General features: G+C 38.7%; 2 protein-coding genes across 2 annotated transcripts; one reads left to right on the top strand and one right to left on the bottom strand.

The window, feature by feature from the left end:
• The first annotated feature begins 18,407 nt into the window (after positions 1–18,407).
• Positions 18,408–19,505, top strand: LOC110933057 (resuscitation-promoting factor RpfA-like). Its single transcript, XM_022176299.1, has one exon. The coding sequence runs from the start codon at positions 18,408–18,410 to the stop codon at positions 19,503–19,505; it is 1,098 nt and encodes a 365-aa protein (XP_022031991.1).
• A 24,130-nt stretch (positions 19,506–43,635) lies between these two features.
• Positions 43,636–54,920, bottom strand: LOC110935951 (putative RNA-binding protein Luc7-like 1). Its single transcript, XM_022178295.2, has 13 exons — positions 54,671–54,920; positions 53,528–53,580; positions 53,126–53,294; positions 52,962–53,025; positions 51,263–51,342; positions 50,215–50,368; positions 49,613–49,674; positions 48,871–48,945; positions 48,692–48,750; positions 48,242–48,323; positions 48,081–48,124; positions 46,958–47,200; positions 43,636–43,908 (listed from the first exon to the last, which is right to left on the bottom strand). Exons 1-13 carry the CDS (start codon positions 54,815–54,817, stop codon positions 43,890–43,892), a joined length of 1,251 nt encoding a protein of 416 aa, XP_022033987.1. The 5' UTR covers positions 54,818–54,920; the 3' UTR covers positions 43,636–43,889.
• Positions 54,921–72,089: the final 17,169 nt, after the last annotated feature.

The raw sequence follows: 72,089 nt of genomic DNA, 5'->3' as shown, positions 1-72,089 counted from the left end.
GAAGATCGACTTGAGGTCGGGCTACCATCAGCTGAAGGTCAGAGATGAAGACGTACATAAAACAGCATTTAGGACTCGATACGGTCACTACGAGTTCCTAGTGATGCCTTTTGGGCTCACAAATGCACCGGCTGCGTTCATGGATCTCATGAATCGCGTCTGCAAGCCGTACTTAGACAAATTCGTCACCGTATTCATCGACGACATTCTTATCTATTCAAAGAATAAAGCTGACCATGAGAAACACCTACGGTGTATTCTCAAATTGCTGCATCGCGAGAAACACTATGCCAAATTCTCAAAATGCTAATTCTGGCTACGAGAAGTCCAATTTCTTGGACATGTCGTAAGCGAGCGTGGTATCCAGGTGGATCCCGCTAAGGTAGAGGCGGTCATGAATTAGCAAGAGCCAAAGATGCCTACAGAGATCCGTAGTTTCCTGGGGTTAGCAGGATACTACAGAAGATTCATTGAAAATTTCTCAAGGATTGTTGCGCCCTTAACTTCTCTAACCAAGAAGAAGATAAAATTTGTTTGGGCCCTAAGCAGCAAGAATCCTTTGATATTTTAAAGCAAAAGCTAAGCAACGCTCCTGTGTTGACGCTACCAGAAGGTACCGAAGAGTTCGTATTTTACTGCGACGCATCGCACACTGGCATGGGGTGTGTGCTCATGCAGAAAGGCAAGGTGATTGCCTATGCTTCGAGACAGTTGAAGGTGCACGAAAAGAATTACACCACCCATGACTTGGAATTGGGTGCCGTTGTGTTCGCACTAAAACTGTGGAGGCATTATCTATACGGAATCAAGTTTGTGATATATTCAGATCACAAGAGCCTTCAACATCTGTTTAATCAGAAGGAGTTGAACATGAGGCAACGCCGATGGATGGAAACCTTAAATGATTATGATTGTGAGATCAGATACCATCCCGGCAAGGCGAATGTAGTCGCTGATGCCCTGAGCCGGAAAGAAAGGATGAAACCCATCCGAATCAATGCTAAGAGCATTGAAGTCAAGAATAACTTGATCGAAAGGATATTAGCTGCACAGCGAGAGGCTGTGTTAGAAGCTAATTATCCTAAGGAAAAGTTAGGAGTAACTGAAGAGCAGTTAACTCTTAGCAAGGATGGAATCTTGCGATTGAATGGACGAATTTGGGTTCCTATTTATGGAGGACTACGAGATGTTATCCTCCAGGAAGCCCATAGTTCCAAATATTCTGTCCATCCTGGAGCAGATAAAATGTATCAGGATTTAAAGGCAAATTATTGGTGGATAGGCTTGAAAAAGTCTGTAGCCGCTTATGTAGCCAAATGCTTAACTTGTGCGCAAGTCAAGGCTGAGCATCAAAAGCCATCTGGCTTGCTACAACAGCCTGAACTTCCTGAATGGAAGTGGGAGTGTGTAACTATGGATTTTATCACCAAGTTACCAAAAACGAGCAAAGGAAACGACACAATATGGGTTATAGTCGATAGACTGACTAAGTCAGCTTATTTCTTACCCATCAAGGAGACTTATAGCTCCGACACATTGGCCCAGTTATATGTTGATAAGATTGTAGCCTTACATGGCATTCCTGTGTCTATTATCTCTGATCGAGATACTAGATACACGTCTCATTTCTGGAAGAGTTTCCAACAATCTTTGGGCACACGTTTGAACTTTAGTACGGCTTACCATCCTCAGACAGACGGTCAGAGTGAGCGTACTATTCAAACGTTAGAAGACATGTTGCGGGCATGTGCTATCGATTTAGGTGGTAGTTGGGATAAGAACCTACCACTGATCGAATTCTCCTACAACAATAGCTACCATACCAGCATAAAGGTTGCGCCTTTCGAGGCATTATACGGTAGAAAGTGTAGATCGCCTGTTTGTTGGGCGGAAGTGGGAGAGGTCCAATTATCAGGACCAGAGATAGTTTTCGAGACAACGGACAAGATCGTCCAGATTCGGGAATGTCTCAAGGCTGCCCATGATAGGCAGAAAAGTTACGCTGATCCAAAGCGTAAGGATTTTCACTTCGAGGTAGGTGAAAAAGTGCTACTAAAAGTATCACCCTGGAAGGGGGTGATGCGCTTCGGTAAGAAGGGCAAACTGAGCCCGAGATACATAGGACCTTTCGAGGTTATCGAACGTGTCGGGTCAGTTGCCTATAAGTTGAACTTACCAGAAGAGCTCAATGGAATTCACAACGTGTTCCACATCTGCAATCTAAAGAAGTGCTTCGCTGATGAATCATTGGTGATTCCACACACAGATGTGCATATAGATGAGAGCTTGAAGTTTGTGGAGAAGCCTTTGTCGATTGAAGACCGACAAGTAAAGAAGCTTCGAAGGAAACATGTACCGATAGTTAAGGTTAAATGGGATGCCCGGAGAGGTCCCGAATTCACGTGGGAAGTTGAATCCACGAAGAAAGAGAAATATCCCTATTTGTTTGAGTAAATCTCGGGTCGAGATTTATTTTAAGGGGGTGAGGATGTAACACCTCGAAATTTTGTGTCCAATAATGTATTGACACGTGTCTTAAGTTTACACGTGGCTTTTAATGTTAAATAAAGGACTAAAGTTGACAAACCATGAAAGTATGTAAATTCGAGGGTTATAAATGTCAACCAAGAGTAAGTATACTGTATAGTAACCCTAAACGATGCTCGTACCTTCAAACGAATAAATCATGGATCGTACGGAAGCGAAACGCGGAAGAAAGTGAGAGATTACAAGCTGCAGGGGGTTAACTGTGTCAACATGTTTAATTATACCTCTGAGTGACCCTTTGACGTACCCGAGGCTTTGTAACAGTAAAATACGTTCACTAGAATGTACTATATAAATTCCGCGGAGTTCCGTTTTAAAACGAGAAAGTTATGATCAAATTCGTATAAGAAGGGTTAAAAGCATCAACAATGAAAGTTAAGGCTTTCCAGATAACTAACAAACTAACCAGGGACTTAACAATGCGGGTAAATAACACGAGGCCCTTAGTTGTAAATAATCAAGGGCCAAATCGCAAAGTTACCCCTTCAAACCCGAAAGGTCAGGTTATTAATTATCAAAGATTTCGTTATTAATTACAAAGATTTCGTAATGATTATAAAAGATTTAAAAATCTTGAGAAACTGACCTAACGCGGGCCGCGTTAAAGAATGGGGTAAGTTAATGCGGGCCGCGAGCCTTCTGTTTATACGCGTCTGATTTAAGGATCCAGGCGGCCCGCGTACAAGGCTGCCTGATCTTCCATGCGGGCCGCGTGAAACATACAGATGCAGAAAGTATGGGCAGATTCAATGATTTGGCTTGTAGACGAACTTGTGAGCAATCAATGAGGCATGGGTGCCCTCTACCTGACCCCTATCACCTTAGGACACCTACTGAACATCCATACTCACTTGTAGCCTGAGTTGTAATGATCTAAGGGCCTTTCTTTCACTATAAATAGGCCTACATTGTGCATAAGTTCACCACACCTCAAAACACATCTTCTGCTCATTTCTGAAGCTCCCAAGTGTTCTTCTAACATTCCTAAGTCGTGCACAAGTCTCTGTAAGTATGCCAAACCTTCTATGGCTTTGTTTATGCTTAGGTTAGCCTAAAAGTCAATCCGTCGTAACTAACGATTGACTTTGCGATAAATCACGAATGGTCCAGTGAATTGTCGAATCAAAAGTATTTATGTGTTGGTATTTATGTGGGTAATAAACCTCTAAAAGGGTTTCCCCTGATCACCACCCTAACTAGTTCAAATGTCGAGTCAAACGTATACTTAAAAAGTCAACAGAAAGCCATTTTTGCGATTCTTGCATAATCTGTAATATAGTTGATATGAAACATGTTTGAACACTCATAAAACATGATAATAAGTATACTAACTTGTCTAAGCTCGTTTGATTCGGCCACTTGCTATATTGACCCGGTTCGGAGCCGAATGTCGCAAAAGTTTGACTTTTGCTTTGACTTCAGTTCTGACCCGTTTTAGTACAATGTAGATATGCCTTAGGACTCTCTTAGGACCAGGTCACGTGATGGTATCACCCTCTGTGACCGGTTCGTTGTTTGTCCGAGTCTTTTACGCATTTCCGTTAATTACTTAAAAGTTGACCGTAACGCCCTTTTTAAAATAAAACGAGTATTTCGGACATGTGAAGGGACCATAACCTTGCTTACTAAATTCTAAGCGTGTCCCTAAAGTTTCACGCCAATCCAAGGTCTAGAATAGGAGTTATGCTAAATAGCGCAATTAAAAGAAACTTTTGTAATAAACGGCGCGATTAGCATAACGCCTACCTAAACCAAGATTTCGTCACCAAACCTTTTACTCACTGTTGTAAATTAATATTTTGGGATTTTTAAAGATTTTTAATCATTTTTAACCTGCTCATAACCTACGGTTATGGCTACGGTTCGGTAAATACCGAATATGCCCTTTTCGGCCAAAACTTGAGTTCTATAAAGTCTTTTGACCCGATTCCAGTTGCTACTGATTTTAAATAATAAATAAAGTATTTTGGACTTTATAAACTAATCGGGAAACTCAGATTTCCTGTAGAACTCTAAAACCTCCTTTAAAAGTCTTTAAAATGACCGGAAAACCCCTACGGGGCGTATGGTGAACTTAAACTCATTACGGGCATCACGGAAGGTATCTTACTGATACCACAACCTCTTTAAGGCATATTGACTTAGGAAACAAGTGTAGGACTCTTACGGTTACCCGTTGCGCCTATTGCGCGCACGGTTCGGCTTATGTAACTAGTTTACATAAATTAGCCGATACGGGTCAAACCATATTATTTTGACCCCAAAATCCAGAGTGTGAATATTAAACCCATATGAAACAAGTCTTCGAAATTGTTGGGTCAGAATCACATTCCATTCCCGGTTTTCTCCTTTCACGTGATTAAACCGTATCTATCCCTTGAAACTGACCGGTCTAGGCTACGGCTAATATAAAGACCCGTTAGGATTCTAATAGGTTATTTTAAAACCTTCGTTCCATAATAGGAGCCCCAGTAAAAGATATCTGTGATTTAATCAATTAAGGACAATACTTGCAAAGGTAAATACTTTTAACTTATTTTCCGTATTACGGGCTTGGGTTACGGTATATATAAAATACCGCTTGATCGAGCATCAAATCTTCCATCGTTAGGTGGTTAATTAAATAATTTGATCGGCTCGTTTAAACAGTCTTGTTACTTAAAAGCCTTTGGGGGGTTAATGACCATGTCCCGGATATCCTTGGCATCATTTTACGAAATGGCCACGACCTCGACACTCGGGTGTAGGCGTACACCCGGCATTATGTCTATATTATTAAAAGACGTAACTGTTGGTTTACCCACCGCGGTTTTACGCAATGTGGTGTGTCTATTGATCTTTAACCCGGACTAGATCCGGGCTACTGAACGCAAAGAAGGAACATGTAATTCGTTCACAAGATTATAATATTAAATAATTCTCCCAAGTTATAAAAGAGTTTGTGCCTTGTGCATTCAAATCAATTTTAATAAACATTTTTCAAAAGTGTCGGTTGAATGTATTTACCAGTGTAAACTGACGTATTTTCCCAAAAAGATTAAGTGCAGGTACTACACGTAATCGGCTGGTTATAGCTCCTTAGCATCTTAAGAAGTCTCGCAAGCTTTGATGCCTTGTCTGTTGAACAATACTTTTTATTATTTTGATCCTCCTGTGGATACTATTCAACTGCATGTGATACATTCGATATTACAATCAATGGTTGGATTATATTTATCTTTATGCTTCCGCTGTGCATTTATATATTGTGGTTTGACTATATTGTTGCCAACTGCGTCACGATAATCCCCCACCGGGCCCACCGGTGATACACGTGGAAATCGGGGTGTGACATTGTTTTAATTAAATAGTTTATTAATTATAAATTTGATTATTAAATTAATGATCTAAAGATTTAAGGATACATAAAAAAATATAGTTTTTATACATTTAATGAATATTAGCTAGTAAATTTTAGTTTGAGAAAAACACCCTTTTTTTTAACAGTTGCAAAAAGAAGGTTTGGTATCAAAGGAATAAAGAAATGGTTTAGCATAGATTTAAAAGAAAAGAAAATGATAATCAGAGACAAAACATTTATGATGTAGACCATCTGGGTTCTGGTTCGAAGTGTTAAGTGTACAGGTTCAAAACCATAATATACTAAGTAGACTGTTATTATTTTCTTCATAAATGTCCCCCATTGTTATCATATTCTTCATGATCAATCTTTACAAGTAGATTATAAATGCCAAAAAGATAACAAAAATAATTGAAGTGGAATCATAGGCAGAAGCTATACCGAACAAAAGAAGTGAAGCGTTTTCTGGTGACGTCCACGAAACTCCGATGCGAACCTTGAACTCCGGCAAGGTGCAAGGGCTGCCTTTTAACGTGAAGCTATAAGGTTTCGTCAAAGCCTAAACGAGAAAGCAAAAGGGTGCAGAAGAGTATACCAAAACGACCGTTACGCGATGTAGTGAACTCCGGCTAGTTGCGGGTTTTTCTCCGTATGGTTTCGGTGATGTCTCCGGTGAACTCCGAATCTCCGGCGGCTTGCAAGTCCAGCCGAAAAGGATTCGGTTGTTTGCGGTGAGGTTGGAGAGTTGTAAAACGGAACGTAAAACTCCAGCGATAAGCTTGGAGCTCCGGTGGGAATTGCGGTTCACTCAGCGAAAGGTTTTTGATGTGTTGTTTGATTGTGTCGAGAATGGAGGTAAAATCAGTGATGAGCGGTTCGGATTTTATAGCCTTCAACATCTCGTGAATCGCAAACGAAGAGGAACTTCAAGCATGGTCCCGACAAATCGTGGCGCGTGAAGAAGGAAGCGTGGTCGTCTTTTTGAGCGGCAAACCTTGTGTTCAATTAATGACGTTCAACATGAAACTCTCAACCATAGTTATTAAAGGCGCTGGGCGCACTCAAGGCGCATAGGTCTTGCCTGCGGCCTAGGCGCAAAGCGTAAAAAAAAGCGAGGGCCTGAGAAAAATAAAGCGCATAATGAATTTTTTTTTTTTAAATATATTATGTATTAGAAAAAGAATACTATTCTTTAAATAAAAGAACCAAAATCTATTATATAACACTTTATATCATCTATTTAGTACAAAAAGTTTTAAAATATTAGTGTATCAGTGTAGAAAAGTAGTTTTCCTTAGATAAAAGAAGAAATCTGGCTAGAATCTTGTCGGAATTTAGAGAATTTGGCCGGAAACTCTCCGGAATCTAGGAATCTCGCCGGAATGTGCGCCTAAACTATCATTTGGAGAATTAAAGCGCAATTTCTTCGACTTAAAGCGCAACTGACTCGCCTCGCCTGAAAAATGGGCCTAGGCGCAAGAGGCGATGGCTTTTAACAACTATGCTCTCAACCATATTTGCTTTCTTTTTTTTTTTCTTTTCTTTTTTTTTATTCTTTGTTGATTTACATATTAGGATTCCAAGTTCTAAAATCTACAAAAAGGCCCCTCCACTCAACTTTGTTAAATAAAATCATATTTCGATTACTATTATATTTAATCCAACTAACTAAGTTTAACTTGAATCTAACTGGTTTATTTTTATAAAACGAACCAAGCTTTTAAATTGTAATTTTAATTAATTTAATTAATTAAACTAATAAATAAATAACCACATTGATAATTATATTAAAAAAATTAAAAGAAAATCTTTCAACGATTATTCAATTCGTGAAAAATTCCCGAGTTTCAAGGATTAGGTCAAAATTTCAAAACGGGTCGGATTTTTGGGAATCCAATTTGACGGATGCTACACCTCGCGTTTTACATGAGTTGAATAAATATAATTTTGTATACCAATTAATAAAAAAAAATTATATTTTTAATAAATTAGGATAACATTTAATATTAATTTATTATTTATATATTTAATATAAGACAAGTAGGAAAGAGAGGTATTTGTTTTAAAAATATATTAAATTAACAATTTAGATTTGAGGATAATATTTTACTAAAGTATGATAAAATTTAATATTAATTTATTATTTAATTATTTAGTTAATATAAGATAAGTATATATTTGAGGATACCTTCTATGAATGACACGTGTCCAAAACTTGGTTTCTTTTATTATAGTAGATAGATTTAGTATTTTCTTGATCTAACTGCGTGTAATACATGTGTTTTTAACATAATAATAAATAAACAGAAAAAAAATACAATGCTTTAATTGGTAAATAGTACATCAAAATTCATTTTAAAGACATGTTTTGATAACTATATGTGTTAACCGATTAAATTACATTTTATTCAACATGTGTAATACATAGCTATTCAACCTGTGCAATACACAAGTATTTTTTAATATATAATTTCCTTATTACTTTATATATAAAATTATATTTAATCAACCCGTGTAACACACGGGGTTCTAACCTAGTATATTATATTATATTATATTATAAGAGAAAAAAGCCAAAATAGTCCTTGTAGCTTGCCTAAATTTCATCTATAGTCCCTATATTTCTAAAATTACACCTATAGTCCCAATTTTTTCTACATTCTTCTTAGATAGTCCCTGACGTGAATGGGTGTTAACTTTCTAAGTTAAGTAGGTGTGAAATGACAAAATTCCCCTTACTATTAGATTAATAACGAAAAAGTTAAAAAGAAAATTTTTTAATATATTAATTTATGTGGGACATACTACTCACTTTATCTTTCCCACCCTAAACCACCTACCACCATCTCAAGTCTCAACATTTCACCACCACCACCATCCGCCTTTCACCACAATCTACCCCTCCCTCTCATTAATTGAACCTGGAATCAAACTAAAACGTATGATCAAAGCAACAGAAAATTAACAATTCATTCTGCACCCACCCCCACCCCCACCCCCACCCTCCCTTTCCCCACACCTTTCTCCGGCACCAGTAGGCGAGTTCGTTTTTCCAGCAGCCTGTGAAATGATATTGAAAACTTCTTTAAAATCAAAATTATATTTGTTATAATTCAATGATTCTATTTTTTCTTCCAATTTTACTTCACAACGTCGTTAATTTATTGGATGTGGTGTTAGGTGTACACAAGAGGTTTGAATTGGAAGATGAGAGATCTGTAGTATGTGTTTCTCTGCAAACATGGTTGTGATGGTTTCCAAATGAATTTATTTATAATATAATTTTGCAACCAGATTGGTCAAGAACGTCAAGGCAAACAGTTAGTTCTCGCCGGAGTATGTGGGATTTAGAAACGTGTGTCTGCAGAATAGCGGTGGTGATGAAACAGTGGGGAACCGAGAGATTGGTCCACGAGTCTCGTCGAGTAGGGTTAATCCCTTCTTTCCTCGATCGATGGCCGGGTCGTCCTCTAATTTGTCTCATACACAAGGAAACATACCGTGACTCGTAACAAGGAGGATGGGGGGTATTTATAGCCGAAGAGTGAAGGAGAGGGGCCAAAGGGCCGCTAGGTGGGCCTAGGGCCTGACTGACAACGCATAGCCTTTTTGTAGGTGTGTCAGGAGCGCAGGTCACGGGAGTGTTGGGCGCATGCGGAGGTGTCGTCACGTCCTGCTAGCGTTGTTAGTCTGTGTGACAGCCCTCTAATTACATGTATCCGTACGATTAATCAATATTAATTAAGTGCTTAATGACTGTGTTGAATTACTTAACTGCTTTCTGATTACTGCGGCATACTTACATGTGCTTTTTAACATACTAGTCTTGTGCAGAAAATTGACTAAATGGTCCTGAGTGTTTTCCTAAGTGTTGGGAATTAAAAGTGTTACAAAAAGATACATAAAGGACACTATACGGAACAACTTAGCACTTTAACGGAACGGTATCTAACCGAACAACCGGACATTACCCGGAACACAAAAAAATATTGTTAAAAACATTGTTTCACTTTTTCTGAGCTAGTATTAGTTCCCGAACACTTAAACATATTACAGAATTTATGTAACACACTAAACTCAAGACTTACACTTAACACCCTACTAATTACCCCCCCCCCCCTTACCACAATAATTTTCATTTAACCCCCCCCCCCCTCCCCTCTTTGTTATAACCGGCCCCAAAAAGGGACCCCACCCCAAGACTTGTAAATCTTTCAAAATCTCTATATAATCTTCCATTAGATCTTGATTTGATATGGTTGTACTATGGGGAACATCTTACCCTTTGGATATTAGAATTTTGGATTATCAGAACTCTTAAGCATCATCTTCATCAACACAACATTCTCTTCTCTCCCTCCTCCATAACCTTCGGCCGAACACCCCTGTCACACCACACCCATTTTAGATTTCCATTCAAGTGATCCAAGACCATCTCAAGGTGCACAAAGGTGATTAACGAAGCTCGGTGCTCACGGAACTTGAAGGACCACCTTCGTTTGCTATTATCCTCCACTTTTGCTTCTTGATCTTCCCTAGCTTTAAGCTAGTTGTAAGCTTCTTGTTAATCCTTATTTACTTCATGTTTTTAGTGGTTAATAGATATATCATGATGAAATATATGAACACTAAAAGACTTGAATCTTGAATCTTGAATCATGAAACATAAGCTTAAATAAGATGAAACATGATGTAATATTATTAGTATGATGTTGTTTGGTATATGTTGATGATTACTAGTGATATGATGGTTGATCATCATATGGAACTTGTTAGAGAATGATTAAAAACATGGTTTAACAAGTTAGAGATGATTATGTGCTTTCATGAAATAATCATCTTCTAGTCTAAACATGAACTTGAAAGAAAAATGATTTTTCTTGAAAAATAATAAACCAAGTGAACTAGTGATCTTGTAGATCTAAAACTTGTGAATGATTTTTCCTAAATAAACCAAGTTTAAAAGACAGTTTCTGAAAGACAATGATCCTTACACTATTTTTGGAAATAAAGTAAGCATATGGATACTAGTGACACATGAAAAATGTGGTAAATAAATATTTTTGTAAAGTGTGTTCACAAGTTGTGAACAACTAAAAATCCCGAGAATGAGATTTTAAATAAAGTAAACACACTTTGGAGGGTAACTAAACCCACTCAACGTCTCACCAAGTTACTACGCGTTTTTATGAGACATCAAGTTCATGTTGGCTTGTAAATGGAATAGTTTGCTCTTGGTAAATTGTTGTTGATTGTTGAATGATTTTTGGAAAAGAAAATGATATGCTTATTAGCATGGACGCCTCCATTTACAAAGGAAACTATGGCGAAATTTTCTAAAAAATTCCAACACATAGAAAATATTTTCTAACAAGTGTTACAAGTGTATTTTTAACTATGATCTTTCCACAAAAGTCAGAGTGTGACATTTGTATTGTGTGGTATGTGATAGAAGTAGTGAGTAGATAAACCGTATGTAGGATACGTGTTATGCATGGACGAAAAACTGATTGTTATCTGTACCTTATTAGGACGTGCTTGATTTCTGATTATTAGAGTAACTAATCTAACCGAGCAAACCAAGGTGAGTTCACACTCTCTACAAGGCATGGGGTTCCCGGTGGTTTGGGAATGGGTTAAAGAACTAAAACGGAACCTGCATATCCTCCTTAGGTAGGATATGTACCGCCATCCTCCATAGGTAGGATTGGTGGCTTGATCCTGGTCATGTCACGCCTCCATGCGGTGATACTCCGCTTGTGGATTTTGGGGTGGTGACAGATTGGTATCAGAGCCATTGGTTATAGTGAACTTGGTTTTAAAAAAAAAGGGAAAAGCTTTTTGATAAAACCAGACTATAACCTGTACAGTGCTCAGCGATCCACAACGACGCTTCGCTCCACGTGCAAGACTCGACACTGTAGGTGGTATGATTTATGTTTATATTGTCTGTTTGATAGTTCACATAGTGCATTAGTTAACGTGATAACTGCTATTTGAACCGTGTGTGCTTACTCTCTTTTGTCGCCCCACACTTACGCACTTTCGTGACGCTTTTCTCACTTACGTTGCTTCGTTGTGAAGATCATGAACGGACGCGGAGGACATGGTGGTATCAACCTGACTTAAGCCCAGTTGACGGCTTTGATCAATGAACGAGTTGCTGAGGCACTCGTAGCAGCTCCAACAGGAGGTATAACCTGCTATTTCAACCTATCCTAGGATGTTTAGATCCTACTCTCATAAACCAACCCTTGTGATAAACTTTGTCCTTCCTTACTCTCACGACAGGTCAACCTGCACAACCTCCTATGTGCACGTTCAAAACATTCATGGATTGCCGACCTAGTACTTTCAGCGGCACAAAAGGAGCTATAGGCCTTCTTCACTGGTTCGAGAAGATTGAGTCTGTTTTTGAGATGTGTGAATGCCCTGAAGATCGTAGGGTGAAATTTGCTACTGGAACACTCGAAGGTGCTGCGTTAACCTGGTGGAAAGCACAGGTCCAACTACTAGGGCTGGCGGTTGCTAATGCCATCCCATGGAACGACTTCAAAGAACTGATCAAGGAAGAGTACTGTAGTCGTGACGACATCCACAAGCTAGAGGTGAAATTTTTCAATTTGAAGATGACGGGGTCTGAAATCGAGGCATACACAAAGAGATCGAATGAATTAGCTATCTTGTGTCCTACTATGGTGGATCCTCCTATCAAGCGTATCGAGCTGTACCTTAAGGGTTTGGTGCCAAAAATTCAAAGCCACGTGACCTCAGCTAATCTTGGTACCATTCAGCAAATCATCCGGTTGGCTCATCGTCTCACTGATCAGGCAGTTGAGCAGAACATGTTGCCCAAGCGTATTAGCGCTACTACTACTTCTGATGCTCCCAGTGATAACAAGCGCAAGTGGGATGGAAATTCGGGTAAGGGTTCTACTTCAGTTCAGTCTCAGTCCCAGCAGCGGAAGACAGATGAGTACAGGAGCCCCAGTCAGCAGTCTTCTGGGAATCAAGGTCAGGGTGGATCAAGGGAAATCACCCTAAGTGCAATCGATGTAATTTGCACCACAGCGGGCCGTGCAACAAGGGTCGCTGTCAGAGATGTAACAAGCTGGGTCATGAAGCCAAACATTGCAAGAGCTCGCGTCCTGCGAATCAGAATCTCAACAGCAGCCACAAGCTCCACAGAATCAGCAGCAACAACAGCAGGGTAACAAGGGATGCTATCAGTGTGGTGCTGAAGGCCACTTCAAGAGAAACTGCCCCCAGTTGAACCAGAAACAGAACAACAACAACAACAACAATCAGGGGAACAGAAACAATAATGGAGGAAACAATGATGGCAATGGTGCCAGGGGACGTGCGTTCGTGATTGGGTAGGGTGATGCAAGGAATGATCCCAACGTTGTGATGGGTAAGTTTCTTCTGGATGACTTCTTTGTTACTGTTTTATTCGATTCGGGTGCCGATACTAGTTATGTGTCCTTAAAAGTTAGGCAAATGCTTAAGCGCACTCAAACACTTTTGAACACCAAACACACGGTAGAACTAGCAAACGGTAAAAGTCTCGAGGCCACACACATAGTTAAGGGTTGTAACCTCGTCTTAGCTGGTCAGACCTTCTCTATCGATCTTATTCCTATCGTAGTTGGTAGTTTTGACGTCGTTATTGGGATGGATTGGCTATCTCAACACCAAGCAGAGATTATTTGCAAGGAGAAAATCGTCCGTATTCCTCGTTCTGGTGAGGAACCTCTCATGATCCATGGCGACAAGAGTGGTGCTATGGTGGGCATCATCTCTTTCCTTAAGGCCCAGAAGTGTTTGCGAAAGCGCCACACCGCTATCCTAGCCCTCGTTTCTGATACATCCTCGGAAGAAAGGAAGATAGAAGACATACCTATTGTACGTGATTTTCCTGAGGTATTTCCTGAGGAATTACCTGGTCTTTCGCCTCATCGTCAAGTTGAATTTCAAATCGAGCTAGCTCCTGGAGCAGCGCCCATAGTGTGACAACCCTCACAATTACAGGTAACCGTACACTTAATTAATAATTAATTTGTGCTTAATGACTGTGCTTGATTACAACTATTGATTTAACTGCTTACTGATTTCTGTTACATACATACATATGCATCACATTTCATGTTGTCACTCCATTTATTACACACAAACTTTAGTGACAAACTTGATTCACAAAGCACAGTTAGCACAGTGAGCGGATAACCTAGAAAACATGCTAACAATGCCAGCACCTAGACAGACAATGTTTTTGAGGCCAGTATGAGCCAGAGACAGGGTACTACACTAGTGGGGAGTGTAGGGAAGTGAGGACCATAAAACTGTGTCACTAGGTGATAGTTATAGTACCGGGAAGTGCCTAAAACACACTCCAAATGCAGAATTCTGCACTTAATAACAAAAGTCAGCATTTAATTATGCTAGTAATGTGCAAAAACTTGACAAAATAGTCCTGTATACTTTCCAAAGTGTCGGGAATTAATTGTGACACAAAAAGTATTATAAAAGACACATTACGGATTAATTAAGCACTTTAACGGAACAACACCCAACCGAACAACCGGACTTTACCCGGAACACAAAAATATTGTCAAACACATTGTTTTTATTTTTCTAAGCTAGTTAAGGTCCCCGAACACCCTAACACACTATATATTTCATAACACACCATAAGACACTAACTAAACACTTGATTTCTAACTAAACCAACTAACCACCCATTACAACCCAACTAGACACCCCCCCCCCCTGGGACGGTCACAAGGGTGGCGTCCCACCCTTGATTTTTCTTGAATATTTTATTATGTATGCTTTGTACTTAGGGGCATTCTATCTAATGGGTATTAGCTTGGTGGAAGATTATATAATTAACCTTAAGATCATCACCTTCTCACTTCACAACATCCATTTCACTCAAACACTCTCCTCCTTTCTTCCTTTGTTTCGGCCGACCCCAAGCACAACCACCATCACCATCATTCAAGCTCTTTCATCCAATCCACAAGCATACATAGGTTTTAGAGATCATACAACTAAGCTTGGTGTGTTCGGAAGCTCAAGGACCTCTCTCATCTTCTTTTATCCACCACATTTCATCACTTGAACTCCTCTAGCCTTGAGCTAGTGGTAAGTCTCTTGAATCTTCATCTCCTTCATATTTTTGATGGTTAATAGTTAAAGTACGATGAAATCTCAAGAAACACTAAAAACCATAAACAAAGTCTTGAACATAAACTAACTTGGTGATGAAGTAATGTTAAAATGATTAAGGAATCAAGGTATTCATGTGTTGTTATGCTTGTTGATTATTGTTTACTCATGTAGTTGATATGGATCATCATATGGTCTTGCTAGATCAAGATTAAAAACGTGATCTAGCAAGATGAGAAAAGTAAGAATGTTAAAGGATGATGGATCATCCACACATAAACTATGGACTTGAATGAATGAATGTTTTCTTGAAAAATAAAGATCAAAGTAGGTTATAATCATGTGGATCTAAAGATCCATGGGTGGTTTTTCAAAAGAACCAAGTGAAAAATATAAGTTTCATTAAATATTGGACCTTACAAAAACTAATCACAATTTTTGGTGGATAAACAAGTGTAGAAACAGTTTTATAAAAGGAAAAGTTTACAAAGAAATATTTTTAGAAAATATGGTGGGAAGTTATAAACACTTAAACTCTTTAAAAATAAGGTTTTTAAGGAACTAATCACATTTTAAAAGGTAACAAGACTTACTAAGTATGCTAGTAAGTTACTACATATTTTTGTAAATTTCAAGTTCATGAGTTTATAGTTTAGGCTTGTTTTTGGCAAGTTTAGTAAGTAGAGGTTGTATGTTGTTGATTGAGAATTGGTTGAATGAATTTTTTGACAAAGAAAATGATATGCTAGTAAGCATGGACACCTCCATTTACAAAGGAAACTCTGGCGAAATTTTTCTAAAATCCAACACTTAGAAAATATTTTTCTAAAAGTGTTACGGATATATTTTAACTTGGTTTTCAAAATAAACTTCGCCATAGTTGTTGTTACAAAAATACGAGGTATCGGAGGTTGATTTTCGTAAATAAAATTTGAAAAATATATATTTAGAATATATATTTTATACTAAAACTCTTGTGTGATTATTTGTTTATTTTGTGAACTAGTTATATTATTTTTAGGTAAAATAATATAACTTATGTAAACCATGAAGATTACAACTCTAAAATAATACCAAAACTCTCACGAAATAAATATTTAAGTTACGAAATTGTTATTGCAATATGAAACGCTAAAACGTAACTTATGTGATATTTCAGAAAATACTCTTACGCATACATTTTTGGTAAAATATTATTTTGGAAAATTTATGAAGTAAAATATAATATTTTTGGGGAAAATATATATATTTTGGATTAAGATGTTTTAAACAAATACTTTAAATATATTTCTCTAAGTGGGACTTAAAATATATTTTTCGGAATTACAAATGTACATGTATAAATATCCCCGTCCTTGGGAAGGAAATACACATATAAAATACTTGAGAAGTGCGGATACGAAATAGTTGTCTAACTATTATCCCTATAAACAGAATTTAAGTTAAAGTAATTATTATTATTTTAACAAGAGGTCACAAACCTGGAATAATATCAAAGTAACGCAACTCAAAATACCAAACCCTAAGCCAAGGCACGGCCCGTTCGTCTAATAGACATTAGTACGTTGTAGGTCGCTAGGTAGCTGATCAAGTTGAGATTGACGTTACGATACAGGAGACGCACTTCAGTGAGTTCATGTCCCCCTTTTCTCTTAACTGTTTTCAGTTTTATACTTCGGGGGTGAAATACATGTTACAATTATTACAGACTTTTATTTACATGGTATGGTTAGCTTAGGGAGGGTTTTTACTACGCGATCATGTGAGTGGTGGGCATGACACTTAAGGCCATTAATCCTCATCGTAGGACCAAGGGACATGAGTGATAGATCTATTTGGGTGTAGCGAGCCCACACCCGTGAGGCCGGGGCGGCCCATAGTGGTGACTATGTCTTCATACCGGAGACAAATTTGCTAGGTTTGAGTCTTCCTGCACCATTTTCACACATACCATTGGCTTTGCAACCCATTGGTGATCAGTTTTTCCTTAATTGCTACATACCAGGGATTTTCATACTTACAGACATATTTTTAAAGGTTTTACACACTTACACACACATGAACTCGCTCAAATTTTGTTGATTTTTCAAACTACATGTATTTCAGGAAATTAGTGGATCTGGCGGAGTATGCGTTGTGCCAAGGCTGCGTAGTGAATAAAGATGTCATCCGAATGGTTGAGTTTAGGAGGTGGATCCCTTTCCTGGACGGGATACACAATTCTAAACTTGGTTTTTATTTACGTACTTTTGATGAGTCTTTGTGAACTCTGTTATTTATGTCATGGTTGTAACTTACTTTATGTGTCAACATTTTCAAACAATGTCGTTTTGGTATTTTTAACTTAATGAATGGATGAATATCTTGTGTTTTATCATATAGCATTGTTATGATTGTTGCTATGGTATTAAGAAGTCACACCAAAGTAATCCACGCTTCCGCAAAAGCCAGGGTGTGACAGCTTGGTATCAGAGCCTCGATCATAGCGAACTAGGATTCTTCCTCGAGTCTAGACTATGATCACTAGGGCTCTCACGAAAACATTTTTACATTGCATACACTAAACTTCCAGATCCAGAGTACAAAACATTTTTTACAACAAAAAGGCAGAAATGCACTTTTCAAAATTCATGGTTCAGTCTTAGAGACTGAGGGAGTTCAGCTTAAGAGGCTGAGGGAGGTTCAGTCTTAGAGACTGAGGGAGTTCATCCTAAGAGGCTGAGGGAGGTTCAGTCTTAGAGACTGAGGGGTTCAATCTTAGAGATTGGGGAGGTTTAGTCTTAGAGACTGGGAGGATGGTCTTAGAGACCAGTGAGTTGGTCTTAGAGACCAGTGAGTTGGTCTTAGAGACCAGGGAGTTAGTCTAAGAGGCTAGGGAGTTCAGTCTGAGAGGCTGGGAAGGGTAGTCTGGGGAACGACTAAGAGGATTACTTGTTTGCTTTATTATGACTTACATGTTTATTTGATTTCATGTTGATATATGTGCATATGTGTGGTTGTGTTACAGACACCATGGTTTCTTCTTCCGATACAGGAGTATCAGACACATTGGACCCCATGGCGGTTGTATCAAACGATGAGATTCTGTCAGAGAGTGAGGTCTACACGTCAGACACTACTAGCACGGATGAGGATGATTTTCAGCCGTTTGCTCTTCCTGATTTTGGGGATGATATTCCTATTGCTGGTGGCCCTTTCGGTGGGGACCTACCTCTTCTTCAGGTCCCTGCTCCTCTACCGCTCGCCGCAGTTCCTCTCGAGGATCTGCCACATGAGTTCGTTCGTTGATGATGACATCGACTTGTTCCTAGAGGGTCCCCCGGAGGGTGACTAGGATGGTATGGCCCTTATGGATGCCGATGTCCCTCTTGCTGATGATCCCGTTGTCGACCCTGTTGTTCCCCTGGCTGAGATTCCTGCTGATGTGCCCATTGCTGATCCTGTTGTTCCGGTCGAGGCTCCCATCGAGGAGGCTCCTTTTGATCTGTTTGGTCCTTACTCTTTCGAGTCTGTAGCGTCCGCTTCACTGCATGCCCAGGGCATACAGCATTATTCTTCTGACTCCGACTCAGACATGGCGATGTCTGTCGCGCCCCTCGACGTTGACCTAGATTCGGAGATTGAGTTTTTACCTGAAGAGCCTGCTCCAGTTGGTCTGGATCCGGTCGTTGCTCATGACCCCATTGATGCCCCAGCTATTGCACATTTGCCAGACCCTTTACCTGAGCCTGATCATGTCGATATACCAGTCATAGCACCACCTGTCATTGTTGCGCCCGTCGATTTACCACCGGTTTCTGATGTCCCTGTTATTGATGCACCCATTGTTGCACCGGTAGTACCTGTTTTGGCCCCTGTGCATGCTGACCATGCACCGTTTGCCGCTCACATAGATCCTCGTTATGCTGACACCCGCAACGGGTGGATCGAGGATGATGACGACTACCCACCGTTTGTGCTACCCGTCACTCCTCCCGTAGCACCTGTTTCCGCACCGATTGATGTTCCATTTTACCACCCACACGCCTCTGACGCCCATCGCACTGATCTTCCTATCACATTCCTCCAGGACATTCCGTCACCTCATCCTGGGGAGGGTTCATCGAGGCAGCCACCTGTTTTTGTTCCACCTATATCGTCGACTGTTCCGTTCATGTCCCAGTTCCCTCATACTACACCATCTTTCGTACCCTCGGGTGAGCCATTTCTGTGGGCTTCGCCCAATGTTATGCCATTTTCAGACCCGTACCACCCTTTTCACGTGGGATACACGACAGAGGACATACTCATCTCCCTTCAGCTACAGCAAGACACACTTAGTCGTCGCATTCAGGAGTTAGAGAGGACACCTCGCCCTCCATGTCACTGCCAGACTGCTTTTGCCGCACCACACACTCCCCGTCCGCTTTCCCCTGATTCGGATGTTCGTTTCCTTTCATCTGAGTAGCAGATTGCCTATTTACTGCACGTTATTCATGCACTAGAGGAGGACTGGGTGCACATGCGCCGGTTGCTTTTATCTTATCTTCATCCTCCTCCGCCATCAGCATAGATATTTTTGGTTTGATGCAGGTAGATCGTTTTGGTGAGAAAGTCGCAATTGAGCCAGCACACGAAGACTTTTGGGAGACCACACTTTTGTATATGATATGTGTAGATTGACTTGCATTTTAAGGGTGATGTAACCCTGTGATCTTATTTTTGATGTATGATGTACTGTAAAACATGTAAAACTATATTGTGGTCGTGATTAATGAAAGCTCAATAGCAACGTTCTCACTACATGCTTTATTGGATTATTTGTTATATATTATAACATGGGATGTTATGTGATTGATGAATGTTATTACGTACGCATATTATTTACTTACTATGACCTGACCAATATGATCATCTTTTAGAAGATGCCTCCACGACGAACGTACACATGCCTACTACTGAGGCGGAACTCCAAGGGATAATTGCCGCAGTTATCGCACAGTACGCGGCCTCCCAAGCAGAGACAAGCAGGAATACTTCAAACAACAACAACAACAACCCACCCAATGGTAATGTTAAGTCATTTAAGACACATTACGATACATTTGGATATTTCTAGCACATTCGCTAATACCATCTGTAAATTCTAACGTATGTGCAGGGTGCACCTACAAACAATTTCTTGACTGTGAGCCCGTGAATTTCGACGGCACTGGAGGTGCTGTTGCATTTGTCAGGTGGGCAGAAAAGACAGATTCCGTCCTGAGGATGAGCAAGTGTGCTCCTGAGCAACAAGTTACATACATCTTAGGGCTGTTTCTTGATGGTGCCCTATCGTGGTGGAATCTGCAAGTGCAAACCTTGAGAGAAGCGGCGGCATATGCGTTAACATGGAATGAGCTGAAGGAGCTCATGAGAAGGAAGTATTGCTCACGGGCTGAAATACAGAAGCTAAAAACTGAGTTCTGGCACCTGAGAATGGAGGGTCCTAAGATTGCAGAATATGTTCAGAGGTTTCATGATTTGTCCCATCTGATGCCGTACATGGTCACGCCCGAATTTAAACGCGTTGAGCGCTTCATCTGGGGATTGGCACCCCAGATCATGAGCATGGTAACCACGTCCAAGCCTGCAACAATTACTGAAGCCATTGATCTCAGCGTGGCACTTACTGAGGAAGCCATTAGATTGAACAAGTTTTCAATTTCTGAACCGAAGAAGAAGGAGACTCATGTGGAGTCGTCTGGCGACAACAAACGGAAATTTTCCAACTTCAAGCAAGGTACCAGCAGTGTGAGCAAGAAGGAGGAGTTGAGCACACCGACCAAGGCCACAACCGGTGCCGAAAACAAAGGGAAGGGTTACATGGGCACTCTGCCTAAGTGTGATACATGCCAGTACCATCATCCCGACCCGTGCAGACTCAGGAAATGCGAGTCTTGTGGGAAGACTGGCCATTTAAAGGAAACATGCTGGGTTGGTACCGGTGCTGGTCATGGAAATCAGCGAGGACATGGAAATGGGAACGAGAACTGCCAACAGGGAAGAAATGGCGGGAATGGAAACTGTGAAAATATTGGGAATCGAGGTGGTAACCGGGGAGCGAATGCCAATCGAGGTGGAAATGGAAATGGAAATGGGAATGGTCGAGGACCGGGGTGTTTCAAGTCGAAGACGAAGGATGAGCACGAACAGCATTTAAGAGCTATTTTGGAGCTACTTAAAAAGGAGAAGTTGTATGCCAAGTTCTCGAAGTGCAAGTTCTGGTTACGCGACGTCCAATTTCTTGGACATGTGGTTAATGGAAATGGAATCCATGTGGATCCCACAAAGATCGAAGCGATAAAGAACTGGGAGACTCCAAAGACGCCAACCGAGATTCGACAGTTCTTAGGTTTGGCTGGATATTATCGAAGGTTCATTGAGGATTTCTCAAAAATCGCCCAACCTTTGACCTCCCTCACGCAGAAAGACAAGAAGGTTGATTGGGGAGACAAACAGGAAGAGGCGTTTCAGCTGTTGAAAAACAAGTTTTGTGACGCACCAATCTTATCACTACCCGAAGGCACGGACGACTTCATGGTATATTGCGACGCCTCGCGTCAGGGTTTAGGCTGCGTGTTGATGCAGCGACAGAAAGTTATAGCATACGCGTCACGCCAGTTTAAGGTCCACGAGAAAAACTATACCACACATGACTTGGAACTAGGCGCGGTGGTATTTGCGTTGAAGATCTGGCAACATTATTTGTATGGCACGCGATGTACAATCTTCACTGATCATAAGAGCCTGCAACATATTTTTGACCAAAAGGAGCTTAACATGAGGCAAAGACGCTGGGTTGAACTGTTGAACGAATACGACTGTGAAATTAAGTATCATCCAGGGAAGGCGAATGTGGTCGCCGATGCCCTAAGTAGAAAAGAAAGAATCAAGCCCATAAGGGTTAGGGCTCTAGAAATGATTGTCCAGACAGATCTCTCACTGCGCATTCATGCCACACAGAGAGAAGCTCTTAAAGAAAGGAATGTTGAGGATGAGTATCTCCATGGGATGGAGAAGCAGTTGGTACCAAACGAGGAAGGAACTTTATGCTTCATGAAATGAATTTGGGTTCCTTTGTTTGGTGGATTGAGAAAGGTTATTTTCGATGAGGCTCACAAGTCACGGTACTCGATTCATCCAGGAGCGGATAAGATGTACCAAGATCTTAAAGATTTCTATTGGTGGCCAAGGATGAAAGGCGATGTTGCGGTATACGTTGGTAAATGTTTAACTTGCGCCAAAGTGAAAGCCGAATACCAGAAGCCTTCAGGTCTACTGCAGCAACCTGAAATACCCAAATGGAAATGGGAACAGATTTCAATGGACTTCATAACGAAATTGCCAAGGACGCCCAAGGGCCACGATACGATTTGGGTGATAGTAGACCGTCTAACAAAATTTGCGCACTTTTTGCCAATCAGGGAAAAAGACAACACGAGTAAACTAGCTGAGATATACATGAGAGAGATTGTTGGACGACATGGAGTGCCTCTCTCAATCATCTCTGATAGAGACGGAAGATTCGTGTCAAGGATTTGGGGATCCTTTCAAGAAGCATTCGGTTCTCAGTTGAATCTAAGTACAGCTTTTCACCCGCAAACAGATGGACAGAGTGAACGAACGATTCAGACATTAGAAGACATGCTGCGAGCGTGCGTAATGGATTTAGGTGGAAGTTGGGACACTCACCTACCATTGGTGGAATTTTCATACAATAACAGTTACCATGCAAGTATTCAAGCCGCACCGTTCGAAGCTCTCTATGGACGCAAATGTCGATCACCGATTTGTTGGGCTGACGCGGGTGATAGACAACTAGTTGGTCCGGAATTGGTCCAGGAAACGACAGACAAGATTGCACAGATCCGAGAGCGCATCAAAGCAGCTCGCGATCGACAAAAGTGTTATGCGGACCGAAGGAGGAAACCTCTGGAATTTGAGGTGGGACATATGGTTTAACTGAAGGTTTCACCCTGGAAGGGTGTGGCACGCTTTGGGAAGCGTGGGAAGTTGAATCCACGTTACATTGGCCCATTCAGAATCCTGCAAAGGATTGGGCTTGTAGCGTACAAGTTGGACCTGCCCGCTAAACTTAATGGTGTCCATGATACATTCCATGTATCAAACCTGAAAAAGAGTCCAACTCAAGAGACAGTTGTCATTCCTGCCGACGAAGTTCATATTGACGACACACTCCACTTCATTGAAGAACCAGTTGAGATCACTGATTGGAAAATAAACAAGACACGCCGGAGTAGTGTCAAACTCGTCAAAGTCCGATGGAATGCACGACACAGCCCAGAATTCACATGGGAACGAGAGGATCGAATGAAGGAAAAGTACCCGCATTTATTCCCCAAGACCCCAGCAACCAGAAGCAGAACTTAAAATTTCGGGACAAAATTTTCTTAACGGGGGGAGAATATGACAACCCTCACAATTACAGGCAACCGTACACTTAATTAATAATTAATTTGTGCTTAATGACTGTGCTTGATTACAACTGTTGATTTAACTGCTTACTGATTTCTGTTACATACATACATATGCATCACATTTCATGATGTCACTCCATTTATTACACACAAACTTTAGTGACAAACTTGATGCACAAAGCATAGTTAGCACAGTGAGCGGATAACCCAGTAAACATGCTGACAATGCAGCACCTAGACAGACAATGTTTTTAAGGCCAGTATGAGCCAAAGACAGGGTACTACACTAGTGGGGAGTGTAGGGAAGTGAAGACCATAAAATTGTGTCACTAGGTGATAGTTATAGTACCGGGAAGTGCCTAAAACACACTCCAAATGCAGAATTCTGCACTTAATAACAAAATTCAGCATTTAGTTATGCTAGTAATGTGCAAAAACTTGACAAAATAGTCATGTATACTTTCCAAAGTGTCGGGAATTAATTGTGACACAAAAAGTATTATAAAAGACACATTATGGATTAATTAAGCACTTTAACGGAACAACACCCAACCGAACAACCGGACTTTACCCGGAACACAAAAATATTGTTAAACACATTGTTTTTATTTTTCTAAGCTAGTTAAGGTCCCCGACCATCCTAACACACTATATATTTCATAACACACCATAAGACACTAACTAAACACTTGATTTCTAACTAAACCAACTAACCACCAATTACAACCCAACTAGACACCCTCCCCCCCTTGGGACGGTCACAAGGGTGGTGTCCCACCCTTGATTTTTCTTGAATATTTTATTATGTATGCTTTGTACTTAGGGGGCATTCTATCTAATGGGTATTAGCTTGTTGGAAGATTATATAATTAACCTTAAGATCATCACCTTCTCACTTCACAACATCCATTTCACTCAAACACTCTCCTCCTCTCTTCCTTTGTTCCGGCCGACCCAAAGCACAACCACCATAACCATCATTCAAGCTCTTTCATCCAATCCACAAGCATACTGTAACAACTGACAGTAAAATCAATAATTAGGACGATAATTAGTCAATAAGAAAACCCTAATTGAGACACCCAAGTAATTCTGCATTAGCCCTAAAATTTTCAGAACAATCAGAAACAGGATCAGGGCCCCTAAAACTCAAGGGGGGCAAACCCTAGTTTAATAATTATCTAAAATAAACGTTGCTAGTATCTGATTGGCTGGAATTTTGATTCAGCAAGCCTAGTCCCGAGTCTAGGCAGCCTATAATTAGACTGCTTAGCTTACGGACCGTAAGGGATCAGGCATACGGTCCGTAAGCGAGTCCCAAAAATTAGTATAAATAGCCGACCTTGGGACTTGAACACTGAAATGAAAACGACGTAAGAATTCTGTCTGTGCGTCGAATTATCAGAGAATAATTACAATTAAACACACACAATCACGAGGTGCTGCCGCAATCAGGGTAATAACTCGATCGCTATTACGATTCAACGTCCGATCGATTATAACTATCCAACGATTGTCCGAGTGCTGCTCAAATTGAGCTTGTACTTTGATTATTCGTCGTGATTTTGACTTGAATATTTGAGTGTTGTTCGAATTCGGACTATGCTCTGTTATTCGTTGTGAATCCGATTAAATTATTAAGTATTGCACTTGTTAATCGATGTGAGGGTTTGATCTCGTGAATTGACGTAACTGCTGTATTAGTTACTAACCCGTTTGTGTGTGCATTGTGTTAAATTAGGTTTAATCCAGGCTAATCAGTAGGCTTATATCTTGCTCGTTAAATATGCAATGTGAGTCATTCTCTTTTTATCAACTGTTTTACAAAACTCCAAGTTATTTTCAAAGTTATAATTACAGGGATTAAGTCTTTGTAATCACCAAGTTACAGCCGGTATGTGGGGTTTTGTATACATTACTTGATAATCTTCAACATTGGGGCAGCCAATGGGTGATATGACCATAATCACAGACACCACTGGACAGGTGGGCCAGTGGGTCGAGAGGTAAAGTACCGTGGGTAGTTAGTTTGATAATCAGAAACATTGTAATCGCTCTTAATACTGTGAATCATAACTAATGTGTCATTTTAGTAAAATGAATGATTCTCTCAGTATTTCCCCGCTGACAAAACCTTTTTCAAACATGTTTCAGGTGATATGTTGTGAGCAAAGAAAGAGAAGTGCCGTGAAGCACTCCCAGCTTAGAAAAGTGGCTCATTGTAAATAAATAAAAGAAACATGTTTTGAAAATAAAGATTTCCCGAAGAAATCACATTATTGTAAATTATGGGATTTTATTCCTCAGTTATAAAACGGGCAGTTTAAATTATTGAAAGATCCTGTTTTAAAAAAAAGACTTCCGCTGTCGCCTAAATTAAGTACCGCAGGATTTCTGTCCCGCGGCTCCGGAAACGGGTCAAACCGGGTCGGGGGCCGTGACAGAAATAAGGTGGTATCAGAGCCACTGTTTTAAGCTTACTGATTAAGCTGAGTGTTCTAATTGATTTAAGCCTATTACAATTAGGAAAATTTTATTTGTCATTCTGTGAATATATGTGCATTAATTGTTGAAATTACAGTATGGGTAAACAAAAGATTTCTGCTATCTACCGCAAATTAGATAGTATACCTAAAGAACAGGGAACCTCTTCCTCCAAATCTCCCATCGAGTTAGAGGAAGGAATCTTTGTTCGAAAAGCAAATTATGAAAATCCGCTTACCTCGGAGAAAAGGAATTTGATTATTAGGAAGGGTCAAGAGAAAAAGAAACCCCAAACCAAGAGAGTGAGATTTAACCCAGAGATTCAGGAAATTAGCAATAATCCACCAGGGGAAAATAATCTAGATGAAAAATGGGCAAATCTGTATCTGCTCGCTACCGTAGCAGAAAATGCAAATCTTTAAACTTTAAATCTAGAAATAAGTACTTCCTAGTAAATAAATAAATATATCTGAGTGTGTTCTGTTTACTGTTATGTTGTACAAATTAGTGTGCAATAAAAATGTTTTTTGTTAAACTTTGTTCCAAAGTTTTAACTTAACATTTTGTGCATTTTGCATATATGCTACACAGCATGAGTGAGCTATCCGAGGCGTTTCAGAACCTCAACCTCTATCCTGTGCTAATTGAAGTCTCCCACAACTTCACTGGTTACATTGCTGACATAGAGGAACCTCTGGAATTCCAAGCTCCACCGCTGGAAAAAGCAAAACCTAAAAAGAGGAGAAGATATGTAGGGTGGTGAAAAGTGTGTAGAAGGAAACCCGCAACTAGGAGAATCCCTAAAATAGAAAATCCTGTGAGTGTGAGCAAGGGAAAGGAAATAGAAACCGGAGAAAGTTCCAACCCAGTAGGGACAGAAATAGGGATAGACCTAAAGCAAAAGGGAATAGAGATCGGAGAAAGCTCTAAACAGCCAGAGGAGATCACATTCCAGGACGAAATAGACCGTCTACTGGCCAATTGTGATGTCATAGAGCCTGTCAACAATAATCTCTTCTCTTATCCTGCTACAGCCCAATTCCCAATAAACCTAGAACCAATAATTCCAGACCCACTAGTACACACACGACCATTAGGCCAAATGGAAGAATGGTGGACCAACGACTGGCAATTTCAGAATATAGTCAATAGTCCCTATAGTTTTCTCCCACAGTTTGATCCAGAACCTATCCCTAATCCGCCAATGAGCTATGAAAATTTAGTTGAACTGCATCAGTTTGGTGAAGAACTGATAGGCACTGGGAATAGGATCAGGGAAATTGGGGAGCAGATTTCCTGGAAGTATGACGAAAGGGAACGTCACTACTGAACTGCCAGTAATCCAAGAATAGTGGGGAGGGTTTGGAAAAGTTTGTTTATATTATAACTAATACAGTAAAACTAACTCTGTAAAATGGGCAATAAAACAATGTAAGATAAAAGGTGTGTATTGAAGCAGGTATAATATATAAAACAAAACAGAAGTCGAGGCATCGACAATTTTGGTTATATTTGTATGTTGTAATAATCTATGTGTTATCTGTGTCGATTTTATTACCAATAATTAGATGCTAATAATTCCTATCAATATAAATTAGCAGATGGAAAACGCTAGTAATGAACCAGTTAATGAAGAGAATCAATCTGAGCAAAATCAGGAAAACCAATACATAACTAGACAAGATATTGAAAATATCATTACTCAAGGGATAGCCAATGCTATTCCAGAAATCATGGCTGCTGCTAGGAAACCTGTCGAACCCCAACAAATCATTCCTAGTAAACGTACTCAGGAAGATAATTTTTGCCATAGTGTAAATGGAGGCGGCAATCATGATAATCATGATAACAATCCGCAAGAGGCCCCACTCCCTAAGAAAATAAAAGCTGCAACGCCTGGTTGCACTTACAAGGAATTTCTTGCCTGTAAACCAGCAGAATTTGCAGGTAATGAAGGGGCAACTGCAACACTGCGATGGTTAGAGAAAACCGAAGCAGTAATTGCAACAAGTAAATGTGCTGAAGAAGATCAAGTTATGTATGCGTCGAACTTGTTCAAAGAAGGGGCGTTAGAATGGTGGAACACAGTGCTACAAGCAAAAGGAAGAAGAGTGGCCTATGCGATTAATTGGGACGAATTTAAGAGTCTTGTCGAAAGAAAATTCTGCCCCGAATACGAAAAGGAACAAATGGCAAACAAGTTCCTGAGTCATCGTATGATAGGCGTCGACTGTCGAGGATATACTTCGACATTCTTCGAATATGCGAGAGTGGTACCTAACCTGGCTTCGCCAGAACCGGTACTCATTTCCCGTTATATTTGGGGATTAATCGGAGAAATTCGTAACATCGTTAAAGCTGCAAGACCACGCACTATTGACGATGTTGTAGAATTAGCCAACACCTTAACCGATGAACTAGTGCGCACAAAAGAAGAAGATCGAAAGAAAGAATTGGCTCAGAAGATTACCCAGGGATTTCGTACGGGTAATAATAACCGCTTTAAAAGAAGAGGAACAGGGCAATCCTCAACCCCGCCATTCTGCAAAAATTGCAAAAGAAAGCATTTTGGAAGATGCTATATAACCTGCAATTTTTGCAAATCAGTAGGACATAGTGAAGATAACTGCAAAAAGAAAGCCATATTCTGCTATAAGTGTGGAGAAACCGGACATTACAAAACAGAATGCCCTAAATTGGTTAAAGCCGCAGATAATAAAGGCAAGCAAGCTGAAGGGGCAACTAAGAAGAATGCTCGCGCATTCCAGCTGACCACTCAAGAAGCCGAACTCATCCCAGACGTGATAGCGGGCACGTTCTTAGTACATAACGTCTATGCAAAAGTATTATTTGACTCTGGTGCAAACCAAAGTTTCATTAATACTGCATTCTGCCAAGCTCTTAACTTACCTTTAACTACCCTTAGGCAGATTTTTACAGTCGAAACGGCAGATGGAAATTCTGTCAACATAGATAAGGTATTGCAAGAAGGAAAGATAGAACTATTAGGCCATAAGTTTTCTGCAAACCTGTTACCTATGAATTTAGCCGGATTTGATGTAGTATTAGGAATGGATCGGTTAGTCGCCAACCATGCTCGAATCCTGTGTGATAAGAATTCCGTAGAAATCCGTACCCCCACAGGAGAAGTAATCTTAATTACAGGAGATAGACCTCGAAAGCCATTAAAATTCATTTCAGTAATGAAATTAGCTAGTTATTCAAGGAAACAAGAAATGGTGTATATGATTTCTGTAATCATAAACACTAAAAGTAAGGAACTCCAAGACATCCCTATAGTTTCAGAATACCCAGATGTCTTTCCAGAAGAATTACATGGGTTACCATCAGATAGGGAAGTAGAGTTTAGAATTCATCTAATTCCAGGTACTACACCAATAGCTAAGGCACCTTATCGATTAGCACCTACTGAAATGCTAGAATTAAAAAAGCAGTTAGATGAATTACTAAGCAAAGGATTTATACAACCTAGTTCATCCCCTTGGGGTGCACCAGTGTTGTTTGTGAAAAAGAAAGATAGGTCGATGAGAATGTGTATCGATTATAGGGAATTGAATAAGGTTACAATTAAGAATCGATACCCACTACCTAGGATTAATGATCTTTTTGATCAATTGCAAGGAGCTAGGTATTTCTCTAAGATAGACTTAAGATCTGGATATCACCAGCTGAAAGTACAAGAGGAGGACATACCTAAAACTGCTTTCAGAACTAGGTATGGTCATTATGAGTTTACAGTCATGCCCTTCGGATTAACAAATGCTCCAGCCGCATTTATGGACATGATGAATAGGATCTGTAAACCATACTTGGATAAATTTGTAATCGTGTTCATTGACGATATACTCATTTATTCCAAAAGTCAGGAAGAACATTATGAGCACCTGCATGCACTCTTAACCTTGTTAAGAAAGGAAAAGCTTTATGCCAAATTCTCGAAGTGTGAATTCTGGCTGCAGGAAGTACAATTTTTAGGTCATATGGTGAATCACGAAGGAATTCATGTAGATCCTGCTAAAATAGAAGCAGTCACCAATTGGAAGGTTCCACGAACGGCTATCGAAGTTAGAAGTTTTCTGGGATTAGCTGGATACTATAGACGATTTATTAAAGACTTCTCTAAGATAGCTGTACCTTTGACTAAGCTAACCTGTAAGGCAGTTAAGTTTGAATGGGGACCTCGACAAGAAGAAGCTTTTAGGATTCTAAAGCACAAATTGACGAATGCTCCAATCTTAGCTTTACCCGAAGGAATCGAAGATTTTGAAGTATACTGTGATGCTTCAAAATTAGGATATGGATGCGTGTTGATGCAACGCAAAAAGGTAATTGCGTATGCCTCTAGACAGTTGAAAAAGCACGAGGAAAATTATACAACTCATGACCTAGAGTTAGGAGCCATAATTTTTGCCCTTAAGATTTGGAGACATTATCTGTACGGAAGTAACTTTACTATCTATACAGATCATAAAAGTTTAAGGTATATATTTGGGCAAAAAGAGTTAAATATGAGGCAAAGAAAATGGATGGAAATCCTGAGTGATTACGACTGTGATATTCAATATCACGAAGGAAAGGCAAACGTAGTAGCAGATGCCTTAAGTTGTAAGTATCATGAAAAGCAAAAACGAGTCCGTGCTCTTAGGTTAAATCTACAATTAGATTTGATGGAACAAATTTCAAGGAACGGCAATCAAGGACGATGCCGAAGGAATGAAAGGTTATCTAAAGGAACTAGACCAAGGGAAGGATGGAATTTGGAGATTCCACAAGAAACGAATTTGGGTACCTAAGCAGGGAGAATTAAGAAATAAAATTCTAGAAGAAGCACATAAATCTAGGTATACTGTACATCCAGGAAACAATAAGATGTACCAAGATTTAAGAGATAATTTCTGGTGGATAGGAATGAAAAATGACATAGCTGAATATGTAACCAAGTGTCTTACTTGTTCGCAAGTTAAGGCCGAACACCAGAAACCTTCAGGACTACTACAACAGTTAGAAATGCCTGTATGGAAATGGGAACTCATAACAATGGACTTTGTTACTAAGTTACCCAAAACCAGAAAAGGTAATGATGCTATTTGGGTAATTGTGGATCGATTAACCAAATCAGCTCATTTTCTACCAATGAAGGAAACCTTTAGCATGGAAAGGTTAGCCAAGTTGTATGTAGATGAAGTAGTATCCTTACATGGAGTCCCACTCTCCATTGTATCGGATAGAGATAGTCGTTTCACTTCCCGTTTCTGGACAAGTTTCCAGGAGGCAATGGGAACTCGACTTAATTTAAGTACTGCATATCATCCTCAAACGGACGGACAAAGTGAAAGGACGATACAAACAATGGAAGACATGCTCCGAGCATGTGTAATTGATTTTGGTGGTAATTGGGATAGCCATTTGCCATTAATTGAATTCTCCTATAACAATAATTATCATTCGAGCATCGAAGCTGCTCCATTTGAAGCACTGTATGGACGCAAGTGCAGAACTCCCGTATGTTGGGCAGAAATAGGAGAAAGTCAATTATCAGGTCCAGAGATTGTGCAAGAAACTACTGACAAGATATCGCAAATCAAGGAAAGACTGAAGACTACTAGAGATCGTCAGAAGAGCTATGCAGACAATCGCCGCAAGCCGTTAGAATTCCAAGTCGGAGACAAAGTACTATTAAAAGTATCTCCTTGGAAAGGAGTAGTACGATTTGGTAAGAAAGGAAAATTGAGTCCAAGATATGTTGGACCATTCCCCGTGATCCAACAAATAGGACCAGTAGCTTATCGTTTACAACTACCAGAAGAATTAGCTGGAGTACATGATGTGTTTCATGTATCCAATCTCAAGAAATGTCTATCAGACGAATCCCTGGTAGTACCTCTTCAAGATATAGAGGTAAATGAAAAGCTGAAATTCGTAGAGAAACCCCTACAAATAGAAGATCGGAAGATTAAGTTTCTCAAACACAAACGACTAGTGCTAGTGAAAGTCAAATGGGAATCCAGGAGAGGACCAGAGTACACTTGGGAACTGGAATCAGAGATGAAGCGAAAGTACCCTCATCTATTTCAGTAAATCTCGAGGACGAGATTTTTCTTAAGGTGGAGAGGATGTAACAACTGACACTAAAATCAATAATTAGGATGATAATTAGTCAATAAGAAAACCCTAATTGAGACACCCAAGTAATTCTGCATTAGCCCTAAAATTTTCAGAACAATCAGAAACAGGATCAGGGCCCCTAAAACTCAAGGGAGGCAAACCCTAGTTTAATAATTATCTAAAATAAACATTGCTAGCATCTGATTGGCTGGAATTTTGATTCAGCAAGCCTAGTCCCGAGTCTAGGCAGCCTATAATTAGACTGCTTAGCTTACGGACCGTAAGGGATCAGGCATACGGTCCGTAAGCGAGTCCCAAAAATAAGTATAAATAGCCGACCTTGGGACTTGAACACTGAAATGAAAACGACGTAAGAATTCTGTCTGTAAGTCGAATTATCAGAGAATAATTACAATTAAACACACACGATCACGAGGTGCTGCCGCAATCAGGGTAATAACTCGATCGCTATTACGATTCAACGTCCGATCGATTATAACTATCCAACGATTGTCCGAGTGCTGCTCAAATTGAGCTTGTACTTTGATTATTCGTCGTGATTTCGACTTGAATATTTGAGTGTTGTTCGAATTCGGACTATGCTCTGTTATTCGTTGTGAATCCGATTGAATTATTAAGTATCGCACTTGTTAATCGATGTGAGGGTTTGATCTCGTGAATTGACGTAACTGCTGTATTAGTTACTAACCCGTTTGTGTGTGCATTGTGTTAAATTAGGTTTAATCCAGGCTAATCAGTAGGCTTATATCTTGCTCGTTAAATATGCAATGTGATTCATTCTCTTTTTATCAACTGTTTTACAAAACTCCAAGTTATTTTCAAAGTTATAATTACAGGGATTAAGTCTTTGTAATCACCAAGTTACAGCCGGTATGTGGAGTTTTGTATACATTACTTGATAATCTTCAACATTGGGGCAGCCAATGGGTGATATGACCATAATCACAGACACCACTGGACAGGTGGGCCAGTGGGTCGAGTGGTAAAGTACCGTGGGTAGTTGGTTTGATAATCAGAAACATTGTAATCGCTCTTAATACTGTGAATTATAACTAATGTGTCGTTTTAGTAAAATGAATGATTCACTCAGTATTTCCCCGCTGACAAAACCTTTTTCAAACATGTTTCAGGTGATATGTTGTGAGCAAAGAAAGAGAAGTGTCGTGAAGCACTCCCAGCTTAGAAAAGTGGCTTATTGTAAATAAATAAAAGAAACATGTTTTGAAAATAAATATTTCCCGGAGAAATCACATTATTGTAAATTATGGGATTTTATTCCTCAGTTATAAAACGGGCAGTTTAAATTATTGAAAGATCCTGTTTTTAAAAAAAAGACTTCCGCTGTCGCCTAAATTAAGTACCGCAGGATTTCTGTCCCGCGGCTCCGGAAACGGGTCAAACCGGGTCGGGGGCCGTGACCCATACATAGGTGTTAGAGATCATACAACTAAGCTCGGTGTGTTCGGAAGCTCAAGGACCTCTCTCATCTTCTTTTATCCACCACATTTCATCACTTGAACTCCCTAGTCTTGAGCTAGTGGTAAGTCTCTTGAATCTTCATCTCCTTCATGTTTTTGATGGTTAATAGTTAAAGTATGATGAAATCTCAAGAAACACTAAAAACCATAAACAAAGTCTTGAACATAAACTAATTTGGTGATGAAGTAGTGTTAAAATGATTAAGGAATCATGATATTCATGTGTTGTTATGCTTGTTGATTATTGTTTACTCATGTAGTTGATATGGATCATCATATGGTCTTGCTAGATCATGATTAAAAACATGATCTAGCAAGATGAGAAAAGTAAGAATGTTAAAGGATGATGGATCATCCACACATAAACTATGGACTTGAATGAATGAATGAATGAATGTTTTTCTTGAAAAATAAAGATCAAAGTAGGTTATAATCATGTGGATCTAAAGATCCATGGGTGGTTTTTCAAAAGAACCAAGTGAAAAATATAAGTTTCATTAAATATTGGACCTTACAAAAACTAATCACAATTTTTGGTGGATAAACAAGTGTAGAAACACTTGTATAAAAAGAAAAGTTTACAAAGAAATATTTTTAGAAAATATGGTGGGAAGTTGTAAACACTTAAACTCTTTAAAAATAAAGTTTTTAAAGAACTAATCACAGTTTAAAAGGTAACAAGACTTACTAAGTATGCTAGTAAGTTACTACATATTTTTGTAAATTTCAAGTTCATAAGTTTATAGTTTAGGCTTGTTTTTGGCAAGTTTAGTAAGTAGAGGTTGTATGTTGTTGATTGAGAATTGGTTGAATGAATTTTTTGACAAAGAAAATGATATGCTAGTAAGCATGGACACCTCCATTTATAAAGGAAACTCTGCCGAAATTTTTCTAAAATCCAGCACTTAGAAAATATTTTTCTAAAAGTGTTACGGATATATTTTAACTTGGTTTTCAAAATAAACTTCGCCATAGTTGTTGTTACAAAAATACGAGGTATCGGAGGTTGATTTTCGTAAATAAAATTTGAAAAATATATATTTAGAATATATATTTTATACTAAAACTCTTGTGTGATTATTTGTTTATTTTGTGAACTAGTTATATTATTTTTTGGTAAAATAATATAACTTATGTAAACCAAGAAGATTACAACTCTAAAATAATATCAAAACTCTCACGAAATAAATATTTAAGTTACGAAACTGTTATTGCAATACGAAACGCTAAAACGTAACTTATGTGATATTTCAGAAAATACTCTTACGCATACATTTTTGGTAAAATATTATTTTGGAAAATTTATGAAGTAAAATATAATGTTTTGGGGAAAAATATATATATTTTGGATTAAGATGCTTTAGACAAATAATTTAAATATATTTCTCTAAGTGGGGCTTAAAATATATTTTTCGGAATTACAAATGTACATGTATAAATACCCCCATCCTTGGGAAGGAAATACACATATAAAATACTTGAGAAGTGCGGATACGAAATAGTTGTCTAAATATTATCCCTAAAACAGAATTTAAGTTAAAGTAATTATTATTATTTTAACAAGAGGTCACAAACCTGGAATAATATCAAAGTAACGCAACTCGAAACACTAAACCCTAAGCCAAGGCACGGCCCGTTCGTCTAATAGACATTAGTACGTTGTAGGTCGCCAAGTAGCTGATCAAGTTGAGATTGACGTTACGATACAGGAGAAGCACTTCAGTGAGTTCATGTCCCCTTTTTCTCTTAACTGTTTTCAGTGTTATACTTCAGGGGTGAAATACATGTTACAATTATTACAGACTTTTATTTACATGGTATGGTTAGCTTAGGGAGGGTTTTTACTACGTGATCATGTGTGTGGTGGTCATAACACTTAAGGCCATTAATCCTCATCGTAGGGCCAAGGGACATGAATGATAGATCTATTTGGGTGTAGCGAGCCCACACCCGTGAGGCCGGGGCGGCCCATAGTGGTGACTATGTCTTCATACCGGAGACAAATTTGCTAGGTTTGAGTCTTCCTGCACCATTTTCACACATACCATTGGCTTTGCAACCCATTGGTGATCAATTTTCCTTAATTGCTACATACCAGGGATTTTCATACTTACAGACATATTAGGGATTTTCATACTTACAGACATATTTTTAAAGGTTTTACACACTTACACACACATGAACTCGCTCAACTTTTGTTGATTTTTCAAACTACATGTATTTCAGGAAATTAGTGGATCTGGCGGAGTATGCATTGTGTCAAGGTTGTGTAGTGAATAAAGATGTCATCCGAATGGTTGAGTTTAGGAGGTGGATCCCTTTCCTGGACGGGATACACAATTCTAAACTTGGTTTTTATTTACGTACTTTTGATGAGTCTTTATGAACTCTGTTATTTATGTCATGGTTGTAACTTACTTTATGTGTCAACATTTTCAAACAATGTCGTTTTGGTATTTTTAACTTAATGAATGAATGAATATCTTGTGTTTTATCATATAGCATTGTTATGATTGTTGCTATGGTATTAAGAAGTCACACCAAAGTAATCCACGCTTCCGCAAAAGCCAGTGTGTGACACATAGCTCGAGCACCTTATCGTCTAGCTCCATCAGAACTTGAAGAACTGTCCACGCAGCTACAAGAACTCTTAGAAAAGGGTTTTATACGTCCTAGCTCTTCGTCTTGGGGAGCTCCGGTGTTATTCGTGAAGAAGAAAGACGGGACCTTCAGAATGTGTATTGACTACCGCGAACTCAACTAGGTAACCGTAAAGAATCGTTATCCTCTCCCACGCATTGATGACTTATTCGACCAGTTTCAAGGGTCGAGCTTCTACTCAAAGATTGATCTGAGGTCAGGCTACCATCAACTGAGAGTCCGAGACGAGGATATCTCTAAGACAGCATTCAGGACTCGGTATGGACATTACGAGTTTCTGGTTATGCCTTTCGAATTGACGAATGCATCTGCAGTCTTCATGGATCTCATGAACAGAGTATGCAAGACTTACCTGGATAAGTTTGTTATTGTATTCATCGACGGCATCCTGATCTATTCTAAGAGTCAGGAGGAACACGAACGACACCTGAGACTTATTTTGGAACTCTTTCGAGCAGAGCAGTTATATGCCAAATTTTTGAAATGTGACTTCTGGCTTCGCGAAGTCCATTTTCTAGGCCACGTGGTAAACAAGGATGGAATTCATGTGGATCCATCCAAGGTTGACTCAATCAAGAACTGGCCTGCACCCCTTACACCAATAGAAATCCGCCAATTCTTGGGTTTGGCAGGATATTATAGAAGGTTTATCAAGGATTTCTCAAAGATTGCGCAACCTCTCACTTCACTGACTCAGAAGGGTGTCACCTATCGTTGGGGTGATGCACAGGAGTTCGCATTTCAGCACTTGAAAGACAGACTTTGTAGCGCGCCTATCCTCTTATTGCCTGAAGGCACAAATGATTTTGTGGTTTACTGCGACGCTTCCATCCAAGGACTTGGTTGCGTGTTGATGCAACGTGACAAGGTCATTGCCTACGCATCGCGCCAACTTAAAGTTCACGAAAGGAACTACACTACACACGACTTGGAATTGGGAGCGGTTGTTTTCGCACTTAAGATATGGAGACATTACCTGTACGGTACCAGGTGCACCATTTACACCGATCACAGGAGTCTCGAGCATATCTTCAAGCAAAAGGAGTTAAACATGCGACAACGCCGATGGGTCGAGTTCTTGAACGATTATGAATGCGCTATCAAATATCATCCGGGCAAGGCCAATGTTGTGGCTGACGCCCTCAGTCGAAAGGATTCTACACCTAAGCGTGTACCATTCACTCTAGCCTTCCCGCTCAAATACAAGATGCTCAGGTTGAAGCGTTGAAAGCAGAGAACATCAGGGCTGAGTCCTTACGAGGATCGAGGCAGCGGCTAGAACAAAAGGAAGACGGCGCCTACTATGTAACAGGGTGCATCTGGGTCCCACTTTACGGAAACTTACGCGAACTTGTGATGGATGAAGCGCACAAGTCTCGTTACTCAGTACATCCTGGTTCGGATAAGATGTGCCACGACCTAAAGACTACATACTGGTGGCCTGGTATGAAAGCCAACATAGCAACCTACGTTAGTAAATGCTTGACTTGTGCTAGGGTCAAGGTCGAATACCAGAAACCATCAGGCCCACTTCAACAACTAGAGATACCTAAATAGAAATGGGAGCAAATTTCCATGGATTTCGTTACTGGTCTGCCTAGATCTCAATGCGGAAATGACACCATTTGGGTGATCGTGGATCGACTGACCAAGTCTGCACATTTTCTGGCTATCAAGGAAACGGATAAGTTTTCCACTCTAGCAGACGTCTACCTAAAGGAAGTAGTATCAAGGCACGGAGTGCCAACCTCCATCATTTCTGATCGTGACTCACGTTTTACATCTGAATTGTGGCGAGCTATGCACAAGTCCTTTGGTTCTCGATTAGACATGAGCACGGCATATCATCCGTAGACGGATGGGCAATCTGAACGCACCATCCAAACCCTTAAAGACATGCTTAGGGCATGTGTAATCGACTTTGGTAATGGTTGGGAAAAACACCTCCCGTTAGTGGAGTTTTCGTATAACAACAGTTACCACACCAGTATCCAGGCCGCTCCGTTCGAGGCATTGTACGGACGGAAGTGCCGATCACCTCTTTGTTGGGCAGAGGTTGGCGACAGTTAAATCACAGGCCCAGAACTTGTAGTAGATACAACCGGGAGGATTGCTCAAATACGACAACGAATGGCGGCAGCTCGTGACCGTCAGAAAAGCTATGCTGATAAGCGAAGGAAACCACTCGAGTTCCAGGTTGGGGATCGAATGCTACTTAAAGTCTCACCTTGGAAAGCTGTAGTTCGTTTTGGCAAACGAGGCAAACTCAACCCGCGATATGTTGGACCCTTCGAAATCATTGAGAAGATTGGCAAGGTGGCCTACAAGCTGAATCTACCGGCAGAACTCAGCGGAATTCACAAGGTTTTCCATGTGTCGAATCTGAAGAAGTGTCCGTCAGATGAGACCCTCATAGTACCTCTCAAGGAGCTCACTATCGACGATCAGCTGGGATTCATCGAGGAACCAGAAGAGATTACTGATTGAGATGTTAAAGTTCTCAAGCGTACCAGAATACCTCTTGTTCGAGTTTGTTGGAATTCCCGTCGTGGCCTAGAGTATACCTGGGAACGAGAAGACCAAATGAAACTCAAGTATCCCCAGTTGTTTAGTAAAAGTGCAACCACTACTGAGGCTGAAGCTACTGCAGAATTTCGGGACAAAATTCCAAACCAACGGGGGGATGATGTGACACCCCAGGAAAACCAGGAAACCACGCAACTTAACTAGCTTCCTCAATAACCACGCGCTAAATTTCGGGACGAAATTTTCTTAACAGGGGGGAATGTGACAACCCTCATAATTACATGTATCCGTACGATTAATCAATATTAATTAAGTGCTTAATGACTGTGTTGAATTACTTAACTGCTTTCTGATTACTGCGTCATACTTACATGTGCTTTTTAACATACTAGTCTTGTGCAGAAAATTGACTAAATGGTCCTGAGTGTTTTCCTAAGTGTTGGGAATTAAAAGTGTTACAAAAAGATACATAAAGGACACTATACGGAACAACTTAGCACTTTAACGGAACGGTATCTAACCGAACAACCGGACATTACCCGGAACACAAAAAAAATATTGTTAAAAACATTGTTTCACTTTTTCTGAGCTAGTATTAGTTCCCAAACACTTAAACATATTACATAATTCATGTAACACACTAAACTCAAGACTTACACTTAACACCCTACTAATTACCCCCCCCCCTACCACAATAATTTTCATTTAACCCCCCCCCTGTTATAACCGGCCCCAAAAAGGGACCCCACCCCAAGACTTGTAAATCTTTCAAAATCTCTATATAATCTTCCATTAGATCTTGATTTGATATGGTTGTACTATGGGGAACATCTTACCCTTTGGATATTGGAATTTTGGATTATAAGAACTCTTAAGCAACATCTTCATCAACACAACATTTTCTTCCCTCCCTCCTCCATAACCTTCGACCGAACACCCCTCTTACACCACACCCATTTTCGATTCCCATTCAAGTGATCCAAGGCCATCTCAAGGTGCACAAAGGTGATTAACGAAGCTCGGTGCTCACGGAACTTGAAGGACCACCTTCGTTTGCTATTATCCTCCACTTTTGCTTCTTGATCTTCCCTAGCTTTAAGCTAGTTGTAAGCTTCTTGTTAATCCTTATTTACTTCATGTTTTTAGTGGTTAATAGATATATCATGATGAAATATATGAACACTAAAAGACTTGAATCTTGAATCATGAAACATAAGCTTAAATAAGATGAAAGATGATGTAATATTATTAGTATGATGTTGTTTGGTATATGTTGATGTTTGCTTGATGATTACTAGTGATATGATGGTTGATCATCATATGGAACCTGTTAGAGAATGATTAAAAACATGGTTTAACAAGTTAGAGATGATTATGTGCTTTCATGAAATAATCATCTTCTAGTCTAAACATGAACTTGAAAGAAAAATGATTTTTCTTGAAAAATAATAAACCAAGTGAACTAGTGATCTTGTAGATCTAAACTTGTGAATGATTTTTCCTAAATAAACCAAGTTTAAAAGACGGTCTTTGAAAGATCATGATCCTTACACTATTTTTGGAAATAAAGTAAGCATATGGATACTAGTGACACATGAAAAATGTTGTAAATAAATATTTTTGTAAAGTATGTTCACAAGTTGTGAACATCTAAAATCCCGAGAATGAGATTTTAAATAAAGTAAACACACTTGGAGGGTAACTAAACCCACTAAACGTCACACCAAGTTACTACGCGTTTTTATGAGACATCAAGTTCATGTTGGCTTGTAAATGGAATAGTTTGCTCTTGGTAAATTGTTGTTGATTGTTGAATGATTTTTGGAAAAGAAAATGATATGCTTATTAGCATGGACTCCTCCATTTACAAAGGAAACTATGGCGAAATTTTCTAAAAAATTCCAACACATAGAAAATATTTTCTAACAAGTGTTACAAGTGTATTTTTAACTATGATCTTTCCACAAAAGTCAGGGTGTGACATTTGTATTGTGTGGTATGTGATAGAAGTAGTGAGTAGATAAACCGTATGTAGGATACGTGTTATTCGTACACGAAAAACTGATTGTTATCTGTACCTTATTAGGACGGGCTTGATTTCTGATTATTAGAGTAACTAATCTAACCGAGCAAACTAATGTGAGTTCACACTCTCTACAAGGCATGGGGTTCCCGGTGGTTTGGGAATGGTTTAAAGAACTAAAACGGAACCTGCATATCCTCCTTAGGTAGGATATGTACCGCCATCCTCCATAGGTAGGATGCCAATATTAATCCTACGTATTCTCCTTGGGTAGAATATGTACGTTCGTCCTCCTTAGGTAGGACAACAACCTTAAAACTTACTAGACAAAAACTCTATCATTAAGTCCCTCGTTTTTATATCGACTTAATCGCCGGGCCAATGGCGAGCGGGTCATTAGTTAATAGCGCTATTATGGTTGACAAGCCTCACACCGTGCCGGTAGGAGGGGCGTGTACTAATGGATCTGGGCACTCAGTCAATGATGATAGACATTGACTTAGGGCACAACTTACTTTTGTCAGTTGTCGATATGGTAACGGTCTAGTGGTTCACATGGGGAAGCCCCCACCGATCATGGGTATGGTTTGGGGAAAAACAAAGATACTGGTTAACTTGCGGTTTACAAAAAAACTTATGGTTTCTAAAACAAACTTCTAAAACTAAACAACCAATTGTGAACTCGCTCAACTTTGTTGTTGACTCCTTGTTACATGCCTTGTAGGTCGTTAGGTACTTATGGAGCTTGCACGAGGAGACGTGGTCGTTGTGAGACATGGACTGTAGAGTTCCATGTTAAACATTTAAACTTTATGAACTTATTAAACTTATGTTTTGGTTTTACGTCTTATGCTTCCGCTGTTTAATTTGAACTAGGTTAACTAGCTTTTGAACACCAATTATATTGCGTGGTTGGATTTTATCTATTTTAAATCCATTGTTCAATATGATTGGTGGCTTGATCTTGGTCATGTCACGCCTCCATGCGGTGATACTCCGCTTGTGGATTTTGGGGGTGTGACAGTCTGCCTACCAGCTTTTATGCATGTGGGCTGGGCAGTTGTGCGTTGGGCGGTCAGCTGACCGCTGTGGTTTGGTCACTGAAGTCAAAGTGTCAATTCCACTTGTATGACAACAGGATGCGGTTTTGAACCACGCTATTGTGTGCCGTATTCCGAGCATAAATTAAACATTCCTATTGCCGCTATCTGCGCCCCGCGCATGCCTGCAGCCCGGAAATGTGTTTGGCAGAAAGCGAATGGTAGCAGCCACTACTATTCTTTGTGGTAACAAGCGAGCCAAATCGAGCCAATTACAAACCTAAATACATGTAAACAAGCGGAAATGTGTATGACAACAGGATGTGGTTTTAAATTTCGACAAAATACAATATTAGCTCATTAACATAGTAATCAACATTTAAATACGTCATAGATATCAAATTACAAACCTAAATACATGTAAAAAATAATTGGTTTTTTCTTAATATATTATAATATATATAAAAATAAAATATATTATAAGTAAATGATCTGAGCCGAGCTAACAAGCGAGCCAAACTGAGCCAATTTGGCTCGTTACGAGCCGAGCTAGATTCACCTTCTAAACAAGGCGAGCCGGCTCGGCTCACTTTCAAACCGAGCTATATCGAGCGAATTTTTTCCGAGCTAAATCAAGCGAGCTCCAAGCCATGAGCTTTCTAAACAGCCCTAGGTGGTTATGGTCTGGTTTTATGAAGAGAGAAAGGGGTCCCACTTAATTATATATGTTATGTAATTTTTTTAGTAAGGGTATTTTAGTTATTTTACACCTACTTCAACTGAGAGAACCAACCCTCATTCACGTCATGCACTATCTGAGAACGAATGTACAAAAGTTGAAGACTATAAATGTAATTTTAAAAATATATGGATTATAGATGAAATTTGAGCAAACCACAAGGACTATCCGAGCATTTTTCTCTAAAAATAATATTTAACAATATCAAGTACTAAATAAAACTGTGTCATAAAACTGTGTTAAGTACTAAAAAATGTAATTTTAAAAATATATGGACTATAGATGAAATCGCCTACATTAAGTATTAAGCCCCCTGCGTTGCATCGGTTGTCATAAAACTGTGTTAAGTAGTAGTAATACTATACTATTGTCAGCAACCACCAATACCGGAAAAGCTCATAAAAACAAAATAAATAAAAACGGGAATACAATAACGCCGAGCGAAAAGTAGACGTAAAATCTTTGAATCACGCACGCTTGTTGCTGAAAAATTAAACTGAAACGTAAAACATAGCAAAAAATAACTAAGACCATCCAGGACCCGCGTGTTGGCCGAACTTGTCAAACGCAAAAAAAAAAATAGATGTGACGCGATGGGCCAGTCAAACGAGAAAAAAAATATTCGAAAAGATGTTGAACCCCACACGCACGTTGCGGTGCATTAACTCACAAAATTTAGAACGAAGCGAAAAACTTAGAAAAGATGAAAACTATGAAGAACCAAAATTGAAAAGAAAAAAAAAAGTTGGGATTAAATTGCAAAAGATGTAAAACTTAGCGTTAAAAGTAAAAAAAAAAGTCTAAATTGCAAAATTAAAGTTATTTATTAGTTTTAGATAAAGATAAGGATAAAAATAAGTGATATCTATATATTGATTATTAATTAATATTAAAAAAATTTATTAAACAAATATAAATAAAAATTTTGAGGTTTAAGAAGAGAATGACATGTGGCATTATTTAGAGTCTTTTATTATAAGTCAGATTAGATTTATACTAACACATCGTACACTTTAAACATTTAGTCAATAACAATGGTTGTTTTCCATTATGAAATCTACATAAATTGGCTTAAACACATCAATAACATCCGCATGAATTCCTTTCTAGCAAACATCAAGAAAACCCCAAAATGATAACAAATACAAAGAAGATAAGTCTGTTCTAGCACCAATTAGACCCACTAGTAAATCTGACGTTAAGACTCCATGAACCGACCCAAAAAAATGTGCAAGAACATGAAAAGAAAACCTTCTCTTTCACCAGCTTCATTGCTAGTACCGGTCATAACGCCTGCACATGAGTTCAAAATTAACTCTGAAATTAAAACTTCAACCTGTTCACTTCCTATTGTGAAAATAGTATGGCGAAAAAACTATAGAGATTGGCTATTATCATTATAGGAGATCCAATTTTTTGGCCATCAAGAAGCACAAAAAGAACTAAAAAGGCGTCGGAAAAAATGACTTGTGATTAATTATATTCGGTTTATTACCATCGACAGTTTGAATTAAAAAGTTAAGCCGTAAACAAATTGTGTCAAATAGGTTGAAAGTTACCTTACAGCATTCTTAATAGTTTTATCTTAAAGTTAAATTATTAACCACAAAATAATAAGATAATTAAAAAAGGAATAATGGATTTTAATAATCCTAACTATTAGTCGTTGGCCGGCGACGGTACCAACTTAAAAAATAACCAGTGGTGGTCCCACCTTTCATATATTGTAAACCTATGTTGTCAAAAGCGAGCTAGGCGCGCGCCTAGGCGTAGTGAGGCGCAGCTAAACCGCCTGGTGGAGAGTTAGGCGCAAATCGGCGTCTTTTTTCAAAAAACGCACTCAGGCGCTCACCTGGAGCTGGGCGCAGGCGCAAAAAAGCTACCCTAAACCGAAAAAAAACCGCCTTAAACAAGAAGGGACGGCCTGAAACGTTAATTTAGAGAGGGTAGATAGTTAGGAACCTGGTTTAGCAACTTCTTGAAGACTGCCTGGTTAAACTCTAGAGTATTGTGGCCGACCAGCAATGTGGCGGACTGGTGTCGGCTGCTCTTTTTGATACGAAACCCTAATTCAATAAAATTGATGGGCTGCCTTTTGTAGATTATGTGTAGATGGTATTGGGCCAGCCTTTGTTTTAAATAACTAAAATATTTTATAGAATAGATGGGTGGCCCAACTAAAGATCTTTAAATTGTTTTAGGGATAAATTACACTTTTCGTCCTTTATGTTTGTATCGGATTGCAATGGATGACCTTTAACTTTAATAATTACAGTCACGATCCTTTATTTGGAAAACAATTACACTCTACGTCCTTTAACACTAACCTGGTTAAATTTTTCAGTTAAGTCAGGTCATATAAGGGTAATTTAGTCTTTTTACTATTCTATTATAAAGTATAAAATAGTTTAATATATACAAAAAAAACAATATTTAAAACTTAATCTTTCCTCTTATCCAACATATAACCACCACCACCATCTCTAAAACCACCCATCTGACCTAACTGCACCACCCCCACCACAACGTGACCTAACCACCACCATGAGCCACCACCTCCATTACGCCTAATCTAACCATCATAATGAATATCAAGAGCCTTAAGTAAAACTCAAGAACACAAAACTCAACAGCAGGTTTGCGTTGAAAGGGACAAAGGATGAAAAGAAAATTGTTTACTGCACTCTTATGATTGCTTAACCAATACATAAATTTAACCCATATTTATACTCTTACTTTATCTATTCTTAAACAAATTCAAACACTAAATAAAATAATGAATAAGAACCATCGTATTTATCTAACCCAAACTGAAACCTCCATACCTACAACGAAATCCCAATCAAGTCAAACACTAATATCTTAATTGATAAACCCAACAAAAATATGCCCTTTTGCCCTGGTGATAATTTCGATTCATCCAACACACCACCATTGCCAAACCTACACACCACTTCAAGGATAATTTGACAGATCTCAAGCTTTAGTTCTACAATCAACAACTAAGTAATTTCCCCAAATCAATAACCAAGTAAATTCAGTTTTATGAAAACCAGAAAAACTTTCGCCGTCGGTGGATTGTTTCAACAGGAGAACTGTCGCCTTTCAGTTTTACGAAAATCAGAAAAACAATCGCCGTTCTTCCGGCGGCGAAGCTCCAGCTTCCTTCCGTTATCAATTTCCGACGCTGGTGGCTCAATTCAATGGTGGTGGTGGGGCGGTGGACGGATTTGGTGGTGGTGGTTGGGATACGATGGTGGTGATGGAAGTTGGCTGGAGAAAGAGTAAAAGAGGGAGAGAATGATGTCTGAGTATGAGAGAAGACTAAAGAGATAGGGTTTTACATAAATGAGTGAAATTACCAATTTACCCTTTTGTTCAAGGCACATATTTAGATTTAACTGGAAATTTTAATTTGGTTAGTATTAAAGGACGTAAGGTGTAGTGAGTTTTACAAATAAAGGATTATGAATGTAATTATTAAAGTTAAAGGTTATCCATTGCAATTTGATACAAACATAAAGGACGAAAAGTGTAATTTACCCTTGTTTTAGTTTGTTATAAACACTTAGATATTTTTACAAACATTAATTATTGTTGTACATATTCTAAAAGGATATTATGATTTTTTACATTATATTCTTATAACAGTGTAAAACCATTAATTTTATGCCTATTATATATTTTCTTTAATTTTTACTACGGCGCCTTACTTAAAAAAACCCTCGCCTTTTTTTGCGCCTTGCGCCTAGGCTCCAGGCGAGACCTTTGCGCCTTAAGTGCGCCTAACGCTTTTGACAACATAGCTGTAAACCAATGTACATTTACTAAACTGAAAAGGATAAGGGGACAAGAAGAAATTAAGGTTTTGTTAGTAAAGGTTCATTAGTTTACAATATCTGAAAAGGTGGGACCACCACTGGTTATTTTTGAAGTTGGAATCATTGCCGGCCAACGGCTAATAGTTTGGATTATTAAAATCGATTATTCCATTAAAAAATAACGGTTATCCACATGTAAAAGTAAAGATAATGAGTGTTCAAAGTTCGGTTCACTGGTTTGACGAAAAATAAATTGAGTCGTCCCGCTAACTATGGTTTTAGTAAATGACAACCAAACCAGCCATGCTGAGTGAGTGGAAAATGCCATTTGGTTTGCGGTTTAACAGTTAGGTTTTGGCATCCGTTTACAAGTTCCAAACTGTGAACTGAACCGTCTGGATCTCAACCCGACCAAACCAGTTAACTTGATTCGGTTTGAGTGTTCCGGTCGATCCCAATGATTTAAGAATACCCCTAGTTAAAAGATGTGGCAAAATACGTAAAAGGAAATAAAATCAAACCTTGGTCGATCATAATCCCTGACACGGTCCCTAGACCGTGAGCGTGATCTATGACGGCTCCTTGAATCACGGTCTCTTTCTCTATCACGGTCATAGCGGTCATAACCACGACCACGGTCATGATGCCTATCACGATCTCGACTCCTACGGTCACTATCACGTGTACGGTCACGGTCACGGCTACCGGCTCGGTCACGATCTCTGCTGCCCTCTCGTTCAAGATCCTTGCTTCGTTCTTTTGATCTAAGCAAAAAAAAAAAATTCTCATAATATAAAAACAAAAAGGTTGTTACATTCACTTATGAATGGTTGATTCAGGTTATGCTTCATCTCTAATGCACGAGTTAAAACAAGATGAAATATTGGCTTACATATCAAGCGGGTTAAAATTTCTTTTACTAAAATTGTTACGCATTAAACACTAATGTATGTGACGGTCACCCAAGTATTTAACCCTTGTCATTGAAGTCAACAATTTATTGAAGCTACTTTATAGGTCACCTGAGTATCGTATTCTATTTATACAGGTTGTCTTGTTGCATCAGAAACAAGTAGAATGACGAGAATACCCTCATAGTCTTGAAAGGATAAAACTTTGTTTATGAGCGGTCAACATGTTACAGATAAAAACTGTTGTTCTTTAAAATAAGAGCACTTTCAGCTTGATTTGTTAGGTTGAAAGTGGTATAAATGACACGATAAATTGTTGGCCTTGACGATAAAGCCAAATACTCCACCTGTGCAGTTAATGCGGTTAAACATCGGATATCGGTGAAGGACCGGTATTTGAGATATTGGTTATCGCGGTGAAATATCGGTAATTTTAATATCATGCAGAATTTATATATATAACAATTTAACACTAACAATTCAGTGATATATCGGTTATATCAATCAAATGTCAGTGATATACCGGTTATATTGGTAGTTTGGTACCGATATTTGACACCAACATTTTACATGGGGACCGATGACCGATATTAACTGCATAGTACTCCACACGCTATTCCAAAAAAATTATAATAATTTACTATTAGAACAATTTATTTTTCCTGTGATCAATTAACCATATTAGACACTATTCATTCATCAAACGGAGGACATAAAGAAAAAGCAGAATTACCTTCTGTCATCTTCCGGGACCTTCCTTTTATTGGTTCTCTCTTCCTGAGATAGTAATAGCAAAAAAATTACACTTGAGTGTTTCAATACACAAAATCTAGCCAAACATAGAACAAAAACCTGAAAACGTAAATGAAAATAGATGATATATCAACATATTACCAGAAGATCAGCTAACTTCTCACGAATTTGCATATAGCCAAGATGAAGCTTTCCTCCAAAATGATCCGCTAAGCGGCGGTCACTGAGAAGCAGGTTAGAAAGTGAAATAAAAACAAAAAATAAAATAAAATAAAACATAACCATCACAATTCATAACTAATAAAAAGATAATTATATAACAGTCCTACAATTCTTTCAGCTAATAGTAGAATGATCAACATTCAACAAGCAAGCATAGTACAGAAATATAAAAACGCACATTCTTTAGCAGCAAAAGTTTATCCTCGTAAAACTGGGCCCAAAAGCCTGCTGGTGACAAGGAGGTATAATCGCCATGTCAAACACTGAAGTTACTTTAAAGTTTAAACTCTAAATACTAGTTCTTGATCATCTATTAAAATAATGCTTCTTTAAATAATAGTTTTCACTGAATAAGGTATTCATGCTTACCTGTCGTATACACTTAAAAAGGCTCCACATATGTCGCAGACACGTAACTTCTGATCAGTCTGAAAGACAAGATTTTTAAACAGTGAGCATTTTAATAAGTAAAAAGATATAAATTCATGATAAAGTTACTGCCCTTGATATAAACTAAGCCAAAAAACCATAAATTGTGAAGAACTTACAACTCGCACATCTGCAGCAGTATACTTGGAAGAGTCTGTAACAGGTTCCACACGAGGAGGCAAGTGCATTGAAAGCTACAAAAACAAGATAATATAAAAAATATCCAGGTTGAGTATACAAAAAAAAACAAGACAAAATCATTGTGTAGCGCTTTTGGATGAATGTACAACCTAACTAATTAACACAGTTAAAATGATATAAACACATGGATAATGCCAATTCATGCTCCATTTGTGCGCAATCATATTTCATTGTGGAAAATGCCAAGTGGGCTCTTATGATTAAAGAAATAAACCAAAAAGCTTTTACTCTAGATCTATGTTGTCAAAGACGCAAGGCGCATCGGCCTCACCCCCCGGGAGAGGGGGGGAAGGGGGGGGGGGGGGGGGGGGTTGCAGAAATGAGTTTCTGAGCAGGAATTTGGTTGAACTCATGCGTGCCCGCACGTCCTGCGGACACGAATGCCGCTCCGGGCCCGCGTGAGGCAGTTTTTGCACGCACACGGTTTCGTTTTTTGTGCGTTGCCTTTTGTTTCCTGCTTATGCGCTGCGCCTCAGCACGTTTTTTGCGCCTAGTCGCACGCCTTTTTGCGCCTCAACACCGTTTTTTCAACAAAAAAAAAACATTTTTGCGCCTACGCTACCACCAGGCGCTATAGGTGCGCCTCGCTGCGCCTAGGCGCGCTTTTTGCGCTTTTGACACCATAGCTCTAGATGACAATAATATCAGACAGTGGTTAACCTTTTTTAGCGCTTCAGCCTCTTCAAGTGCTTTTTGTGCTTCATCCAACATTCCTTGCTCCCCTAGAAAAATAAAAGCATTAACGACAAGACTTAATAGCCAACTAAAGATATTAAATTTGATGCAAATACATTAACTTTTACATGAATATATGTACACACACATATATATATGTGTGTGTGTGTTAGTAAAATGTCATTTTCGTCCCTGAGATTTGGCCAGTTTAGCGACTTATGTCCCAAGGTTTGTTTTTCCGCATCTGGATCCAAATTGTTTGAAATCTTGCCATTTTCATCCAGCTCACTAACTCCATCTATTTATCTCTGTTAAGTCAAGGGTAGTTTCGTTTTTTCTTTTTGTTAACTTAAACGGCAATTCAGTCTTTTTCGCTTTATTTACAAGCATTTAGCATAATGAAAAATACCAAAAATGGTAAGATTTCAAACATTTTGGATCCAGCTGTGAAAAAACAAACCTTTGGACGAAAGTCGCAAAACTGGCCAAACCTCAGGGACAAAGATGACATTTTACTCTTACTTTTATAAAATAAAATCAATAAATTGTATTTGATTGATTTAAAATTTAATAATAATTCAACTTACCAAGATCTTCTGCTTTTTTCAGCTTCTCGTTAATCAACTCTTGAGTGCGAGCATCGGGAGTAGGCACGGGCAATGGTGCCAATGATGGAGGGTTTGGAAGAGGTGAAGGTAAGGAAGCTCGATCTTTGTTAAATGCGTCTAATAAGAGCATTGACTGGTAATAAAAACAAAACCACTCAGAATAATAAAAATAATAATAATAATAATAATAATAATAATAATAATTAAAAACCACCTGTCAGTTAAAAGACCAGACAAATTATGGAATTCAACAAAACGATTTACCTGTATACTCAAATCTACAAACTATTAGTGACCTTTATTTGTTTTAATATGTAGTACTTACTCTTTCTAAAAAAACAGTTAACTATTTACAAGGATTGAGAAAATAAGAGCTCTAGACAGCTTTTACATAAATCTTTATCCCATTGGTTTTAAATAAAAAATATGTTTGTTTACGAATTGTCCAGCAAAAAGTTCTTGATACGCTCAAATATATGATATAACTGAAGTAAAGCTTTGAAAACAGTCAAAGAACTAACCAATCTTGGTTTAAAAAAGCGTGAAGCGCACAAAAGCGGCGCGGTCTAAAAGCGAAGCACAAAAGCGGTGAGCTTTTCGTACGCAAGGCGCAAAGTGATTACATAATTTATTTTACATATCCCATATGTTTTTAGCATCCCCTACCTATGATTTAGCTATAATTAAGAAGCTTTATATATGTTTTAAAATGAAAAAAAAAAACATAAATGTACAACATAAAAAAGCCTGTTGTACAACACTCAGCTGAACAAAAACAAGCCATGTACAAAAAGTGCGCACCTCAGCTGCGCCTCAGATCGATTTTTACCCTAAAAAGCGCGCCTTTTGTACACAATGCGCCTTAGGTCGCCTCGCACCTAGGCGCGCTTTTTTAAACCAAGTAACCAACTAAAACCTAATTGTTTTTTTCGCTTTAAAAACCACAGAGAAGAACTAAAATAATACACTTATCTACATATTTGCACTAAAATTATGATAATGAAAAGGTCTAGAAAAGCAAACGTACCTGTTTGTCTGCTCTTTGAGTTCTCAGTTCTTCAAGCGTCTCCAGGGCTCGAATCTTCATATCTGTTTTCCCTTCAAGGTCTACAGTATAACATATGAGAATGATGAGTAAAGCATAGTTATTAAAGGCGCGAAGCGCACTCTAGGCGCATAGGCTCCGATTAGGGCCTAGGCGATAGGCACAAAAAAAAGCGTAGGCCCGAGAAAAAAAAAAGCGCACTTAAATAAAAAAATTAAAAAGTTCATTAAGGGAATAAAGTACTCAAAACCAAAACAATAATGTTCATACTAGCACTTAAAAAGTCACAGATAACAAAATACTTGAAACCAAAATGTTCATAGCACTTAAAAAGTATCTGATAACAAAATACTTAAAACCAAAATGCTCAAAGTCAAAAACAAAAGGTTCACTAAAGTAATAATGAGTAAAACTTGAAAGCCAAAAGAACTGAATAATCTTGATAACACAAACTGAATAATCTTGAGTAAAAAGTCTTTTCGTGTGGTGTTGTAGGTTACAAGTTGGTGTTTTACATTTTGCAACGCGCGGATTGCCGTCAAGTCGTTAGATAGAAAACAAAAACACTACATTGTGTATGCAAAATCAGAACTAAATCAGAAATAATCAGCTGGTAAAGAATAGGAACAATATCAAATCAGAAATAAATACACTACAGAATATGAGGAGTTTACAAATTATAAAAATAATATCCCTATTTATCAGGAACATGTAGAATTAAATCAGAAATATACTAATCGAAGAATTCAAACTGAGATCCGGATTATTAGAGATATAATCCGCTGGAAATCTCCCTATAAATACTCCAGAACATCAGGAATTTACGAATTAAAAAAAATATTTATCAGCAATTCAGTATTAACTGTGCGCTAAAATTACCTAGGAATCAGGAGCGCAATTAATGCGCATCGCTCAAAAAATTCGCCTAGGCGCCAAAAGCGTGCGCTTTTGATAACTCTGGAGTAAAGACATATACGTATGTCATATTGATCATCTGAAACCTATGCAGTTAATGCAGATAAAAACTGGATATCAGTCAAGGACCAATATTTGAGATATCGGTTATCGCGGGGGAATATCGGTAGTTTTGATATCATGCAGAATTTATATATATATAGCAATTTAACCCTAACAATTCTGTATACTCTCCTACCGTTAACAAACTAACCTTTTGCAACCTGCAAAACACTAACAATTGTAGCAAGTAGAAACTGATTAAGACTTGAAACACTAACATTTAAAACTTAACAATTAAGACTTACAAACACTAATAGCAGCGATAAGAAGAATAAAGAATGGTAGAACTAAGAAGAAAGGTACTGATATCTGGAAAATTGGTTATATATCAGTCAAATATCGGTCCCATATCGCCGATAATATCGGTACCGGTATTCTGACCGATATTTGACACCGATATTTTACATGGGGACCGATAACTGATATATCATTAATATTAACTGCATAGTCTTAAACAGAATAGTGTAGCATATGTTCATCTGAAACAATCTTTAATAGAACGCCTAACTCACACACCCACTAAACCTACTCCTAAATCTAAAACAAATAAATACATAGTTCACACATCATGAAATAATACTATAATAATGTAACATTTATTAAAGAAAGCGTAATGTTTTTAGAGAAAAAAGATGAAATGTTATTTGCTATCGACCAAGCTTACCATATTGATCAGCTTCTTTCAGCTTCTCCTTTATCTGCTTTGACAACTCAAGAATCTCAGGCGTCTGCAATTTCACAAATCAGCAAATAAAGCAAACATTAACTGACATAAAGACGCACATATATAAAAAGAAATCCACAAAACGCGCAACAAAAAAAATTCACCTGTGTAACTTCTGACACAGAGATAGCAATAGCTGCTTTAGCATCCTCCTCACTAAGACGTTTAAGAGCTCTAGCAATTTTTCTGTCACATTCAACAATGAGTCTGTCTATAACATCCTCCAATTCCCTATCATAATTGTCTTCACCTTTTGCCTTTGCTTCTTGGTATCTGATTACAGTTAAGTAACACTGATAATGAAAATCCCCATGTTCAGTTGTTCAAATCTCACATATATTATAAATCTTGAGAGAAAAAACAAACAAGAAATAAAAACATATGGGCTAAAAATCTTAAAATCATATAAAGTGCACCAACTTGAGATGTCATCTTCTTGACATTTCTAGAAAATAACCATTAATATGTAATAAAAGTTGATAATACAAGGGTGAGAAAAAGGATACTCTTTCCTCAGCTGAAACGAGTGAACCTTTGGGCATGGTCCCATGTCCATTTTCTGGAGTTTCAAAAACAAATAAAATTGAGTAAGCATCATAAAGTTTGTCACCAAAAGAAAAGGAAATATCTGAAATCATATGTACAAATTGACTGTAAAATGAAAATATGCAACATCAATATGTAACTACATGAACTTCATAAGTACATTCGTTGTTAAGAATATCATTTTTCTTTTTTACATTCCAAAGTTCCAATTAATCCTTATACTCAGATATTGGTTAAGTCTTCCTTCTCCTATGCTTGATACCAAACTACAACACCAATTGATATTAAATCCATAAAACAGGTCAAACTCTGCTAATCTTTTTACAGTCTCACGAAAAACAGTGATACACCAAATAAAACAATAAAGTTGTATTCTCTTCTAACTTTTCTCTCAATACTCCAACAGTTGACCCTACATTAATAGTCTTTACAAATACTAATCTCTGTGATTGTAATTCCCTGAACACCTGAATAATAATAATATACCGCTAGTTGCAGCCTGTGGACATAAGTCACAGTCACACCGAACCATGCAAATATAGTGTTCCGTTTTCTCCATTGTAATATCTGTTTTATACATGATTGTTTTGTTGTGGTTTGCTATCCAAAAATACCTAGCACGCTTCTATTTCTCTCAATACTCCAACAGTTGACCCTAGAATTAGTCTTTATAAAAACTAATCTCTGTACTGTACTCGTAATTCCCTGAGAACCTGAATAATAATATACCGCTAGTTGCAGCACGTAGAGGTAGGTCACAGTCACACCGACCGAAAGACGTAAATCTGACGTTCCGTTTTCTCCGTCTTGATTTCTGTTTTGTGCATATGATTGTTTGGTTGTGGTTTGCTATCCAAAGATACCTAACACTCTTCTATTTCACATTCTACTGCTTAACTCTAACAAATTGCTGTTAGCTTCCACGAATTACTCAATAAACATAGCTTCACATTCAAATTATATTCAAACAAACTAAACTTCTTATCATTCGTGTAACATAGTATGCAATATTAACAATAAGAACCCTAAAAATAACTCAGTTACTTTGTGTCGAACCGTTTATTCTTCAAATATAACATTAATTAGGGTTTTGTATCACTTACAGTGAGTTGAAAGAGTTCGTGCGGACAAAGGCCGACTAAGAAGAGACGACAGACATCACGATCGTAGTACTTCCGATTGACTTCTGTTACGTCTCCGTTACGATTGGCTCCCATTAGCACATCTAGCTGCTTTCTTATTGCATCCATCTGGACGGAATCGTTGCGTTCTCCGGCGAGCACGCAGTGGTTAGGGTTTTGGTGTTTGGTTAGAGAATCGTGAACCAGAGAAGACGTTAATCTGGCGATGTGTGTGTATATATAGATATTAGGTTAAGCTGTGGAACCGAAAGTCTCGGCTGGTGCTGAGTTTTTTTTTTTTTTTTTTTTTTTTTTGGTTAAAGTGCAATCTTCCATACTATCACCCGAAACATCCTGTGTCAGGAAAATTTAGTTTTTAATAATAAAAGGTACATAAACAACATTTTCAAACTCGTTAGTATCTTCTTTCCCTCCCCACAATGATTTATTTGTTTTGTTTCATTAGTATCCTAACTTTGTCTCCATGTGTATTCATAGTTTTCGTGTAAAACTAATAACCTTTTAATTCTTAATGAGATCTTAGTATAAAAATGTTTCGTAAACCCATACAAAATGTTATATGATAAAAACCGAATAGAAATAGAGATAAACTTAATTCTCATCTTCATTCTATTCAACATTACAATATATAGAGATGAACATAATTATAAACCCTAAAGCCCATAAGTAATGGGTTAGGCCTAAAATGTCTGGTTTACAACACTCCCCCTCAGACATTTAGAATTATACACAATTTAACAACATACTTCAGGATGATGCTAAATAGGTACTTCAGGACCTGAATAAATAAACTGATACTACTGGATCAGCTATGCTGCCTCATTAAAAACCTTACTAAAAAAACCCAGTGGGACAAAACTTAGTTAAGGGAAAAAGAGTACAGCGTGTATAATTCTCCCCCTGAATTCAACAAATATCTTTTAATCTACGAAGACCGATCTTGTGTGATAACTGCTCGAAACGGCTTCTAGGTAAAGATTTTGTGAACAGGTCTGCTAGATTTTCACTTGACTTGATCTGATGAACATCGATTTCCCCTTCTTTCTGCAAGTCATATGTTGAGAAGAACTTTGGTGAGATGTGCTTTGTTCGATCGCCTTTAATGTATCCTTCTCTTATTTGAGCTATGCAAGCAGCGTTGTCTTCATAGATAATTGTCGGCTCCTTCTTGATCTGTTCTAATCCGCATGCTTCTTGTATGTGATTAATCGTTGATCTCAACCACATGCATTCTCGACCAGCATCATATAATGTTATCAATTCGGCATGATTTGATGATGTTGTTGTAAGTGTTTGCTTAGTCGACTTCCAAGAAATTGTTGTGCCACCGTATGTGAATACATAACCTGTCTGAGATTTTGCTTTGTGAGGATCTGATAGATATCCGGCATCAGCGTACCCAACAAGCTGGGACTTTTGATCTTTCTGATAGAAAAGACCTAAGTCTTGTGTCCCACAAATATACCGGAATATATGTTTTACGCCATTCCAGTGTCTACGTGTTGGATTCGAACTGTATCTCGCTAGTACATGTACTGCAAATGCAATGTCAGGTATTGTGTTATTTGCGAGATACATAAGGGCACCGATCGCGCTTAAGTACGGTACTTCTGGACCAAGTACTTCTTCGCCTTTTTCTTGAGGGCGATAAGGATCCTTGTGTGGATCTAGCGGTCGGACAACCATAGGTACGCTAAACGGATGTGCTTTATCCATAGGGCTGGCATATCGTGTATACCCGTACACGATAAGACACGATACACGAAATCCCATACACGAACACGACATGATAACTTATCGTGTTCTTTTTTTCAAACACGAACACGACACGATATACACGAAAATTACCTGTTAATACCTGTTAACATGGTTGTTTGACTGTTATACACGAAAATTACCTGTTAACACGAACACGACATGCTATCTGAGAGTTATAGAGGGAGTTTAGGCTTTTATTTTTTGTGAATTGAATGAGGAATGAAAATAGAAAGGAATTAAGGAACCCACACGCACATGGCTGATGAGTTTTATTTAATTTAATTTCTTATCGTGTACTAACGGGTATTAACAGGTAAACAGGTATTTAACCTGTTATAGACAAATATTAACATGTAATCTCGTGTCTACCTGTTTGGTACACGATACCTGTTAAGGCCATACATGATACCTGTTAACTTCGTGTAGGTTCGTGTTGTATATTCGTATATTCGTGTAAAATTGCCAGCCCTATTTATCCATATTGAAACGTACTAACATCTTCTGGATGTAGTTTGATTGATAGACACATGTGCCATTGCACAGATACTCAAATTGTAGTCCGATACATAATTTCGTCATACCAAGATCTTTCATTTCAAATTCCTTCTTTAACAACTGAGCAGTTTTCTCTATATCTTCAAGAGATCTGATGATGTTGATATCATCAACATAGACTGCTATTATGGTGAAATTTGAGAGTGATTTTTTTATAAAAAAACAGGGACTGATTACATCAGACTTATATCCTTCTTTTTGAGGTATTCACTAAGTCGATTGTACCACATACGACCAGATTGTTTGAAACCATATAAAGATCTCTGGAGCTTTATAGAACACATATCTCGAGGTGTTGTTTTTAATGCTTCAGGCAATTTTAATCCTTTAGGGATTTTCATGTAGATGTCATTTTTAAGTGTCCCGTATAAGTATGCGGTGACGACATCCATTAGTCTCATATGAAGTCCTTCAGAGATTGTGAGGCTGATTAGGAACCTAAGGGTTATCGCATCCACTACAGGGGAATACGTTTCCTCATAATCAACTCCTGGGATTTGGGAAAACCACTGTACTACAAGTCGAGCCTTATATCGTACAATCTCATTCTTTTCATTTCTTTTTATTGCAAACACCCATTTATAACCTACTGGTTTGACGTCTATGGGTGTTCGGACTACAGGTCCGAAAACATGTCGCTTTTCGAGCGAATTCAATTCGGCGTTTATGGCTTCTTGCCATCTTGGCCAATCATTTCTGTGCATGCACTCTTCTAAAGTTTTAGGTACGTAATCATTTTCATTGATTACATCCGTTGCTATAGCATATGCGAATATATCATCAACACGTGTTTTATTTCGGTTCCACATTGTATTATCTTGTACATAATTAATAGAGATCTCATTTTCGTTCGGTACCGGTGTTTCTTCTGAAACTTCATTTTCCTCTGGATTCATAGTTGTCTCTTCTGGGACATTTACCTCTACCGGGGTTTCACTTATAAATTTTTGTGAGTTTTCACCAACTGCGTTACTTTGCTCTTTTCGTTTCCGTGGGATTTTGTCTTTGGAACCGATTGGTCTCCCACGCTTTCGTTGTATAGTAATCGCTTCTGGGATTACTTCAATTTGAGCAGGTGCATTTGATGCTGGTACATGTGACTTTGTCACTCTATTCGTGTATGTGAATGCATCTGGTAATTCATTCGCTATTCTTTGCAAATGTATGATCTTTTGGACTTCATATTCACATTGACCACTTCAGGGGTCGAGATTTGATAGCGATGATGCATTCCACGTTATTTCTTGTGTTACCAGTCTTTCTTTGTCCTTATCTCCCCCTAAGACTGGGAACATTGTTTCATCAAAATGATAGTCAGCATACCGTGCTGTAAACATGTCTCCCGTCATTGGTTCTAAATATTTAATAATGGACGGGGAATTAAAACCAATATAGATACACAGTTTTTTTGGGTCCCGTTGTAGTACGTTGTGGTGGCGGTATTGGTACGTGTACCGCACAACCAAAAATTCTAAGGTGGGATAAACTTGGTTCTCGTCCGGATACCAGTTGTAATGGGGAGTATTCATTATCAGCAGTTGGTCTCAATCTAATCAGTGCAGCGGTATGCAAAATAGCTTGACCCCATGCAGAAGATGGTAATTTACATCTCATTAAGAGTGGTCTAGCGATTATTTGTAATCGTTTAATCAGATATTCAGCTAAACCTTTTTGCGTGTGAACATGAGGTACTGAATGTTCAACATTGATCCCAATTGACATATAAAAGTCATTAAAAGCTTGATATGTGAACTCTCCCGCATTATCCATCCGGATGTTTCTAATTTGATTATCGGGGAAATTGGCTCTCAATTGTATGATTTGAGCTAAAAGTCGGGCAAATGCTACATTTTGAGTAGCTAAAAGGCTCACATGTGACCACCTTGAGGATGCGTCTATTAAGACCAAGAAATAGCGGAATTGTCCACACGGAGGATGAATAGGCCCACAAATATCCCCTTGGATTCTTTCTAAAAATGATGGGGTTTCATGTATCAATTTAGTTTGTAAGGGCCGAGTTACAAGTTTGCCCAGAGAGCATGCTGCACATGATAAGTCTTGTGGTAGCAAAATTTTTAAGTTTTTGAGAAGGTGCCCGGTTGCACTTTTGATTATTCGTCTCATCATTATGCTACCAGGGTGACCTAGACGGTCATGCCATATATTGAATGTGTCTTTATCTAACAGCTTTTGGTTATGTAACACCCCGTGTTTCCGGAAGTCAAAGTCAAAGTCAAAGTCAAGATTGAAGTCAAAGGAAGAAAAGATCGCAAATTGCGATCTGTCTCTCCTTGCTCAATCCCTGTTTGACTTCTTTGACTGTAGTTAGTCTATTTTATGTTTTTACGTTAGTTGTATTATGTGGAGTGATTAATTACAATCGAAGTAATCGAAGTATATTTCTCGATACGAACCGCTTTACGACTGTGAATAATAGGAAGTAACAATGCGATAAAGTCAATTAATCAGTAATCGAACTAATCTAAACATCATCGAACTCGAAATTCGAATTGTGCAACTTTGGTATTATTATACGTGTGTGTGTGCCTTATGTGTTACTTGTGCATGTTTACTTTATGTTATGTGTGGTAATCAATCAAAACTCGAATCGAAATCGAAACCCAATCGAACTCAATCGAAATCGAATTATGATAATTGGTGGAAAAGAGACAGTGCAAGATATAGATGTTTGTATGTTGATATAGTAGTTGGGATTAAAAGTAATTTGAATAGGAAACTCTATCATATTCTCATCAATCGCAATCGAGATCAAAATATCAAAAATCGTCGCACCGAACACTCGAATCGTGCAGCTGATCGATCAGGTTACCAGCCAATCGGATCGAGCTGCCTGGCCGATCGGCCAGCACTTTCCTCAATTGGCATCCTATAAATACCCCTTGTCACTCTCAAACTTTCTACTTTTGGAAACCTCTGTCCGACCAGCTCGTGCTCCCCTCTTTTTCTCAGATTTCTCCCGATTCAGGTAAGATTTCGTCCTAAATCTTGTACTTTCTTGATCTACACGTACTCCTACACCTTTCTATCTTTCAAATCTTGATTTCTAACCGTGAAATCATCAAGATTCAAGTGTTCTAGGATGATGTCATCATGGTGTTCTTGAAGAACTTCATGTTTTGGCCTCAATCCACCTAGAATAACTTGGATCTAGCCGATTTCCACATAAACAAACAGAGATCTTTCATGGATCTAAACATTACATGGTGAAAAGGATTGAAAGATGGTTTTTCCAACTTTCTTTCAACTCTTTTACACTTAATGCCTTCAAAACTGATAGAAACGGAGCTTGTGCCGACTTGCTAATCATTCCGGTGGTTGCATGACTCAAGATCCGGAATCTATCCACGAGGTTCACCGATTTCGGGTTAAATGTCAAACTCCGTTCCGAACTGTTCACCGGCCGGATTTGGGTGATTCCTGTCCGAGCAGGAGAACCAAGTAATAACGAGGGTTCTATGGTTCGACTCGTTGTCAAAACACCTCGATATAACGACAATCAATCATAACAACTAAGTGTTAGGCGAACATGCTGATCAGGTCAGGATGCTGACCAATTGGACTGCAGCCGATCGGACAGTCAGCCGATCGACCGGCCAGCCGATCGGCTAACACATGGCCCCACACCTAATCAATTTGTTTTGAAGACTAGCATTGAACGAACAGCTGTTCAATTGGACTACCGTCCGATCAGATTACTCTTCAGATCATAAGATACTATACTTCAACACTTAGTCGATTTTCAACATGTTCAATGCACTAGGAGTGCCACCCGATCGAACAGCCGTCCGATCAGGTGACACCCTGCTGAGAACTTGTCTTGCTAGAAGTACCTAACCGATCGGGCTGCCGGCCGATCGAACGATCGAACGATCGACCGACCTGAAAGGTAAAGATATTTCAGTATTTTCTAATGCTACAACGAAAACTTCAAAAGTCAAACCATCATACACAAACACATCCTTCTCAAATGAAGAAACAATCCACTCGAACAGCCATCCGATCGGCCTATCGACCGACCGGACAGCTGTCCGAACGGACTGCCAACCGAATGGTCAGCCGTCCGATCGGACTACCGTCCGATCGACCAGCTGTCCGACTCTCCAACACTTGTTTTCCGTTCTACGCGTTGCTTATCGTTATACTATCAAACTATTCAGGCTAACCCTACTCTCAAGCGTTCCCTTCAATCCATCAACCGCTGTGAGTATACTCGATCCTTTTTTGCTTTCAGCACTTTTGGGTGTTACATACGTTACTTATACGAAATCACATCGAACACACTACGCAATAATTTAAACGCTAACCATTACCGCATGTATTACGTGACTAAATGAATGATTGTTGTTATGTTTACACGTGGAATACTGTCTACCTGCCTTAATGACGATAGTACTATAGTTTGGACTCAGCACCCATCCACACGGGGGTTGTTAAGGACAATTATTTGCATGGATTACGGTGGTAATCATGTATTGCGAACTGCCTCGGGCCGTCAACCCGCAATCATTGGTATCGATAGATCCATGTCGATAATTAACATGCTTCGTTTTCCTCTGTGTACGTGCTGGTTATGCGTAAACTATTTCGAACTCTATTATGCTATTATCAAACTTGTATGCTCACCTTTACATTTTATGTATTGACTTTATTTTAACGTATGTGACAGGTGTTTAAGATGCTTATCTGCTAGGAAAGCGAGGCTAGAATAAAGCTCTAGAGCCCAACAAATAGTTGTCTGTAGTGGTCAAATTAAGGATCTCTAGAAGCAGATAAACAATTGCTGTTTATTTAAATCTGAGTTGTCGGAACAGAATATTTGCCTGGATTTTTGTCTGTAATAATTTATTTTACTGTTTGAGATACAGTATGGGACGTATTATTTAAATTAAATAGTAATGATAAATGTTATGGAAACTTCTGTACAATCTGTTTCGCTCAGTGCCATGCCCCGATGATTCCGCCATCGGTTGGGGTGTGACAGATTGGTATCAGAGCCATAACTATAGGGAATTAGGCAAGACTCGACCTAGTCCGGGTTGATGTCTTAGACACCTAGACTATAGTTAGGAACTGTCACACCCCTAATTTCCATGTGTCACCGGTGGGCCCGGTGGGGGAGTATCGTGACGTAGTTGATATCATCATAGTCAAACAACACAAATTATAATGCACAGCGGAAGCAATAAAATAGATTTATTTCAACCATATAAAATGTAATATCTAGTATCACATAGTAGCTGAAATAGATCCACAGGCGGATCAATCAAAAAAGGAAAATTGTTCAACAGATGAATGACATCCAAGCTTGCGAGACTCTACGATGCTAAGGAGTAGCCAACCTATTACGTGTAGAACCTGCACTTAATCTTTTTGGGGAAAATACGTCAGTTTACACTGGTAAATACAATTTAACTGACTCATTTTGAAAAGGTTTTAAAATTTGATTTGAATGCACATGGCACAAAACTTTTTATAACTTGGGAATAATTAATCAAATTTAATCTTGTAAAAGAATTACATGTTTGTTATGCGTTCAGTCGCTCGGTTCGTGCCGGGTTTAAGGTTAATAGACACACCACATAGTATAAATCCGCGGCGGGAAACCAACGGTTATACCTGAATTATATGGACACATTGTCTGGTGTACGCCTACACCCGCGTGTCAAGGTCGTGGCCATTTCGTGAATGATGCCAAGGATATCCGGGATATGGTCATTAAACTCCCAAAGGCGTAAAACAAACAAAACCAATTTTTAAACGGGTCACATTGATAATACCCAACTACTAATGAGTTAGGGTCAATTGCCCGACCAAGCGGTATTTTATATACCGTACCCCAAGCCCGTATAAGGGGAAAATAAGTTAAAAGTATTTACCTGAGCAAGTATAAAACCACAATAAGCAAATGCAAGTGTCTTTTACTGGTCTCCTATTATGGAACGAAGGTTTATAATAACCTATTAGAATCCTAACGGGTCTTTAATATAGCCTAAGCTTAGACCGGTTAGTTTCAAGGAATAAATATGGTTTAATCGCATGGAAGGCGAAAACCGGAAAGGAATGTGATTTAGGCCCAACAAGTTTGGAGACTTGTATAATATGGGTAAATTGATCACATTCTGGATTTTGAGACAAAGATGAGTTACATATCTGAATAAATCAGTAATTATACTTAGTTTATCATGTTATAACAGTAGGGTATTATATATATGTGAATTTTATTAATTATAACCTTCTTATGCACCGAAAGGGCATTTTGGTAATTTCACATAGGCCTAAAAGGGCAAAACTGGAAATCTGAGTTTCAATCTTTAGTTTATTGTTATAATATATAATTTTACTAAATATATCAGTAGGTATTGACTCTTATACATATAAAGTAGTTTTGACATAGACTATGTCGTAAAAATGCCTAAAAAGGCGATCTGGAGCCATTTCTGGGTTTTAAAAGAAAAGCTGATATTTTTATAATTCTAGAAGGCTCAAAATAATATATTTAACATAATAAATCAGTAGAAAAAGGTTTGAGGTCAAAAGGATTTATAAAACTCATTTTATAGCCTAAAAGGGCAAAACCGGCTTTAGCCGAATTAAGCTTAGAACACTAAGTTATGCTTAGCCTAAAATTGAATAAAAATCTTTAAAAATCCCAAAATATTATTTTATAATAGTAGGTATAAAGTTTTGTATAAAAATTCGGGTTTAGATAGGCTATATGAGATTTATGCTATTTAATTACTAAAGAAGCTCTTAATTACGCTAACGAGCATAACTTTGATTCTGGACCTCAAACTGAACTCAAATTTCGGTTACAAGTCTATAATTCAGTGACTAAGATGTCTACCCTTTTATATTTTCAAAAATCATATTTTATGGGCATTTGGGTATAATGGTCAACATATGGGCATTTAACGGAAATTTGCGTAATAATTAAACAACTAGTGAACTAAGCCGTATAACCACAGAGGGTTATACTAACATGTTACTAGGTCCAAAAGAAGCTCTAAGTCAATCTTAAACTTGACTAAAACGGGTCAGAACTGAAAGTCAAAGCGAAAGTTAAACTATGCGACTTTCGGTTCCAAACTGGGTCTAAACAGAAAATTGTCGAGTTGAACATGTTGGGACATGTTCTTACATTAGTTACCAAGTTATTTTAATGATCAAACAGGTTGCATATATCCTACATTGCTAATTATGAGTTAATTCGGATTTAAGCATTTTGTTGACTTTTTAAAGTATAATTTGACTCGACAATTAACATGGTTAGAGTGGGAATCTGATAATACCCTTTTAAGGGTTTGTTACCCACATAATTACATACTTATAGGTATTTTTAATTCGAGATATTACTGAGTAATTATGGACTAATCTCGAAGTCAAACCTTAATTATGATGGTTTGACTTTTAGCTAATTAACTAAGCTAAAATGGATGACGCCCTTTTTAAATCCTACCATACATCTTTATTTGACCCGGGTTCCTGACACGTTTGTCCCACATGACACGTGTCTTTATTTTATTGGACAGGAATTTTCGAGGTGTTACATCCTCACCCCCTTAAAAGAAATCTCGACCTCGAGATTTATTGAAATAATTGAGGGTATTTTTCTTTCATTGTGGACTCTAACTCCCACGTATAATCGGGACCTCTACGGCCATCCCATTTGACCTTGACAATAGGCACATACTTCCTTCGAAGCTTCTTTACCTGTCGATCCTCAATCGACACAGGTTTTTCCACAAATTTTAAGCTCTCATCTATATGCACATCCGTGTGTGGTATGACTAGTGATTCATCAGCTAGACATTTCTTCAGATTGCAGATGTGGAACACATTGTGAATACCACTGAGCTCTTCAGGTAAGTTTAACTTATAAGCCACTGACCCTACACATTCGATGATCTCGAATGGTCCTATATACCTCGGGCTTAACTTACCTTTCTTACCAAATCGCATCACCCCCTTCCAGGGTGATACTTTGAGCAAAACTTTATCACCAACCTCGAACTTGAGGGGTTTTCGCCTTTTATCAGCATAGCTCTTCTGCCTATCCCGGGCAGCTTTCAGGCGGTCACGAATTTGGACAATCTTGTCCGTCATTTCAAAGACTAGATCGGGACCTGATAATTGAGTGTCTCCTACTTCTGCCCAACAAATGGGCGTTCTGCATTTTCTACCATATAGTGCCTCAAAAGGCGCAGCCTGAATGCTGGAATGATAGCTATTGTTATAGGAGAACTCGACTAAAGGTAGGTGCCTATCCCAGCTACCTCCTAAATCAATCACACATGCACGCAACATGTCTTCCAAGGTTTGAATGGTACGCTCACTTTGCCCATCCGTCTGAGGATGGTATGCCGTACTAAATTTCAATTGCGTCCCCAGAGACTGTTGGAAACTCTTCCAAAAATGCGAAGTGTATCTAGTATCCCTATCAGAGATAATAGACACTGGTACCCCATGCAGGGATACGATTTTATCAACATACAGTTGGGCCAACATGTCCGAACTGTAAGTTTCCTTAATGGGTAGGAAATGAGCTGACTTGGTCAGTCTGTCAACTATGACCCATATAGTATCATTTCCCTTCTGCGTTTTAGGCAACTTGGTGATGAAATCCATCATCACCATTTCCCATTTCCAAGTGGGTATTTCAGGCTGTTGTAGCAAACCTGACGGCTTCTGATGCTCAGCCTTGACTTGAGCACACGTCAGACATTTGGCTACATGGGTGGCTATAGACTTCTTCAAGCCTATCCACCAATAATTTGCCTTCACATCCTGGTACATCTTATCCGCTCCAGGATGAACGGAATATCTGGAACTGTGGGCTTCCTGTAGGATGACGTCTCGGAGTCCTCCATAAACAGGAACCCATATTCTTTCATTTAATCTCAGGATTCCGTCCTTGCCATAGGATAACTGTTATTCAGTTACTCCCAGCTTTTCATTAGGATAGTTAGCTTCTGACACAGCTTCCTTCTGGGCAGCTAACAATCTTTCATTCAGATTATTCTTGATTTCAATGCTCTTGGCATTGATTCTTATTGGTTTCACCCTTTCTTTTCTGCTCAAGGCATCTGCGACTACATTGGCTTTGCCTGGATGGTATCTTATTTCACAATCATAATCGTTCAGAGTTTCCATCCAACGTCGCTGCCTCATGTTCAAATCCTTCTGATTGAACAGATGCTGAAGGCTTTTGTGATCAGAATAGATCACACACTTGGTTCCATACAGATAGTGTCTCCAAAGCTTTAGTGCAAATACAACGGCACCCAACTCCAAATCATGAGTGGTGTAATTCCTTTCATGCACCATTAGCTGTCGTGAAGCATAGGCAATGACTTTGCCTTTCTGCATTAACACACAACCCATCCCGGTGTGCGATGCATCACAATAAACTACAAAGTCTTCAATTCCATCTGGCAATGTCAACACAGGAGCATTACTCAACTTATGCTTTAAAATATCGAATGACTCTTGCTGCTTAGGCCCCCAATTGAACTTGCTATTCTTGCAAGTTAGAAGAGTCAGGGGTGCTGCAATTCTTGAGAAATTCTCGATAAAGCGTCTGTAGTATCCTGCCAATCCTAGGAAACTGCGAATCTCCGTAGGATACCTATTCTTTATAGTGACCTTATTAAGCTCACGGTAATCGATGCACATACGCATCGAACCATCTTTTTCTTGACAAACAAGATCGGTGCTCCCCATGGAGACGAACTAGGTCTAATAAAACCTTTGGCTAGCAAATCATCGAGCTGCGTCCTCAATTCCTTCATTTCTGTTGGAGCCAATCTATATGGTGCTCTTGCAATGGGAGCTGCTCCTGGAATGATGTCGATTCTGAACTCCACTTGTCTATCTGGTGGCAAACCAGGTAGTTCTTCCGGGAAAACTTCAGGGTAGTCAGAAATAAGGGGGATGTCTTCAATCTTGGGCTTTTGCTCATCAATGGTCACCTGTGCCATAAAAATGACACAACCTTTCTTCAAACATCTGGATGCCTTTAGCATAGCCACTTGCTCTGGCAATCTGTAGGTCCCCTATCCCGTGCGGATCGTAACAGAATCGTCGATCCAACCTAGAGTGCGGAATCCTCTAGATCAGATTTCACAGAAAAGTGTAGAAAATAGAAATTCCTTCAAACCCGATCTTTATTGATTATCTTCGTAACGATTACAATCAATCAAGATCCTAATTCGTCCAAGCCGTTGTCTTTCACGAATTATCTCCAAGTGATTAAGGTGATTAGAAGATTAACCTAAACCCTAATGCTAAGCTTTGTTTATATAGGACAAGGCTTTGCATATGGGCTAGGTCTTGGGCAAGGCCCAATTCGCAAACCCTCCCCCATATGTGGGTTTGGTTTGGCCCAATCACTCTTAATTCACTATTACAAACTATTACAAAGCTAAACCCGCTAACTGATTATCGTTTTACTAATTACAAGATATCCAAAGACCAAATCTAAGCTGTTGTCACAAAACATGCACCAACAAACTCCCCCTTGACAATAGCTCGCAAAGGTAACTTCAATCTTCAGAATCTCACAGTCTTTTGGTCTTTGGATAGCTTCAGCTTTAACAGCTTCTGTCAGCAACAAACTCCCCCTAAGATGATGCATCCAATCACCAAATCTTCAAAACAGTAGCACTTGAGTAAACTCCAGTTCAGCATTTGAATAGCAATCTTCAACTCTTCAACTCTGTCTGCAATGTAGAAAGGAGGATCTACCATGCATCCAAGCAAACTCTCATCTTCACAGCAACTCTTCAGCAATATACAGCTTCAATCTGTATACTATAAAACAAACATCTCGAGAAACCATAAGAATTTTTCAACATAAGTTAAACAAATTATTATTATTCAAGAGATTTGTTAAACTGTGTTACAGATTAAGCATTTTCCATTCAGCACCAACACGCACAAATTTCAAACAAAACACCCTATAACCTGCTTGATTTGAAAATTTTGAACTCACTTACTAACACCGTCTCCCCCTATCAGTAACAATTCCTCCAAGAATAACAATTTTCCGTACATTAAGAATTTTAAACAGAAAAAGACACTATTTTTGGATTTTTATATTTTCTGAAAGCAAGTAAATACAAAAAGCAGTAAACACTCTGTTTTTGTGAGAATCACCGGTAAGAAGATCATATCAGCACAATCAAACTGTTTCACACAATTAGTTAATTCTTTATGTAATTTTTTAGTGAAAAGCAGTTCAAGACGATTACCAATATGTTTGTCCATTTAAACAAAATGCATGAACATTTCAAGTACCATTACCGTATGATATGTTAAGGTAATTTTAGAATACCGAAATACGAGCGTGTCCCACTTCAGGATGTACCCCCGCTATCAAGGTATGCTAAAAGATTCATCGTAGTAGGTGAGTATACTAAACTCATCCGTTTTGTATTTCAACGATAGATAATTGGTGAACAGGTCAGTACTTCCGTACAGTAGAGAGACCAAATTATCTTATCGAGGGCTAAGACAGATACCATTTTTGGTACGAATTGTGCATTTTGCACTTATTGAATGACTCTCTTTGAGAGCTTTTTCATTTTCAGGGTTTTGGCATTTTTAGCTCTTTTAAGATATCTTGGGTGTGTCTAGGTCAGCATGTATCTGGATGCAGCAGAAGGACACCCTGATATCCCCGGATGAAATAACAGTATAAAGACCCAAAACTTCAGATTTTGGCAATCTATCAACGCAAGAATTAAGATCATTAAACCATACACCACTGATGTGTTCCCCACTCATACTCAGTGCATTTAGGTTTATATCACATTGGTAAGTTGATTATTTCATGCTTTTGCCTACTGGTACATCATATGATGACGCTGCTATCACACTTAAGCAAATTTTGGTTCAATTTCAGCGTGACAGTCTAACTTGCTGATGTACTATCATTTCTTCTTTTTCACACAGTGATAACTCATTTTTGAATTTCTATTTTTTTTATGTTTTCGATTTTTCAATGTTTTTGTATTTTTGATTTTTGAAAAAGCAGTAAACTATTTACAAAATTCTTATGAAAAACCAGTTATTCAGGATTCCTCATCCCGTTGAGTTCGACTAAGTGTTCAAAGCGAGCTCGATCAAAAGCTTTAGTGCAAAGATCAGCAAGGTTATCTTCTGTGTCGACTCGATGTAATTCAATTAGTCGTTTTTCAGCACAATCCCGTATAAAGTGATGACGTATGTCAATATGTTTAGTTCTACTATGCTTTACGGGATTGTTTGTGATTGACATAGTGGCATTATTATCTATCATAATAGGAGTTCGAGTGAAATCCAAACCGTAATCGCGCATCTGCTGTTGAATCCAGAGAACCTGAGAGCAACAGCTACCCGCAGCAATATATTCAGCTTCACACGTAGATGTAGACACACAGGATTGCTTCTTGCATTGCCAAGACACAATCCTGCCTCCTAAGAACTGACAACCACCTGTTGTAGACTTTCTGTTCGATTTGCATCCTCCAAAGTCTGAATCAGTGTAAGCAACGAACCTCAGATCACTATCAGCTGGATACCATAACCCAAGTTTAGGTTTCCCCTTCAAGTAACGAAGAATACGCTTCACTGCTTTCATATGTGACTCTTTCGGATTCGCCTGATATCTGGCACACAAGCATACGACAAACATGATGTCAGGTCGTGAAGCAGTCAAGTACATCAGAGAACCAATCATCGCCCTGTATTGAGTAGGATCAACATCTTCAGTGCTTTCATGATCTGGGCCGAGATTGTGATTTTCGCATATAGGTGTGCTGAACGTAGAGCAATCATTCATTTTGAATCGAGCCAAAATGTCATACACATACTTCGTTTGATGAATAAACATCCCATCCTCCTTCTGTTCAACTTGTAATCCCAGAAAGTAAGACAGCTCACCCATAGCGCTCATTTCAAACTTGCTCTTCATCACCTGTTCGAAATCTTTACACATGTTTTCATCAGATGACCCAAAGATGATGTCATCCACGTATACCTGTACCAGCAGAAAATCTTCCTTCTTTCGCTTAATGAACAGTGTACTATCAATCTGACCTCTTTCAAAACCATTCTTGAGCAGATGTGTAGACAGTGTCTCGTACCACGCCCTGGGAGCTTGATGTAACCCATACAATGCCTTATCAAGTTTGTACACTCGATCTGGATAGTCTGGATCAACGAACCCATCTGGTTGTGAGACATACACCACTTCTTGGACTTTCCCGTAAAGAAATGCACTCTTCACGTCTAGTTGGTAAACTTTAAAGCCCTTGAATGAAGCAAAAGCCAGAAACAAACGAATTGCCTCCAACCTTGCCACTGGTGCAAACACTTCATTGTAATCAATCCCTTCTTGCTGATTAAAACCTTTGACAACTAACCGAGCCTTGTTGCACGTGACAATCCCTCTTTCATCCTCCTTGCACCTAAATACCCATTTAGTGCCAATCTCTCTTTCACCTTTAGGAAGGTCCACTAACTCCCAAACCTTCAACTTCGCGAACTAAGCTAATTCCTCTTGCATAGCTTCAACCCATGAATTGTCTTTAAGAGCCATATGAATGTTCTTCGGCTCCTCTTGAGATATAAAGCAACTATACAAGCACTCGTTCACTATCCCAGTCTTCTCAATCGAAACAAATAACCCAGAATTCGATGCAATGCTTCTTCTAGTCTGAACACCTGCAGTAGGATCTCCAAGTATCATGTCAACTGGATGATCTCTATTTGCTCGTGTAGTAGCAACAGCATCGACTTCTAGATTATCACCCAGGTTTGATCCAACCTCCCCCTGAATATTCTGATTTGCATATGGATTGATGAAATCCCCCCCCCCTGAATATTCTGATTTGCATATGGATTAATGAAATCCTCCCCCTGATTGGGTTCAGGTTCACTATCACTTGAATCAGGATCAGCAGCACCTTGGGAAGTTTCCGGAGCATCTGTCACATCAACATTTGATCTAGGCATAAACTCGCCTTCATCGTCTTCACCAACCACTGTTTGAATCAGCTGAGAATCATCTGCATCAAAAACCTCAGGAATATTAAATGATTTAAAAACACTTTCATAATCATATAATATAGCAGGACCACTCGTTGATTGTTGAGGTTTGTAGGAAGTAATTTTCACATTAAAAACAACCTCAATTTTACCAGTTTTTAGATTAAAAACCCTTTTATTCGGTGTGCCAGGCACGTAGCCTAGAAAGTAGCCTTCGTATGCCACCTCACCGAATTTTTGTTTATCTTTGGTTCGCACAATGGTGCAGGGTAATCCAAATGGTTCAAAGCCTGTTAAGTTTGGTTTTTCGTTAAACATCAACTCATGAAAAGTTTTGTTAAAACGTTTAGCAGTCAAAACTTTGTTTAGGACGTAGCAAGCTGTATTCACAGCTTCTCCCCAGAAAAGAACTGGTAGCTTTGAATCTGAAAGCATCGTCCTAACGGCTTCAATCAACGTCCTGTTTTTCCTCTCAGCGACTCCATTCTATTGAGGCGTATAAGGAGCAGAATATTGATGTTCAATTCCCTTTCGAAGACAATAAAGATCCAGAATACGATTCTGGAACTCTGTGCCATTATCACTCCTTATCCTCTTGATCCTTGCATCATGAACGTTTTCCAATTTTGTAAAAAGATCTATCAGCATCTCTACTGTCTCATCTTTTGTACCTAAAAAGAAAACCCATGAATAACGTGAGTAATCATCAGTGACAACAAGACAGTAGTACTTTCCACCGATGCTCCTTACGTTCACTGGACCGAATAGATCCATGTGAAGTAATTCATAAGGGGCATTAATGGAATTTATTGTTTTAGACTTATGAGGTTTCTTGTGTTGTTTTCCCTTTTGACATGGAAGACATTTATCTTCCACTTGAAACCTCAGCAATGGAACTCCATTCACTAGCTCATTTTTAATGATATAATTCATTTTGCGGTAGTGAATATGAGCCATGCATCTGTCCCACAACATAGATTCAGCTTCAGATGCTTTTGACAGTAAACACGCCACCGCA

The sequence above is a fragment of the Helianthus annuus genome, chromosome 16 (assembly GCF_002127325.2).
Source record: "Helianthus annuus cultivar XRQ/B chromosome 16, HanXRQr2.0-SUNRISE, whole genome shotgun sequence".
NCBI classification, from domain to species: Eukaryota; Viridiplantae; Streptophyta; class Magnoliopsida; order Asterales; family Asteraceae; genus Helianthus; species Helianthus annuus.
This window is presented reverse-complemented; position numbering and strand designations above follow the sequence as displayed.

Excerpts from the sequence above, each read along its gene's own strand:
- LOC110933057 (XM_022176299.1), top strand. The coding sequence starts at position 18,408 with ATGGATGCCGATGTCCCTCTTGCTGATGATCCCGTTGTCGACCCTGTT.
- LOC110935951 (XM_022178295.2), bottom strand. The coding sequence starts at position 54,817 with ATGGATGCAATAAGAAAGCAGCTAGATGTGCTAATGGGAGCCAATCGT. Across the intron at positions 49,675-50,214 it reads GAAAAAAGCAGAAGATCTTG|GGGAGCAAGGAATGTTGGAT; the intron begins GTAAGTTGAATT and ends TTATTTTTCTAG. Across the intron at positions 47,201-48,080 it reads GTCCCGGAAGATGACAGAAG|ATCAAAAGAACGAAGCAAGG; the intron begins GTAATTCTGCTT and ends TTTTTTGCTTAG.